Source organism: Podarcis raffonei, chromosome 13 (assembly GCF_027172205.1).
Source record: "Podarcis raffonei isolate rPodRaf1 chromosome 13, rPodRaf1.pri, whole genome shotgun sequence".
Taxonomy (NCBI): Eukaryota; Metazoa; Chordata; class Lepidosauria; order Squamata; family Lacertidae; genus Podarcis; species Podarcis raffonei.
In genome coordinates, this window is record NC_070614.1 from 32,880,496 (window position 1) to 32,936,948 (window position 56,453).

General features: G+C 44.9%; 2 protein-coding genes and 1 non-coding gene across 5 annotated transcripts; all 3 read right to left on the minus strand.

The window, feature by feature from the left end:
* Positions 1 to 305: 305 nt before the first annotated feature.
* On the minus strand, positions 306 to 18,792 carry LOC128399634 (von Willebrand factor A domain-containing protein 5A-like). Of its 3 annotated transcripts, XR_008327246.1 has the most exons (19): positions 18,426 to 18,792; positions 15,311 to 15,407; positions 14,884 to 15,086; positions 14,228 to 14,450; positions 12,975 to 13,147; positions 10,880 to 11,069; positions 9,810 to 9,991; positions 9,406 to 9,494; positions 8,697 to 8,841; positions 8,152 to 8,231; positions 7,958 to 8,072; positions 6,361 to 6,525; positions 6,100 to 6,203; positions 5,189 to 5,394; positions 3,581 to 3,763; positions 2,030 to 2,181; positions 1,389 to 1,512; positions 745 to 949; positions 306 to 506 (listed from the first exon to the last, which is right to left on the minus strand). XR_008327246.1 is itself a non-coding variant. In XM_053361258.1 (18 exons), the coding sequence occupies exons 2-18, from the start codon at positions 15,348 to 15,350 to the stop codon at positions 870 to 872; spliced, it is 2,454 nt and encodes an 817-aa protein (XP_053217233.1). In that variant the 5' UTR covers positions 15,351 to 15,407; positions 18,426 to 18,792; the 3' UTR covers positions 306 to 869. The 3 variants fall into 3 exon arrangements, 2 of the variants coding, with proteins under 2 accessions (XP_053217233.1, XP_053217234.1); XM_053361258.1 differs by having other exon boundaries at positions 306 to 949; XM_053361259.1 differs by having other exon boundaries at positions 306 to 949; positions 10,955 to 11,069; positions 18,426 to 18,790.
* Positions 18,793 to 23,021: 4,229 nt separating this feature from the next.
* On the minus strand, positions 23,022 to 45,248 carry LOC128399635 (von Willebrand factor A domain-containing protein 5A-like). Its single transcript, XM_053361260.1, has 19 exons — positions 45,018 to 45,248; positions 42,096 to 42,189; positions 41,659 to 41,861; positions 41,000 to 41,222; positions 39,862 to 40,034; positions 38,348 to 38,462; positions 38,053 to 38,225; positions 37,774 to 37,862; positions 36,931 to 37,075; positions 36,311 to 36,390; positions 36,118 to 36,232; positions 34,344 to 34,508; positions 34,083 to 34,186; positions 33,652 to 33,857; positions 31,606 to 31,746; positions 30,929 to 31,030; positions 25,050 to 25,192; positions 24,555 to 24,678; positions 23,022 to 23,291 (listed from the first exon to the last, which is right to left on the minus strand). Exons 2-19 carry the CDS (start codon positions 42,133 to 42,135, stop codon positions 23,212 to 23,214), a joined length of 2,421 nt encoding a protein of 806 aa, XP_053217235.1. The 5' UTR covers positions 42,136 to 42,189; positions 45,018 to 45,248; the 3' UTR covers positions 23,022 to 23,211.
* On the minus strand, positions 28,872 to 28,976 carry LOC128401075 (U6 spliceosomal RNA). The gene has a single exon (XR_008327424.1). It is a non-coding gene; the product is annotated as a U6 spliceosomal RNA (small nuclear RNA).
* Positions 45,249 to 56,453: the final 11,205 nt, after the last annotated feature.

Here is a 56,453-nt window from a genome sequence, read left to right on the forward strand (position 1 = left end):
GCCATGAGGATTTCTGGGGAGATGGCAGCTGCATGATTTAGGTCAGTGGGTTGTTCAAATGTGGCCCCATGGTTAATCTAAAGTTGTTAATCTAAGGTTGATCTGAGTTTAATAGCTTGTGGTTTGTTTGAAGTAGAGAGACTATGCACTTGGGCTTGGACAACACACTAAGCCAAATCAGAACTCAGAACAGTGTAGCAGCCACAATTTCCTCCCCAGGAACTCTCACATCCTCACTTACATGTTGAAGAGAATTGTTGCTTCCACAATGAAAGACTTTCAGCACCCACCTATACAACATTCACTCTCTTTTTTTTTAATTAATTTTTATTGAGTTTTCCATATTTATCATAATCACATTTTGTTACATACAACAATACCCTTAAACATTGCTCAAATAAGCAAACTTCCTTCCATCCCTCTTTCTGACTTCCGAACATCTTTACTAAATTCTTAGCATCTCTATAACCCCCTTTTTACTTTCTGACTTCCTATTAACATTTCATCTCATTATATGTAAATCAGGTCCTTATGTTCACATTACAAAATATTTCAGTATACAACATTCATTCTCAACACATCCGACCCTCTCCTCTGCTGTGTACTTTTCCCTCTCCCCTTCTTAAGGCAACAAGACCTTTAATTAATTCATTACATTACATTACATTAATGTAAGGCAGCTCCAGAGGAAGGAAACTCCAGTGCTTTTCGCAGCGAAGCTATGGCAGCATCAGAAGCAAGCACACAGCTTGGGATTGATGACACCCTAGTGGGAATACAGCTGGGTACACTTGGGGGGGGGGAGGGGAGAAGAGTGAAGCAGAAACTTCAGTTTTAAAAGGCACAGAGAGAAAATTGCAGAGAGAAACTCAGATTTCAAAAACGTCTGGGCTCACACCGCTTCCAAGCATTGCATTGCCGGCCTTTACACACTCAGCCAGCTGAGGCCCTGCAGACAAACAAATAAGCAGAGTTAGCTAGGATTTATCAGTGCCACTCACCTCACTGCAGCCTGTGCACAAGTAGCTTTCAAACAGGCCTGTTCATTTCTCTCCATTCTATGCCCTCCCCATGATGGAAAAATGGGGACATCCACCTCCAAGTTGGAGATGAAGAGTATGTGCCATGGTAATGGTACCACTGCTTTCTGCATTAGCATTTGTTTGGAGAAAATATCTATGGCGGGAGCTAGGGAGTAGCAAGCTGTGCTGCCCAGACTGGAGCTCTAGTGGTGGGGCAGGACCTAAGTAGCGATCAAATAAAAGTTTAATTGAAGCATTGGTTGGACTGGGGAACAGAAGTACTGTCTCAGCTTCAAGCTTCAGCCTCTCCATCATTCTTCTTCACACCATCCTAAGCCCGCCCGCATCCAGCTGCCCACAACTCACCTGTGGTTGCATGGAGCCAGCTGAGAGCTTTTGCTTCCAGTAATTCCCACTCATCCTTCTGCTCCATGGCATTGATGTGGAGCCATAGGATGGCCAGCACTGTCGCCCATGCATTCGGGGCCACCTGGTAGCGAGAATCAGGAGTCAAAAGAGAGAAACATTGGACCCTGGTCACTCACTGGTCCTGCACATGCATGGCAATGTTTAAGCAAAATAAAACCATGGTTGAGTGTGACATGTTGGAACTATGGTTACAATTTAGCGACAACCCGGATTATGAAGCCATGGTTTGAAGCAGGTTTGAAAGCCATCGTTTACCTTACTGCTCATTCAAACATCATTTCTATGGAGGAAGCCATAGTTAAGGCAGTTTCTCCAACCTTTCTGCTTATAAGATGAGAAATAAGCCTCTCCTGCATCTCATTCTACATGATCTCTATAGAGGGGCTTTTGCCTGGCAATCTAAACCCTATGGCTTCATATGTATGTATGTATGGCAGAAAATTATGGTTAGTGCTACCACATCCCCTTGTTATACGCCCCAAAATCATGGGTGGCCATTTATATTCACAGACATCCAGTCAGATTGCTGTTGCCACTCTGCTCCCAGTAGATGCCACTGGTTCTGCCACAAAACCTACCTGGGCAGGTGATTTGCTTGAGATCTCAGCCTCACTCAGGCCTAGGATGCTGGCCAGGTCAGAATCAAGTGGCCAGGAGCCATCAGCATTCTGCAGAGATACCAGGTTCAAGAAAGGAGATTCCTCTTTCTTGGGGATGGGCTCAACGTCCTCTGCAAAAGAGCCATTTAAAATATGATCAACTTTAAGGCAGCTAGTTTCAAAGTGAGTCAGCTGAATGCAATCTCCCTTGAACAGCTGATACTGAGGAATAAAGAACAAGGGAGCTCCATTGCACTCGGTACCCAGTTTGAAAGTTTTGTGAAACTCTCTGGCTGGAAGCAGAATGCTGGACCTTTCATCTGACACAGAAGTGTACTTCATATACTCTAAGGGCTTGATGGGTTGACCACTTGGGCTTGCATGCTTGCTGGAACAAGTACAGTTGCAGTATACCATGTTCTCATTATGTCCAGTTTCTATCAAAAGATGGGAGGAGGCATTCTGTACCAGCTGAAGCTTCTCAGCTCCTGTACAAAAGGCAGCCCCACAGTGTGTAGAGAAGGCTTCAATCTCAAGGTTGCTGAGAAAAGCATGGATGGTACTTCCTTCATTGCACTGGCAGGACAAGTGCATTCCTTTCCATTAGTATACATAGGACAATAGCTGAGCCAATGGGCATATTGTTTCTGAGAGCTCATCCACACCTTGTTCTTCTTGCTGCTTTCCTCTGGGAAAACCCATGGTTTAGTACTGAATCAGAACAAATGGAAACTGAGTTTTCCATGGATTGCTGTTTGTTCCGATTTACCACTAGAGAGTGGGTTTTCCGGGGGAAAGCGGCAGAACTGTTGCCTTTGTAGGAAGCACAGGACAAGCAGAAAACCGCTCAGACTCATGTTTTCCAGGCACGGGGCAAGCAGGAGTGTGGATGAACACTGACTCTCCCTCCTAACTAGACACCTTATCACCACCTGGCAGAGAAGCCCTCGTCCTGCGTTTAAGGAAATTCATCAACATCGACACTTCCGATATGTGTTGCCACATATCCGGATTTTCCTGACTTTCAAGCGATTCCATTCCAGACACTGCTTTTGACGGCCGAATCCTGGCAATGTTCAGGAAATTCCAGATGTATGGCAACCCTAACATAGCTTGTCTATTACAGGGGTGGCCAACTCCCGAGGGACTGCAATCTACTTTCAGAATTAAAACCTGACAGTGATCTCTGGTCAAAGTTGTTGTGCTTTTTTTGGAAATATGAGATAGCCCATTTTATAGGGCTTTTTTTTGGGAGGGGGAGGACTTTTAAGGGATTAGTTGCTCACCAAAACAACGCTATGAAAGCACTTTTCCATTACAGATATCAGGAGAAAATCCAGGCAGGGGAGAGGGGGCGGGGCTGGGTGCTCTTAGGCAAAAGCAAAGGGAAATGAGCCCACAATCAACAACCATCGACTGCAACCTCCCGGGGATCGACCTGTTGGACATCACTGGTCTATTAGTTTGAAAGATGTTTCCAGTTTCCACTGTTTCCAGTATCTGCCCTGCATCCATTCCATGAGGACTGACCGCAAAGAGACTCCGAACATAAGGTTTCTTCAATCGCACCCAAGCAATCAGCAGAGCAAGCGAGGGGAGGACCTGGCATACTGCACATCATATACATAGGTGCTGCTGCTCCTGCTTGTCTGTTGCTCATGCCAACTGAATGCATCACAGCAGGTCCACCAGGTGCTGAACAGCGCAATAGATCTAGCAGGAAGAGAAAAGACATAGCTCATGTGATTTTTTTGGTTGCTACCTTCCAGGATATAGCACGTTTATTTGTATCCTCCCAGTCCTCCAACAAGCTCAGGGTTGTCTAGACCTTGACAGCAGCTGCAATGAAAGCCCACCTCTCTTACAACAAGTGTGTGGTGGGGACGCTGGAAAAAGTTCCAAAAGAATAGTTCAGACTTCACAACAAAAGATTTGTTGTCTATCTACTCCTATCTTTACACTGGCCTAGGAGCACACTCCTCCATCTCTTGAACATCTATATCTTACTATGTGCATTAAAATGTAAGGCTGTCACCATGCAGTCCCCATTAGAGGATTTGCAGTGCCTCATCACAATCCAGGATTTGCATGGAGTCAGGGTGGGGTAGGGGAACAAAGGAGAAGACAGGATAAGCAACACCAGTGGCTATTGCACAGGGGCGAGAAGGCATGAATACTAACAGGGGGAAAGTGGTTCTAAATAACAGAGGTTTGAGTAAAGCAGGGATGGAGAATAACTGAAAGGAAAAATGTTATTTTAAACAATGGCAGAGGTTTGAGTAGCATGAAGGGGAGTAAGCTGCAGTTTAAAGCAAGTTTTGAGTACAGTGAGAAGGGGCAGAAGGGAGAAGGGAAAGGCTCTGTTCTGTATAGCACCCATCTGTTATTTCTTCTTGTTAAAACTTAAAAAAATAAAACCCTCAGTGCTCCTCCATCCCTGCTTTACTCAAACATCTAAGGGAGGTATGAAGGGTGGTGGCCTTTTCAATGGTGGCCCCCTCATTTATTGAATGCTCTCCCCAGGGAGGCATAACTATCACTAGCTGTTTGTAGGTGCCAGAGAAAAACATTCTTATTCATTGAGGCCAATGGATCTTAATTTTAGTGAGGTGTGTGGTAGAGTTGGATGTGAATTTTTAGCTGTATTGTTCTTGTTTTTAAAGTTGTTTTGAGTTTCATGTTTGGAGAAAAACAGCTGATAAATAATGATAATAACGATGATAATTTTGTGTGCAAAATGCTAAACAACTGATGATTTGAAAGGGAACTGATTTGAAACTGATCACAGTACAGTGGTACCTCGGGTTAAGAACTTAATCCGTTCTGGAGGTCCGTTCTTAACCTGAGGTACCACTTTAGATAATGGGGCCTCCTGCTGCCGCCCTGCGATTTCTTTTCTCATCCTTTAGTACCTCTTAACCTGAGGTACTATTTCTGGGTTAGCAGAGTCTGTAACCTGAAGCATCTGTAGCCCGAGGTACCACTGTATTTGAAATGAGCTCCCTGAAAGCACAATCAAATCAGCTCCTGGTCATCTGGACAGGTTCTGCTAGATGGCACTAAATAGATGTGATGGCATTCAACCAAACTCTCCCTTAGTGACCAGGGCTCTCCCACAATACATCTCCTTGAACTCACATGGATGGGGAACGTCTCGGCGGGTGAGGGGCCCTTGAAGTGGCTTGCCCAGCTCTGTGTTAATTCCCACATAGGCGGTCTGTGAGCACACTACCCCTGAACTCAGGCTCGTCTCCAGAGCCAGGCGTTGTTTTTCCTTTTCCTTCTTCCCGACCCCCTCCAGTTCCTGCAGGAGGGCCTGAGCTGCCAGACGGTGAACAGGGAGCCTGCAGAGAGGGAAAACAGGGAGCATGGAGAGAAATGCTGGGACCATTTGGCATGCTGTAAACCCCTTAATATATTCTATAATCCAGATTTGCCAATGGACAGGGAAGACTGGATTTGGATGGCCAACTCGCTTGTGAATCAGAGGAGAGCATTCCACAAACTGGGGGCCACGAAAGAAAAGGTCTGTTCTCGTGTTGCCACCTTCTGGATCTCTCATGAAGGAGGCACATAAAAAAAGGGTGTCAGAAGATAATCTCAGAGTCTAGGCCGGATCATATGGAAAGCGGAGGTCCTTGAGGTATTGTGGTCCTGAGCTGTTTAAAGTGTTATAGGTCAAAATCAGCACTTTGAATTGAGCCTGGGAAGTAAACTGGTAGCCAGTGCAGTAAGACCACAATCGGTGTAATATGGTCAAACCGTCTTGCCATGGTGAATTCTGCACTAGCTGATTTTTAAAACTGTGTCCGTTTTAAAGTAAGGCTGTGAAATTTTCTTGGTTTTCTTGTTTTATCTTTTGTAAACTGCTTGGAAGGTTGCTGTTGTTTTTGTTTTTTACAATCAAGTAGTGTATAAATTAAATTAAGCAAGCAAACAAATAGTAAGATGAGAGCTTTCCAAGTCAGCCTGTAATTACACAAAGCACATTGTGTTTGTCAAAAGCTATGGAGTGGAGGGCAGAGGCAATATAATAGGAGAAGTCTTACCTGTCACTCTCCTGAGCCTGGAGTGAGAACTTCATTGTTTCTTTGAAAGTCTGGTCTTGGAACTGGTACTGAAGAACAACAGTCCCTTCATTGGAGCCTGAAGACTGGAGCAGAAGAGAAAGCATCAGAACTGGGAAAGGGCAAGAAGCCTTCGGAACAATACCTCCTGACATGAAAAACCACAAATAAAGTCAAGTTTTGGTATTCAGGATAGGAGAGAGGCATTATTCAGTAGTTAAAGTCCTGGTGGTCATTGCTTACCTGATGCTGCCCACAGATCTGGGCATAAATGAGGCAGCGCTGCCCCTGGAAGATGACCTGTGGGCCTGACCCCACAAGCTCAGCCTTCAGACCAGGAGGCAAGTCCCAGCTCAGAGAAATCCTGGTCACGGCTGGCTGCAGGGCCTTCTTCAAAGACTGCAGGGCCTATGGGAAAGCAAGAATTTTGCAATGACATTAAGAGAATATCAAAGTTCCTGTTCAACTATCGCTTAAAAATAAGTTTCTATGTGAGATTGTTTTGAAACTGTGTGAACAGTGCTTGCAAAGAAGTCAGGAGAGGGGCTGGTGAAGATGCCATCTTGGTTTCTCCAAAAGCCACTGAACATAGAATAGAAACCCACTGGAGAGACTCTGAGCAACGCAATGACCCTGCCACATAGGGGACGCTAAAAAAAGAATGGAATTGATAAGGAGACAAGAGATGCTATGAGAAACCAATTTCTTTATTCCAGCAGAAACTATGGCATTGAGATGGTGCGATGGACAGGAATTGGGTCTACTTGTGACCCAACGACCAGTGTCAGTTGGGGAGTAGATCAGCCAATTGGGAGAGAGCAAGAATGGAATTTAACTTTGAAACTGACAGTTACTGTCAGGACTGTCAGAAATTGCTCAGGCAGGGATTGCCTATGGGTTAGATAGGGACCTGGGTTTAGAGATTAGGGGCTTTCTGTCTGGGTGGGCAGAAGGGGTTTCTGGCTCTCAGAGCAGGCTCACCATAGGGCTTATCTGTTAGAGAGAACAGATTGCTTTCAGTAGCTTTCAGTTGAACCTTCTTTGCCCACAGACAATCTACATGATGGGCGGGGTATAAATAATAAAATTATTATTGTTGTTATTATGGATAGGGGAAAACAATGGCCATCCTAGAAATGATTACTCTGTCCAGTGACAGATTGAAAGTGTTAAGGCAGTTATTAACCATCTTTGAAACAAAGTATTGTACCTTGCAAAGGAAACCACTAAGCTACAACAACCCCTTTGCATAGAAACCACTAGGCCCTTCTACACTCGCCATTTTGTGGGTAGATTCAACAGCATACTGGCAGATTCAGGTTGCACAATTGTGGTTGATTTGTGTAACAAACCCACTTCCTCCCTAAATGATTGGATTTCTTACAATAAGGAAAACAACAGGAAAATGCACTGGAAAGCGTGAAGTAGTAATGGCTTGATGCAACGGTCCTCCAATCTCCCCATTAACAAAGAAGAAGGAAGGTTCAACCAAAAAGCAATCTGGAGGCAACCTATGTTGCTTTTTCGCAATGTGTTTTCTAAATGTCCCATAAAGAAACTCCAGTTGTAACTCTAGCTGGGCACTGCTAGCTGTGTAAGGTTTCAACATGCAGTCTAGGAGGAGAGTAGAAGGCTGAGCAAATGATCAATCCAAGGGTGCAGCCCTTATGACAACGCCTTATGAATTTGGGCTTCATGGATGCTTTGCAGAAGTAAGAAAATGTGCTATTTTGGTGAGGAGGGAGCTGGGATTCCATGCTCTGATGGCAGGGAGGAATCTAGCAGTGTCCCTGCCTGGTAAGGACAGGCAGAAGAGGAACGTGGAGCTCCTGAGCCTCACCTTGGCCTGCATGCGCTCCTTGCCTGCGATGAATTCAGCACTGCCTTCGGCCGCACGGGCAATTCCTTTGATGAGGGCTGTGGAGGCCCCTTCGCCAATGCCAAAGGAGAAGCACCTGTCAGAGAAAGAGGAGGTGAACCTAGGGCCAGGTGCAGAGAGCTGTGAGAAGCTGGTTTCCCTTTCCCTTGCCTTACCTGTGGGAACTGCTGTGACGTCGAACTTCAGCAATGACCTCATCTGTATTAGACACCTCTCCATCCGTGAACACAAAGAGCTAGAGAGAGAGAGGGAGAGAGGACAGAGAGGTATCAGAACCTATCCTATTCCCCCTTTGAAGTCCATTTTCAGGGCCCGGCTGGATTCAAATCCTAAACAGGGAAAACCAGCCTCACTAACAGCGACCCCCTCCGTAGTGCAGCTGACCCCAGTAGCGCACACCATCGGTGCCAATCAACTGCTTGCAATGAAACAATCAGGGGCTCCTGGTAGCTTCTATGTAGCTACATCTTATATGATGTCAGATATGGGGCAGCTGGGCATGATACTGGGGGTGAAATGGCCTTGGGAGCCAAATTGTGGCAATGCTGGGTGGAATGAGATGCACCGGTTGAGGGTTCCTTCACCCCTGCCATAAAGGAAACTTCTGAGATCAGGCAAAAGAAATCTCATTTCAGTAACTTTATTCCCAGGCCAGCCCTGAATACAGGAGAACAATGCCAATAACTACAGGACTCAATACCTGGCGAGGATACCCTTCTCGGCATGGCTGGTTGTAAATGGCCTTCAGTGGCTGCAGAATCTCTGTGCCCCCCAGATCGGCTTGCAGCTCCTTCACCCGTTGGAGGGACTTGGACATGGTCTCCTGGGTGTATTCTACACTCTGCCTGTAGAGAGTTTCAGAGAGTCAAGGAGGCAAAGGACCTATTTTCCTCCCAAGCTCAGCCAGTTCCCCACCAGGCTTTTTTTTTTTTTTAACCTCACACATCACTCCACGTTTCCACCAGAACCAGCTAACTCACCCACTCAGATGCATACCCCTCCTCTCATTCGTCAGTACTCAGACTGTGCTATGCCTCAGCAAAATTAGAAAAAAGCTATGTTTACTCTGCAGCTAGCAAGGAGGAAGAGAAACAGCAGGACTTGGGGAAGAGGAAGATTTGAGGTAGCCAGAGAGGACGACAGAATTTCTAGGGGTCCAGGATGTACTGCTTTGCAGATGAAGTTTACAAGGCAGCTTGCGGAAACATCCCTTCTGATTGGGAGAATTTTTTTCAATTCCTTGGTTAAATCTCTTGGGGTGCGCGTGTGCACACACATTAATAATCATTCTCATCGACATCAAAAGATCAAGTAATATATCTAACACCCTGCTTTATTCTTTACCAGTGGCCAAACATATAAACAGGTGGAGAAGTCGGAAAGTAAAAGGTCTGTGACAGTACACTCACGGGTAGAAGGAGTCATAGGTAGATCCAAAGCCATAGATGTTGAAGTAACATCCCAGAGGGAGACTCTTCAGCAGGAGAATCAGGGTCTCCTAAAACAAGATAAAAGAGATAGTTACCATGGATATCCCAACCCACCCTTTGCAAAGGGTTGGACTAGATGACCCTTAGGGTCCCTGCCAACTCTCCAATTCTATTTTTTTATATAATCTTTATTTATCAGTTATGTGAGCGTTGAATTCCAAAACTTTAAACATTAAATCCCAGGAGACACTGTCAAATGCCAATTTTATAATTCTATGATTACAGGCCTTCCCACAAGGATCCACCCACTTCCAGGCTTCCATTACCCTGCTTTCTCCAAAGCACAGAACCGTCCCTCCCTATGCATCCAAACACGTGGGTACCTTGGCACTCTGAATGCGCGTAGGTGAATCAGGTGAATCAGAGCTATACTCGGTGTTGCACTCCATGCTGCCAGAGCGATCCAGGAGGAAGAGGAATTCTCCAGTTGCCTTCTGGCTTGGCTTTGGGGCAGGGACGCTGGGGTACAGAGTGAGCAGGAGAGCCGGGTCCCCCATCAGCGAGGCTGTGTTTCATTGGAAAACAGTAGATCCAATAGGTATTTGGCAATATCCCCTCTTTCATTATTTTTTGATATAATGTTTATTTGCATTTTTAATAAAGAAACAAAAAACTACACATCCTACATCCCCTTCCTTCCACCCACCAATTATACAACTTTCATATCAATCACAACATATAACTAAAAACCTAGTGACTCCCTCTTCTACCCTCTTCCTGGTTTATTTACTTTTCTACTAAAACATGTATTCAATTTTTTAATCTTCAAATTTCTTTCTCTGTTAATTTCTATTAGCTCCTAATCTGCTGGATTTACTCAAAACCTGCTAGGTTATTTACTTGTTTATACTGCTTCTTAAAATATGCAATAAACATTTTCCAATCCTCCTTATTTATCATCCTTTTATCCTATCCTATTTGTTATACCTGCAAATTCAGCACATTCAAGCATTTTAATCTGCCACTCTTCCCTAGTGGGTACCGTACTCGTTCTCCACCTTTGTAACAATAAGATTCTAGCCGCAGTGGTGGCATATTGTAATAAATTCTTTTGTTTTTTAGGGACTTCTGTTGTTAGAATTCCCAAGAGGAATGTCTCAGGCTTTTTAGGGAAGGTTTTTTTTAATACCTTTTTTAATTAATTGTAAATTACTTCCCAGAATTCCCTGATTACTTTACAGGACAACCACATGTGGAAAAAAGATCCCTCTACTTCATTGCATTTACAACATTTGCCTTTTTCTTTTTTAAACATTTTTGCTAGTTTGGCAGGTGAGAAGTACCATCTATGGGTCATTTTTGCCGTATTTTCTTTTAATGCTTAACACGCCGTACAGTTCATATTTACTGTCCACAAATTCTTCCATAGAGTATAATTAATATTATGACTCACATCCAGTCCTTTCACCTCTCAGCACCCTTTTGAGTTTCTGCCCCCACGTCCTCTGTTGCTTTAGGCTTTGCTCACCTGGGGCAGCCCCAGGCTTCCCAGCCTCCAGGAGGGCGCTGGGCTTGTGAACATCCTCGTAATATATCAGCAGCTCCACATCTCTGTCAAATTGGTGCCCTTCAGCCAAGGAGACCTTTGGGGTGGCAAAAAGAAGCAGAGCTTGAATGTTGGGCAGAGTTTAAGGCACCCACCTCTAAAGAGCTCCCACATATATTTATGTGTGCAACACATCTTAAAACATTGTTACCAATTGAGATCTTTAATTCTAAAATAGTGTGTCATGAGAGATCACTGAGGTTACAAGAATCTATTAAAGAACAGATGGTGGAATAAGTATTGGGTAGAGACAGCTGCCTGCTTTTACTCATGCAGGGAAAGCTCTTGTTTTCTTTCCTTTCAAATCTTCCTCTCAATGTTGGTTTCAAAGAGACCATTCAGAAGATACGTCAAGATACGGTATGGCAAATGACTGATGGGGGAGGGGGGAAAACGTTTTATTTTACTAAGTGATTAACCCTAAGAATCCCCTCCCTTCGAGAGTCAAAAGCCAGAAATGAGGTTTTAAGGACTTAAGCTGTGAATCTAAGGCTGTGTGGAGATAAACTTTTGAACCAAAGCATGTTTTTAGAAGACTGTGGAATGTATAAGAGCTTTGCTTCTGACGCAGTTAAAAATGTCGTTGACGCCATCTTGGGAAGCTCTGTCGGAGGAATAAGCCTGGGAGGAGGAAGAGAGTGTGTTTACATCGTGGGAGAGACCCCTCAAAGAGGCTTTAGGTACGACAGAGCTATAAATTTACGAGGGAAAAAGTGATCTTATCTCCGAAGGTGACGATTTATGGGAACCAACTGGAATTGAGGATTTACGACGGGAGATCTACGCAGGAGTATTATCGGTGTTTATCGACTTAAGGAGACCATCAGAAGAGACCATAAAGGACAAAGAGAAAATATTTGATTAAGAGTGATGTGGAAACAGCAAGATATGAATATGTTTGGACTGTTTGAACATCTATTTGGACTTATTTGGACTGATTTGGACATTAATGCAGAAGGAATGATTAGATCAGAATTCTTCCTCGGATATGGAAGTATGGGACCCCCCAACAAAATTTAAAAAATTTGGCTCTGTAATTTGGAATTTATGTGATGTGGTTTGATTTGATGTGATTGGCCGGTTAATAAAATTTATTTTTTTAAAAAAGAGTGCCTAAATGCTAAGAATCAAATGCTGTGTCTCTCTCTTGCTGCTGTGCTTGCAGAAAGCAGAAAGCAGCGTTTGCAATCTGTAAAGAACATTCCTCGTGCTCATGCGATGGTCACCATGACCTGACAAAGCAGGATGTCCGAATTTGGATGCTTTCCATCTTACACAAATGACTGATAACAAAAGGGGGGATTTTGGCTTTGCCTGCCAAAAGGGAATTTTTTAGCTTGCTTGCTGATAATAAGGTAGAAGAAATTAGTAATATCCTGAATACATATATGGAAAAAGCAGAATGATCTTTAAACGGATCTTTAAAAGCAGTGATCTTTAAATGGACATAGGAGGATTTAGGAAGGGCTGTGACCAAGTTCATCGGTTTGATTTTGCTGCAATTTATGAATATGTAATGTTTAATGCTGTTTGGAAAAAGGTATATAAACCCAAAGCCCCAGAGCTCCCACCCAGTCTTTGGAAACCATTCTGCTGGGTCTTATTGCTGCCAGAAAGAAAACTTTACTTTCTTTTTCTCCATTGCTGTGTCTGTGATTTTTGAGCACACCTTGAAGGTATCAGATATTCATTTAAACCTTCGCAACAGTGGTTGCAAGAGTCAAATGCTCCCCTTCCCAAGCCATGGCCCCAATCCAGCTTACTCTTCCCTTTCCTGCTATTTGTTTACAAAAGAAAACCTGTTGTGCGAGGCTGCATATGTACAATGGCACATCTACGTCAGCCATTAGACCTAACCACAGATTTCATGTACAGTTTCCAGTGGAGAATGAAAGGGAACAAATACACCCCTTTTCAGAAGCTGTTCCATTCGCTATCGCACCTGGGCAATTGTACGGTCTTCTGCCCTGTAGCACAAGGGCTCAAGGGTGCATTTGGACTCCACACGGTTGATGCCATAAGGCGACTCCAGCGTAGCACTGAGGCTGAGGGTGTAAGGAAGCGTCCCCTTGGGCACTCGTGGTATGCTCTTGGTGACATTGCCCCCTTCTGAACCTGCAGAAGAGAGAATGAGAGTGTCATGGGTTATGGAACACAGTGGGCAAGCTCTCAGGAGGAAAATGTTGCAAAAACAACATTAGCTACCATTACATGATATGGTGCTATAGCACACAAGGGAGGAAGAATTAGGCTGCTAGAAGTGTCACCATGAAGTGGGAACACAGCCGGGATAAGAGTGACACTACACTTTGGCTTAGTCTACATATGCAGCAGAATGAAGACTCAGAATCCTGAGTGTGTACTGTATAACTTCAGGCAGCCAATCTGAATGTTCTTCCCCATTTATTTATTCATCCATCCATCCATCCATCCATCCATCCATCCATCATAATTTTTAAGAGGCTTGTACATGAAAGAGAAAGGTTGGCAGATAAAGCCCAGCTGGGGATGAAGTACAGTGGTACCTCGCAAGACGGAAAACTCGCAAGAAGAAAGAGTTTTCCGTTTTTCGAGGTGCTTCGCCAGACGAATTTCCCTATGGGCTTGCTTCGCAAGACGAAAGCCCATAGGGAAATCTCCGGGGACAGTGGGGAAGCGCAGCGCGTCTTCCCCGCTGTCCCCGGACCTCTTTTGAAGGTCCGGCGGTGGGGAGAAGGGCTTCGCAAGACAAAAAACTCGCAAGAAGAAAAAACTCGCGGAACGAATTAATTTCGTCTTGCGAGGTACCACTGATTTTACTATATAGTCAAAGACCTGGTAAAACACCGAAATCATGCAGCTTCTAAAACACAGTGTTAAAATATATGGTGACCTCTATAAACCATGCCACAAGTAATTGTAACAAAACACATTCATGGGTCTTTACAGCAGGAAAGAGGAATCTAGCACGTTTCTGTTATTATTTTGTTTGTGTCAGCCAATAAGGAGGTCAAACCCAATTCAAAGGTCTTTCCTGGGTAATTTGGTAGGATGGGAGTAAAAAATAACTCGTCTCATCCTTATATAAGTTGCATACAAAGGAGCATATTAGTATTCCCAATGTTCCAAATCCACAAAGCTTAGGAATAACAAAACAGCACTGCAAGAGGCTTGTATGTGGGGCTAGTTAGTGTGTTTGGGGGTGCAGGAGCTTACCCTGAGGTGCATAGCGGGGGTTGAGGACAGCAGGCAGGACAAAGCGGATGGCCCCATCGGGCTCCGGAGCCAAGGCCTGGACGTAGGAGAGCTTCAGTGTGGCCTCCCCATCAGGAGGGAGGTTACCCAGGCTGCAGGTGAAAATGTCACTGGTGTTTTCTTCTCTTTCAAGCAGGAAAGCCTGCCGGCCTTCACTTAAGGCATCCTCATATTCCTGCTCTGCCTGCATTGGGTGGTGGAGAAGAGAAGAACATCAGGAGTGAGGAAGGCAAGGACACAGGCAGGTGTGGTCCCAAGAAAAGATTCCCATTTAAAAACAGCTGTCGACCAATTGGTTACCTACCAGCGAAGCTTCCATGCTTTTGTAATTTTACCTTGTGAAAGTAAATTATAAGCACTGTGGTATCTACACTGTGACTTCAGAATTCATGCATTAGGTTAAAATTACACCAAGCAGCAGCAGAAGAGGCCAGGAAGCCAGGCTCCTTACTACAGCAACTGGGTGTTGTTAGGCACTCTTTCTTTTAAGCACAACATATGAGCTTGACACAAAATCTGCTTGTAGGCACAGAGTCCTATCTAGGGAAGTCTCCGCCTCCCTTCTCAAACTGGCCACCCAATGCCAAAGGCCCCGATTCTCCTCAGACCTTCCATACCTGTTTCTTCTCTCGGATCTGGGCCTCAATCCGCGTCCCACCAATCAGGCCCTCGAAGGCATACACGGCGGCTTCATCATCCAGAGGGAAGACAAACACCACCTCCACTGGGGACTTCTCCTCATTGTGGTAGCGAAGCTCAGACACCACGTCAGCCACAAAGCCTCGGACCACCACATCCACAGAGATGCTCTTCAAGGGCACTGGGGCAAGGCGAGAACAAGGAAGGCTCAATGTCTGGCCCTGTGTACACTTTGATGAAACCATCTCCAGTCATCTTGGCTCCCCACTGCTAGGCCGGCCAGTTACTTAGGACCCCCCAACCTACACGGTTACATACCATAAACAAGAAAGCTATATATTGTCAATTTAGACTTCTGGCTGCTTTGCACCTGCTTAGCTGAATAACCAAATGCAGGTAACTTACCAGGTTCCTCAGACTTTGTGATAAGGCCACAGATAATCATGACTGATGACGACGATGATCTTTGTGGAAGAATTGGTTTCCCAACAATTCAGTGCAACTGTAGAAAACAAAGCATTTTTGGCTAAAGCAACAGAAAGTTCAAGTGAGCGAAGCTGACCCTCTATCAGAAAATTGCTGGGTGTAATTAGGAAAAAAGGATTAATAAGCAATGAAGATATGATAGAATACAGGTTGCCAAGGTTAAAGAGCGGGTGGGAGTTTATCCCGAGGAACTAAAGACGGAAAGGGTTCAAGTGAGCGAATTGGACCCTCTTATTATTTCAATATGGCCATTTTTATACTGTACCAGCAGAAAATACCTCAAAAATTGTACGGAAACTTAAAACATTATAATGCTGTTGGATGAAAGAGAATGCTGTATACAATTCTGGAAAAAATGGTACAAATGTTTAGCCTTTAGTGGTACACAAATAAGAAAAGGCATTCGTTGTGAATTCATTACTTGGGAATAAGCACTCTTATTGGTTCTTGCAAACACTATCATCATCTGTCCTAACACTAATCTTGTTTCTCAAGACTCTGGTCCTTATGTAGCCAAAATGGGACCACCTGTGCTCAAAAGGGAGGTGTCAACAGATGCAAGGGAAGCTCAAGGTTTGCAGAAGTTCAAAACACCAAGCTTTTTAGAGGAGAGAGTGCTTAGGGGAAGGACTCTCCCTTTCCACCCAATAAAGACTGGAGTGGCTCTCAATCCTGTAAGAGGACTAAGTTCCAACCAGTTAGCCAGGATCAGCATTCCACACTCTATAACATTCTACAGCCAATTTCACTTACAGATTGCAGGCCACATTTTATGCAATGTGCATCTCAGTTCTCATTTAAAGGTAAAGGACCCCTGACAGTTAAGTCTAGTCGCGAATCACTCTGGGGTTGCAGCGCTCATCTCGCTTTACTGGCCAAGGGAGCTGGTGTACAGCTTCTGTTGGAAAAACGTCCTGGGAAGGGTGCCAACTTCCCAAGTCTTCGGAGCGTCTCTCCAGTGGTCCTCTATGGTTGTAAATCTTCTTCAGTCCAGAGAGACTGGTAATAAGCGACCCTTCTCTCCTGAAAAGAGCACGCCAGTCTTCTGGCATATCATAGCAGAAGAAAGACTCAATCGTAGTTCTAAAACTACTTTATTTACAGTCTTATATACAGAGACTCCATCAGTATGTCTGTGCTCTCTGAACACCAGTACAGAACCTACGACACACACAGAAGTGAAACCAACCTCCAACAGTACTCAGGAACGAAGACATAACACAGACTTCCTTTCTCACGCTCTCTTAAGACACTCACATGATGTATACAATCATAGTACCACTTGCTGAAGCAGCTCGGATAGATAAAAATCCTAACAGGTCATGTGGCCAGCATGACTAAGCCGCTTCTGGTAAATCACAGCAGTGCACGGAAATGCCGTTTACCTTCCCGCCGGAGCGGTACCTATTTATCTACTTGCACTTTGACGTGCTTTCGAACTGCTAGGTTGGCAGGAGCAGGGACTGAGCAATGGAAGCTCACCCCATCGCAGAGATTCGAACCACCGACCTTCTGATTGGCAATCCCTAGGCTCAGTGGTTTAGACACAGCGCCACCCACGTTCTCATTTACCTCTCTTTAAACACATGACTGTGAGTCTAGGGAAGGTTAAAGGACCTCAAGGGGTTACAGTGAGATTCTGTGTTTATTGAGCTTTCTTGCCTGCTCCCTGGAGGGGCCAGTAGCATTAGCACTGGATTATAGCGAGTGTTGGGAAATGCCTTCCAATTTCCACTGCACAAGGAAGGGTAGGGCTTGGGGTCAGCTACGGGACAGTGCAAATCACTACTCCAAATAACTACTCCATAATGCAAAACCACAGGCACGCCTTATGACTACTGAGTCACCCTTGAGATCAATACGACAGAATTAACTGTTCCATAGAAGAGCTGGTTCAAAAGTGTTTAGGTTCCTGGGTGGAGCTGCAACAAACACTCCCACCCTTAGTCAAGTTGTGCTATTTCCCAGGCAAGGTACTGTGGCACCCAAAGGAGAAAACCGCATAACCAGAAATCGGTGCAGCTGCAGTCTCTCCCTGGCCATTTTTTTTTAAAAAAGCTAACAACTTGCTGTCTTTTTATGGCACACAAATCCAGCTGCCTGAGGTGCCTGCCTCACTCTGCCTAATGGTAGGGCCACTCTGCAAATTTCCCCCCACCCACTGCAGGGCAGAGGTGTCTAACCCTGGTTGTACCACAGGAAAAACATCCACAAGCCCAGGAGAGGAAGAAGAGGCCATGAAGAACTTCTGATGTTCTGAAGTCTCACCCGACTACATCAGTCCCAAAACATCTCTTCACAGCAGCAGCAACACAGAATGCACCTCTGAGCACATGCAGAGTGCCCGTTGGTGCAACCAGCTTTCTCAAGCGCCGGAATTAGGACGCAGAGTTTTAGGATGAGGTTACCAGGCTTCTAGGCAGAGTTGTCCACACACGCTACATTTAGAAAATAAAACGGAAAGGGAGAGATCAGACCTACCAACCACTTTCTCAATACAGTGGTACCTCAGGTTAAGTACTTAATTCGTTCCGGAGGTCCATACTTAACCTGAAACTGTTATTAACCTGAAGCACCACTTTAGCTAATGGGGCCTCCTGCTGCTGCCGCGCTGCCGGAGCACGATTTCTGTTCTCATCCTGAAGCAAAGTTCTTAACCTGAAGCACTATTTCTGGGTTAGCGGAGTCTATAACCTGAAGTGTATGTAACCCGAGGTACCACTAAGGCAATCGCTGGCTGTAATAAGGCAAAAAGGCTCAAGAAGCAGTAAATATATGATAGAATATTGATCGCCAGGGTTAAAGAGCGGATGAGTGGTGAGTGTTTATTCGGAGGGAACAAAGATGCGGGAAGGGGGAAGCAAAAGGGGATTTGAGTCCCAAACAGATCCAGACGCAAATACTTAAGGTAACGGGGATCCAGATAATCTAGTCGGGGCTGAATTTTTGTTTACATGAAAGAGAGAGCGATGCTATGAGGATGCGGTAGAGACGAGCTCATTCAGAAATCAAACGCAGCAAATCATTTTCTTACCTCAAAGCTCCAGCAGACTTCGATCGACTTCCTTCCTCCTCGCCTTGCTCTGCAAACAGCGGAGGTAAACCGAAAGTAAACCTTTCTGAGCTGAATGCAGAGGGACTTCCCGTTACTCCCGCCCCCAGCCAGGGAGTGTCCACAAATTCCGTACTAGATATTGGTGAGAATTTTTCCATTCCATCTTTAGGCCATTAATCTTACAGTCATGGTGTCCTCTTGTTTTTGTTGTAATCAAAAACTGCTACCTTTCCCTTATGGGGTACACATGAGCCCTGTCCTTTGTAGGTTCTTCATCGGTAGGAGAAAATAACAGAGGCCAACCAGAGAATATTGAGAAGCAAAGCAGCTAGTAAGCCTGATCTTTATTAAAGCTGTTGCAACCGGGTGCTCCTCCCATACGCAGGAGAGAGGAGGAGGACTTGCAATATTAGAACGTGGATTAAAGATGGTGTCGTTAGAGGAAGCATCGATTTGAGCTCTGTGTCAGTTGTGTGGTTTTTATTAGTTTTCACTAGTTTTATCAGCTTTTTATTAGCTTTTATCAGTTATAGTATTTTATCACTTGGTATCTTATTCTTAATTATTACAATCACAAGTTTAAGCTAAAAGATTTAGAGATAGCCCTGGAAAGTCTTGGAGAAAGCCTTAATTAGCTCCAGCTCGACTCAATCTACCAACTACTTATCAGCAGGAGAGGAGATCAAACGCCCTAATCGTGGAAGGACACCGAGTTTCCTGATTTACAGCTGAAAATAGTAGCTGCTGCATCTCCGTGAAAATGTCTAGGAAAAATAAGTGATCAGCTTCATCTCCACAAAGTGAGCCCATAGCAGAAGTGCAAGCAGAGCAAACTGGATGATTTCGTAAGAGCCCAGAATCTAGAACCTACCACATCAAACAGAGTTCATTCCCAGGTATGTGGGGATGCTTAATGGGTGGAGACCACACTGAGATGAGTGCCCATAAACCATCTCATGAACTACTATCCGAGAGGGCACCACTCTATGTGGAAATACTTGTGGACCACTGCCTGCTAACTGCAAGAACAGTGGAGGAAATTAACACCAAACTAGAAAAGGTAACATCACTCCTGGCTGAGTTGGTGCTTTTGGTGGCCAGAAATAGCATCCTCAATACTAAAGAGACTGACCGTAGCGTTGCCCTCCAAGACCACTGTGCACAGGGGTGTAACCGGTCTGGATCCGACAACCGAGAGACTACTAATAGCAAAAATAACAAAAGTGAAAGTAGGGACTTGATCCTATAAAACACCCAAGTAGCTCTCGATATACAGTATATCCTTTCAGCGGTATGCTGCCTTACTGGAAATCAATCGCTAGTGTGAAGAGAAACCTTAAGCTTTTACTAAATATCTAGTGCGGCAATCTGATTGTGATAAACCTGCTTTGCACGGACTTCCAACACACCAGACTCATGCTGACCTTTTCCGACTCGACTACTCCTAAAAAGCTCCTGAAATATAGGGCCCTCTTACAGGACTATAATATTGAGTTGAGGCGAGTTTTTAAAAACACAGAACGAAAACAACTACTGCCAAATTTTCCGTATTGCCGGACTGACCCTAGGGAATCAATGCCCTCTTTGTCGGAGGGCACTTGGCATAGTCCCGTGGTTCATTCGGCAGGGCTGTTAAGGATGGATAAGCGTGATGCACCCAGCCGTAACATACCCTTGGAGAGGAAAACTTCAGAGCAAAAGGCCAGTTACATAAAGAACGCCAGCCCAATCTAGATAAGTCAAAGACAGAATACTCCAGTAGCCCCTTGTTTGATCTCAAAATTCACCATCCATTACCCCAGCTGGAACCTGATCAGCCATCGCCAAGTGACGCTCCTCTCAAGGGAAACGCAACACACAAACAGACAGCTCTAGTCTTTGACGAAGACCCAATTGCCTTAGCAAATGACAGCAGGGTCCACGGATTAATAACCGACGCCCCAGAGGTAGTGGAGGAAATACATCAGGAACCGTCCAGGGCTTCAAGTGATAGCCAACCTTCTGACATGAACCTAGATTGACTTTATACCATGGCTGGGAACCTGGTGCAAAAATCCTCTCTGCAGTTGTTATTGTGGAATGTGGCAGGGTGGTTTTCTAAGCCCTTATATAGACTTTTGAATTGCCTGCCCTGGAGTCCAAGAGTCAAGACCACCCCCAGAAACATACATACATCACAGAAGGGGTGTAGCCCAAGACCACCCCCCAATATATCATGTGTACATCAGAGAAGGGGTGGACTACAACAGAAATCTGAGTGCGTTGTTTTTATCCTGTCTGCCAGGTTACCTGATTAGATTACCTGGGCATCCTGACCACTCTTTCGTTATGATAACTACTGTACAGTGGTACCTCGGGTTAAATACTTAATTCGTTCCGGAGGTCCGTAATTAACCTGAAATTGTTCTTAACCTGAAGCACCACTTTAGCTAATGGGGCCTCCTGCTGTTGTCGTGCCGCTGGAGCACGATTTCTGTTCTCATCCTGAAGCAAAGTTCTTAACCTGAAGCACTATTTCTCGGTTAGTGGAGTCTGTAACCTGAAGCGTATGTAACCTGAAGCATATCTAACCTGAGGTACCACTGTAGTCAATTATTGAATCCAGGTCACAGGTCACAGGCTCACCCTATTCATATCTTAACTGTGCCCTTGAGACAGGATTTGTCAGCAGAGACAATGAGGAGGCTTCCCATTTCCTTTGACCTTGCAGATAAATATTTGAGGTCAATTTGGAAGAGACAAATGGTTTCACGACTTTTTCTGTGGGTCTCAGACATGTGGTTTACACATTTATGTATGTACTTGCTTGGTACATTTATGAACATCTATTTTATATATATAAGACCTTAAAATTATTCTAACAATTGGTACATTTATGAACATCTATTTTATATTTATAAGATCTTAAAATTCTTATAACATTTTTATTAACACTGTTGGAACACTTGATGACCCCACTGGCCATCTATTTTATGAGATTCCCAGGAAACCAAATTTAATATGGGTCTAGCAGAGAAATACTCAACTAGTGTTTTCCCAGTCCTACCATTCTTGAGATTATCATTTGAGCATGCAGCCAGTGTTGGTGGCCAAGCTATTTTGATTGCTAGGCAAGGCTAACTACTTTTTGAAAGATGTGACTATAATATTTAAAATTAGCTGCCCCCCCCCACAACCTCCAATCAATTCTATAATCCATTTCATATATATATTTATTCAAAATTGAACCAAATGACATCCAAGAATTCTCTAAAAGCAGTTTTATTTCTTGCTGCAGCAGGATACAGCAAGCAATCAGAGAAGGCAATCAGAGGCTGAACCCTGATCCCCAATTACACAGATATAAACCATAAAGCCGCAAAGATAGGTCAAACCTAGGTCAGACCAACCAGAAACCTGTTATGGTTTACCTGTCAGCCTGCCTGCAAGGCATACATTTCCTGTTTTGCACTTGTTTTTAAAGGTCATGGCTAAAGACACTTTCAGTTTTTTCCTTTACTCCGTTTGTGATTTGTACCATCTCTGTCATGATGCTGAAATGCAAACTTAAGAGAGGAACAATGAGAATACATGATCAAGTATTCCAAAAGGACTGGAGTAATTTTATACGATATATATATGATCTATTTGAAATCTATATGATATGAAAGATTATTGTATGCAATTAACATCACTAGCAGGGGTGTCTGAAGACTTGTAATGAGAAATTTTCTACCTTCCTATATTTATTTAAATGTTGAGCTATTTTGTAATGAGTAATTAGAATTGGAAAACGTACAAAATGCAATGATACAAAGGTTAATTTTGAAAGCCATGAAGCAGGAGGGAAGAAAGTCGATAGAGTCTAAAGAGCCAGGGAGGTAAAGTGGATAATAATGATGTGAATGTACATTATTAAATGGAAAATAAAAATTATATAAAATCATATAAAATACATGATTATGGTGTCAGCCATCTGCACAAACTTTTCTTCTTAGGATTCCTGCTCTGAAGGCAAAACAGTCCACTTTTTTCAAAGGTATAGGGGGACCTGTCCCCTAAAAAATAGTTAATGGGATACCCAACAGATCTCTCAACTGAGAGTTTTAAATCTTTGAACAAGACTGCTCTTAAGTCCTTGTAGATTGGACAAACCAGTAGGCAGTAGGGTAAATCTTCAGGCACATTGGCAAACTCTCTCTTCATAAGGAATCGGGTGATAGCATCCTTCAGCTTTGGCAGAGTGCACAGACTGGAACTGCAGAGCTGTAAAGGCTTTTATCCATCTGAGCTTTTAAAGGTCTGGAACACTGAAGAGAAAGTGGCTTTCCACTAAAAGACATATTCAGTACCCACCTGTCCAGTATTAACTCTCAAACTATTTGCTTCCCTTTTCTGTTGACAGCATGCATTTGGATGTAGGTAGATTATAAACTATTGTTTTAATCTGCTGGAACAAACAGTATAGATTGTGTTCAAAATTTAGGTAGTGATTTGGGTTTCAGGTTAAAGCAGAAAAGTGGTCAAACCTGGTTTGTAATAAAATTTCATTTAAGTACTGAATGGTTGTTTATTTTGCAGTTTGTAATTATATAAGGCATCTCCATATGAAAGGAAACTCCAGCACTTCTTGCAGTGAAGACATGGAGGAATCAGAAGGAAATGCTCAGCTCAGGGACTGACAAGAGCTTTATGAGATGGCAGCCAGCTATACTTTGGCAGGAGAAGAAAAGAAGAGTGCAGCAGAAGCTCCTGTTTTAAAAAGCACAAGGCTACAGAGCCAAACTCAGATTCCAAAAGCCTCTGGGCTCACGCTGCTGCCCAGCATCTCATTGCCAGCCTTCATACACTCAGCCAGCTGGGACCCTGCAGACAAACAAAGAGGCAGAGTTAGGATCCACCAGCACCAAATATCACTTTTCAGCCTGCGCCCAACTCTTTTTCCAGGCCCAATAACTGATCACTCCATCTATGTGCGATGGGGAGGAAGACAGAAGGCTGCTGTTCGTTCCATCTTTTACTCATTTTTTAAAGTGAAGTCTGAGTGTGCTCCAACACATTTTTTTCAAAGGCCTGGAAGGGGAAACCAATCACAAATGCACACAAAGGGGCAACATTTTGAAGTGCAATTAACTGAATGGCAGAAAGGCAATCAGAGACGTGGGGGCGAGCCGGCGAAAAGAGGGCGAGCCCCCTCCGCGCCGGCCCTAAATAGGGCAGGCCATGCCCCCCCAGCCAGCCAGCTGATTGGCTGGCTGGGGGGGGGCAGACCCGACCGGGATTCCCCTGCTCTCACGGGGGCTGGGACCAGCCCCCGCTCACGTGGGGTGGGCGTGAAGCCCGCAACCCCACCTCCTGGGCAGGCTGGAAGTGGCTTTGTTTTAGGATTGTAAGCCTGCAGGTAAGCACTGTCTCGCTTTACCTGACTGTATTTAAGTTGCACTGAAGAGTGACTTATATACAATCACTCTTCACTGAAGAGTGGAGTAAAGGTAAAGGGACTCCTGACCATTAGGTCCAGTCACGGATGACTCTGGGGTTGCGGCGCTCATCTCGCTTTACTGGCCAAGGGAGCCGGCATACAGCTTCCGGGTCACGTGGCCAGCATGACTAAGCTGTTTCTGGTGAGCCAGAGCAGCGCACGGAACACTGTTTACCTTCCCGCGAGAGCGGTACCTATTTATCTACTTGCACTTTGACATGCTTTTGAACTGCTAGGTGGGCAGGAGCAGGGACGAAGCAACGGGAGCTCACCCTGTCACGAGGATTCAAACTGCTGACCTTCTGATCAGCAAGCCCTAGGCTCTAAATAAATGCTCTAAATAAATAAAAGCACAATAAGCTTATTGTGCAATTTCCTTCCAAGAGAAGTTAGACTAGCTCCCTCTTTGGTTACCTTTATTCAGACAGGCCTTTGAAAACTAAGGCACAGGTGATGTGGAATAATGGGCTGGTTAGGACAAGCTGAACTTCCATGGTGGTTTCAAAGGCATTTTTAATGCATTTTCATTATTTTTGTTTTACTGTTCGGTGTTTTAAAGTGTTTTGAAATATAAGTAACCTTCTATCCCAGTCTGGGAGAAAAAAACACGGGTATAAATACATTAAGCAAACAAACAAGTTTTTCACCTGCAGTTGCCTGGAGCCAGCTGAGAGCTTTAGTTTCCAGTAATTCCCATTCATCCCTCTGGTCTGTGGCCCTGGAGTGGAGCCAGAGAAGGGCCAGCACAGTCGCCCATGCATCTGGGGTCACCTGGCAATATGGAGCAGGAGTCAAAAGACAGACATGCACTGAGCCCTGCTCCCTCACTGGCTTTGTACAGAAATTACATTTGACAGTTCTTAAAGAAAAACAAAACAATGGCTGAGTGTGACCTTTCAGTACCTGGTTACAGTTTGGCCACAATCTGGGAAATAAACACATGAATCAGATGAACCATCTGCTTTTGCAGATCTACTTTCTCTCCCTCTCTTGTTGAAAGCATAAAACATGGCCATAGTGGGAAAATATCCACAGAAGGAACTCCGATGCAGGAGAAGTTTTTAATTAATTGCTTCCAACAATCGCTTTAACAGAACTTTTATTACAATGGACAATGCCACCGATCCTGCCACAGACCTTACCTGGGCAGGTGATTTGCTTGAGATCTCAGCCTCGCTCAGGCCTAGGATGGTGGCCAGACCAGAATCAAGTGGCCAAGAGCCATTAGCATTTTGCAGAGACACCAAGCTCAAGAGAGGCGATTCCTTCTCCTTGGGAGTGGGCTCTGCAAGGGGCAATAAAAAGAAGATAAATTAACTGTTAGAATCCAGTACTAAGAATTTGTCAAAAATGTACAACTTGCTGCTGAAATGGAATACACAAGATGAAACGGTTAAATCAACTATGATTAAATGGGCTCAGGACATTGGTCATAATATTTTGTTCGCTGACTGGGAAAAGTTGTGGACCACCGGGATGAAATTTACGGCATGCAATGCCTTAAGAGAGAATATTATGAAAATGATCTATAGGTGGTACATAACCCCAGTCAAGCTTGCAAAGATTTACCATTTGCCTGACAATAAATGTTGGAAATGTAAGGAAAAGGAAGGTACATTCTTTCACCTCTGGTGGACGTGCCCGAAGATTAAGGCATTCTGGGAAATGATCTATAATGAACTGAAAAAGGTATTTAAATATACTTTCCCCAAGAAACCAGAGGCCTTTCTCTTGGGTATTGTCGGCCAGGGGGTGTTAAAGTCAGACATAACTTTCTTTATGTACGCCACAACAGCAGCTAGAATACTTATTGCAAAGTACTGGAAGACACAGGATCTACCCACACTGGAAGAATGGCAGATGAAGGTGATGGACTACATGGGCTTGGCAGAAATGACGAGCAGAATCCGAAACCAGGGAAAAGAAACGGCGGAAGAAGAATGGAAAAAGTTTAAGGACTATTTAAAGAAATATTACAAAATTAATGACAGCTAGAATGATGTTGGACTAAAGTAAATGGTTACTATTAGTAATGGTTAAGACAAGGAGAATAAGGATGATTAGCTTAAATTTATAGCAAAATAAGGGAAGATTTGCTGAACAATTGATTAGAATTTGGAATACAGAAACGGGAGGCATGAGGAAGTCGAAGAAGAAAGGTTTAAGAAATTAGGACATGAAAGGGTACTTGTTTCTTGTTTTGCTTCTTTTTTTTGTCTTCTGTTTGTTTATGTATGTTTTGTTTGTATGAATATAAAAATTGTTTAATAAAAATATTTAAAAAAATAAAAATAAAAAGAAGATAAATTAAGATAGCTCATAGCCTCCACACCACATTCAGAACTCTCCCATCTACACTATTAGCTAGATTTTCCAAAGCTCTCAATAGACAGTCATGGTGATACAAAGAGTGGTACTTCCTAATATGCTCCACCTTGATCACCGAGATCCTCTCGTGGTTCCCCATGCCCCCGAGGTTTGGTTGGACTTCCGTAGAGACTGGTTCTTCAGTGTTACATGCTCTGCCCCACAGGACTCCCTCCCAGTTTGCAGGGAGAAGATATCTTTTTGTTTTTTTTTTTTTTATAAATTTTTTTATTGCTTTTTTCCAGAATCTAAATCCATCATCAATAACACAACAAAAGCGGTTTTACAGAAAGAAAAAGAAATTAAACAAGAAAAAATTCATTTTTCGAAGTCTTTTTTTTTTTTTTCATCATCCACTGGACTTCCCCATCTCCTCCATCCCTGCATTCTTTATAATAAATATAAACAGCAAATTAATACCTTGTTTCCTGTGTTTTTGTATTTTCATCTAATTATTCACTCTGAAATTAAAACTTTTCTCAATCATTAACTTTGTTTCTATCAACTCCGAATTTCAATACTGAAGCATATTTACCTCAAACCTTAGCAAATTTTTAACATTCATATATCTTATAATGTTTTTGTAAATAGTCCTTAAATTTTTTCCAATCCTCTTCCGCAGCCTCTTCTCCCAGGTCTCGGATTCTGCCAGTCATTTCGGCTAGTTGCATATAGTCCATCAGTTGTGTGTGCCATTCTTCCAGTGTGGGTAGCTCCTGTGCCTTCCAGTATTTAGCTATGAGAATTCTTGCTGCAGTCGTTGCATATAGAAAGAAGGTTCTGTCTTTCTTAGGTATCCTCTGGCCCACAATGCCCAAGAGGAAGGCCTCTGGTTTCTTCTGAAAGGTATACTTAAATACCTTTTTCAACTCGTTATAAATCATTTCCCAGAAGGCCTTCACCCTCGGGCATGTCCACCAGAGGTGGTAAAAAGTTCCTTCAGCCTCCTTACATTTCCAACATTTATTATCAGACAAATGGTATATCTTTGCAAGTTTGACTGGGGTCATGTACCACCTGTACATCATTTTCATAATATTTTCCTTTAAGGCACTACATGCCGTAAATTTCATACCGGTGGTCCATAACCTTTCCCAGTCCTCAAACATAATGTTGTATCCAATATCTTGTGCCCATTTTATCATGGCTGATTTGACTGTCTCATCTTGAGTATTCCATTTAAGCAGCAAGTTGTACATTCTTGAAAGCACTTTCGTCTTAGGTTCAAGTAATTCTAGTTCTAATTTTGATTTTTCCACCTGGAAACCAATTTTTTTATCTTTTTTAAAGATCTCTAAAATTTGGGCATAGTGAAACCAGTCTCGCACCTTCCCTTTCAATTTTTCAAAGCTCTGCAACCTCCAAGTGTCACCCACTCTTTCTATTATTTCACAGTATTTTGCCCAGCCACCCCCCATATTAAGTATTTTTGTGGCTTTAGCCTCCATCGGTGATAACCACCTGAGAAGATATCTTTTTGGATATCTTCTGTTAACTGTACTGTTCAGACAATCAAAGGAAGTTTTATTGGTGTTTTTTTGTTATGGTTTATGGATATTTTAAACACTGATTTTATTATAATTAGTATGTTGTAAGCTGCCTTCATATATCTTATGACTGTGTGGATTATAATATATATATATTTTAAAAAAAACTGCTGAACCAGAAAACCAGAAAGACTACAGCTCCCATCACCCCTGTCCTTTAGGCATGTTATCTTCCATCAGGTGACAGAGTCCCCCTTCCTGTATTTTCATATTATTTGATTCTGGAATTCTGTCAGCTCTTGTAGTGAGTTCTTCCAAAGTATTCCTCCCCCCAATAGCTTAAAAACAACAATAAAGACCCAAATCCATGTAGGAATTAGCTAGCTATATACCGTATTTTCCTGTGTATAACACGCCCCCCCTGTATAAGACACCCCCTATTTTGGGGAATAAAGCCAAGACTTGTTGAGTTTTTTGGGGGGAGGGGGATGCTGAAAAATCACTCACCCGCCTGAACGCTTCCTATCAGACGCAACAGAGAAGACATCAAACGCCTGATTACTCGCTACCAGTCACCTGTCGCCCACCCAATTGCCGCTGCAACAGCGAATCCAATAAAAACCTTGCCACAGCCACCAATCACTTGCACGACCACCACTGACAATCTTCGGCTCATAGCATCAAACAATCACCCACCCCCCCTCTGCACTACCCGTGCATAAGACAACCCCGATTTTAAAACATTAAGGTAAAGGTAAAGGTACCCCTGCCCGTACGGGCCAGTCTTGCCAGACTCTAGGGTTGTGCGCCCATCTCACTCAAGAGGCCAGGGGCCAGCGCTGTCCGAAGACACTTCCGGGTCACGTGGCCAGCGTGACATCGCTGCTCTGGCGAGCCAGAGCCGCACACGGAAACGCTGTTTACCTTCCCGCTTGTAAGCGGTCCCTATTTATCTACTTGCACCTGGGGGTGCTTTCGAACTGCTAGGTGGGCAGGCGCTGGGACTGAACGACGGGAGCGCACCCCGCCGCGGGGATTCGAACCGCCGACCTTTCGATCGGCAAGCCCTAGGCGCTGAGGCTTTTACCCACAGCGCCACCCGCGTCCCCTAAAAATATGGAACGCTTCACGAATTTGCGTGTCATCCTTGCGCAGGGGCCATGCTAATCTTCTCTATCGTTCCAATTTTAGTATATGTGCTGCCGAAGCGAGCACATTTAAAACATTAGTTTCACGTAAAAAATACTCTTCTTACACATGGAAAAGTACAGTGGTTGTGTCAGCTGAATGGAATCTGCCCTGAATAGCTGACACAAGGAAACAAAGGAAAAGGGAGAGTGATTGCAATTTAAACTCGGCTTGCCAGTTTTGCACAAGGGAAAATGCTGGAACGTTGGTCTGACACAGAGGTGCAGTTCAAATATTCTAAGGGCTTGATGGGTTAAATACTTGGGCCTGGTTTACTTGCAGGAACCAGTGCAGTTGCTGTACATTATGTTCTCGTTATGTCTAGTTTCCATCAGGAGGTGGGATGCGGCACTCTGCACCAGCCGATGCTTCTCAGTCTCAGAGTGTGCCCATCAAACTTAAAGCTCAAGGTTACTGAGAAAAGTGCTTGTAGGGCAAGCTTATCCCTGTCAATTTACACAGGACAGTAATTAAGGCAATGGGTTCACTTGGTCTCCCACTCCTGGCAGCAAAGCCTCCTTCATAAATTCACCACACATGGTGGGTGAGGTTGTACTGCACCGGAACAAACATTTACGCTGACTGAGCCTATGCATGAGTAGCTTCTTACAAGGAGACTTCCACATCATCAGGATGGGAGCCCAAGCAGGGCCATCTCCAGCAGGGGGTGCAAGGGGCGCTCGGGCACCATGCTCCTGAGGGCGCCGGGTTGGGGAGTCTGGGGCTGAGTTGGAGTCATCTGGGAATGGGAAGAGCTGTGAAATGTTCTAGGGGCAAGCATTTTTGTCATTGTGAATTATATTGATGTTAACAACTTTATCTGACCAGTAGTACCAAAATCTCTTAACTGGTATTTGAAGCATACAGTATGTGTTAATGAGATAAAAGGAAACTAACCGTGGCTCCAATTGAGAAAATGTTTGATATACATTGACATTTAGTGGGTTGATTCATTTTCCACATTGATCAACGTTTTATGACCAACAAGTTTGCTAGAGAGAGATTTACCCAAAAAAAGGTCAACAACTTTGGGGGCGCTGGGCAGATCCTTGCACCCCGGCACCACATATGCTTAAGATGGCCCTGAGCCCAGGCAGAAGCAGCAGCTTAAATATTGTGTTTATAGACGTCCATGCTAAAAAGCATTGGCATCTGAGGATGGGGTCAGCAACATAGTCCTGTTCCCTGGTTTTCATGTGAGCATGTGAGCACATGGCACATTCAAGAGGTTTAAAGTTCTGTTTTGAAGTGCAAGCTTCTAGACCTCACAGGGTCCAAAAACCAATACCACACACACTGAAAGCTGAATTGCTGGTACCTGATTGGAAATACAGAAGGGGTTGAATAACACTACATAATTGGGGGAGGGACTTGCCTAGGATCCATGCCCACTTTGGTCTCTACTATTTTCCCCTCAATCAACCTCCCTTTCTGCCTCCATCTCCCAGTCAGAAGAACTGACAAATGCAACTCAGATTGATTTCAAATTCTCCTTGTCATTTTTGCCAATTCAGTAGAGAATGGGATAAATAAGGTTATACTTAAAAGAACATTGTAATCATATGAAATCTTTGGCATGTTTTGAATGACTCCTGCAAAGTTATACAAATCATAGATATTTTGGGTAAACTGAAGTTAGGTAATAAATAATATGCAGTTGATAAAGAAAACTTGGAACCTATGATGGAGAGATTGGAAATCATAATAGGTGGAAGGAATTTGTTATGTATAGAACTGTATTCTTTTATGTATGTTATTTGTTTTGTTTTACTGTTGACTGGTGATATTAAAATATATTATTTTTTTAAAAAAAGACAAGTGCAACTCAAGCCAAGCATGCAATTCAATATCCCATTCACATTATTTCAGTTACAGACTTATTACAAGTAAGATCTATGTACAAAATGAATGCATTCAGTGTTTTAACTCTTCTATGCAGAACACGAACAGATTCAAGATGGTGGCAGTGTTTTTATTACCTGAGGACTTAGCAGAGTAAGAAGTTTGAATGGGAGGAGGTGATGACTGCAGCAGGGAGCCACACATCTTTCTCATAGCTCGTTTGCCCTTGAATAGACCGGCTAGATCAAGAGGGAAAAGAAACAGAAATCTATTGTGATTTTGAATAAGGTATAGGTCCCAGGATTCTTTGGTGGCAAATGTGCTTTAGATATGTGGTGTTTATGCAGCCATTGACTCTACAGCAAAGAGCTGCCGCCCTGCTGTCTTCTCCCTATTCTATGCCTGCCTAGGACTGCTGCTCTCAAAGCCTAGGCTGGACCTCCATGTTTTTTAAGGACCGTAGTCCTTTTAAGTGGCTTTCCCAATTGATTTGACTCCAACTTCCATCTGCCCCAGTCAGCAATGGTCACATGTACAAGTTGTAGCCCAACAACATCTGGAGAGCCAGAGAGACTGATTTTGAAGGGAAGAGGTTTTTATGTACAGTAGTTTATAAAAGTTTAGAATTGTCTTCTAAATGGCTCCCTTTCACAGAGATTAGGGCCAAGCCACGTCTCAAATTAACCCAGATGATTAAAAGTTAAGGGAACAAGTATTGTAGATAAGGCCTATGTACAAAATGAATGCATTCAGTGTTTTAACTCTTCTTTGCAAAACATGAACAGAGTTGAGATGGTGGCAGTGTTTTTATTACCTGAGTTCTTAGCCAAGGGAGAATGTTGCATGGGAGGAGGAGAGCAGAAATCCATCGGGCTGCCATACGCCGTCGGCCTTGATGAAAATGATACGCCTAGAGATGCAGATTGTGCATAGCACAATGCCTTTCTACCTTGTACTAGACCAAGGAGGAAAAAACACACAAATCTAATGAGATTTTGAACAAGCTACAGGTCCCAGGATTCTTTGGAGGGAAATGTGCTTTAGACAAATGGCGTGTATGCAACCATTGACTCTACAGCAAAAGAACTGCTGCCTTCAGGGGTGCCAACTTGAATAAAATATATGGGGGGCCCAGGTAAGCCCAACTCCGCATAATCGATCATATGACATGGTGCACACAAACAATTTGAATGGCAATGCCCATCAACTTTGCAGGGGTCCAGACCCTTCAAATATTTTATTGGGGCAGGGTGAATCCCCCCAAAGCCCCTAGGACTTGGCTCCTATGGCCGCCTTGCTATCTGCTCCCCATTCGGACTGCAGCACCCGCAGCCAAGGCTGGACCTCCATTGTTTAAAAAATACTGTAGTCCTTTCTTGACCAGGGAGCAAGTGGCTTTCCCAATTTGTTTGACTCCAGCATCCATCTGACTCAGTCACATTTTCAAGTTGTAGCCCAACAACATTCAGAGGGAGGGAGGGAGAGAGGTGGGGAGAGGGAGATATTTAGAAGGGAAGAGAGTTTTAAGTGGCTGATAAACACATCAGCAGGGCTGAAGGAAGTTCCCTGAGAAGTCTTCTCAATGGCTTCCTTCACATAAATTAGGGCCAAGCCATCTCAAGGAAGCACAAGCCACATCCTGGACCAAGATTATTACTCCCTCCTCCTCCTACTCAAGATGCTAAACGTTAAGGGCACAAATAATAGAAAACCCTTCTCCAAGCACCATCTTGGCTTTCTTGGGTTGTGACCATTGAAACTCATTGATATGAGGGAAATACATTGATTTTGTGACCACATATCACTCTGCTCTAGCACTTAAAGCATTATTTTACCTAGGTTAAACAAAACTTGTCAGTTCTTGCGGTCTTAACAGTTTGTTATTAAACTTTGCTTCATGAATGGATTGTTGCCTAAGACCTAGAATATCTAGAAGACCTACTGAGACAGAATGAAAATGTGAGTTATATTCACTCTTGATATAGCTTGATATAGGTAACTTCTCACCTCAAGACCCCTGGTAGTTTTCAACACTGAACTCTTAGCTCAGTTTTTCCTAAGTAACACCATTGCTAAGGAGTACTTATCAAAAACCTTTTCAAGTTACATATTATTAGCAAAGCTCATGAGTTTAAAGTTATACATAATTGTTTGAGCACAGCTGAGGAAAATATTTTAAGGAGACTTTTGATGCCTTAGAATTAAAGTTCAGCTCATCATATCATCACGGCTTCTTCTCTTCTCCTTTGGAAGAACTCAGAAAGATACTCAATGGATGAATTATTTTTTAAATAAAAGGTGAGTTCTGGCTCCTTAGAATTCTTGATAACCGTTTGAAATGTTCTTGTGCTCATTCCATGTCCATTATTCACTTCTGTATGTATATTATTATTTAAATATTGTTTGATATTTTGAAGCATATTAGCTTTTTCTAACAATTTTTTATGAAATATTTTGCCTTAACTATTTCTTTTCAGTGTAAAGCCTGCCAGAATCCACAATTAATCAGGCAGGTGTACTTCCCTAATGGAATAGCTAATATTGTTTCATTAGCTTGTATCTCTAATATTTAGAGAATACCAAGTGATGGAACCTTCCTAAAAGAGCAAAAATATGCCAATTGGATCTGAAAGTTCAAGCTGGAATGTTGTAGAAGTAAGCTAAGCTTTAGACAGAAACAAATTTGAAACACACACACGAGTGGGATACCGGATATCTCCAAATTATCTTAATGAAGGCTGAGTAAAACCAACTCCAAGTCACCCCAAAAGTCTTTTCTAGAAGGTACTGAGCAGATGCAGTGACACTGAATCCAACATGGAATCCATGGTCATTGCCAAACACATCTCCTTGAACTCACATGCATGGGGAACGTCTCGGCGGCTGAGGGGCCCTTGAAGTGCTGTGCCCAGCTCCATGTTCACTCCCACAAAGGCCGTCTGTGAGCACACCACCCCAGAGCTCAGGCTTGTCTCCAGTGCCAGGCGCTGCTTTTCTTCTCCCTTCTCCCCGGCCCCCTCCAGTTCCTTTAGGAGGGTCTGAGCCGCCAGGCGGTGAACAGGAAGCCTGCAGTATGGGAAAAAGGGGGCAGCGGGGAGATAAATGCAGGGACCACTTGGCATGATGTCAACCCCTTAATATAGGCCATCCAAATCCAATCTTCCTTGACTATTGGCAAATCTGGATTATAACTTGATGGCTTCCAAATGCTATCTGTAATTAAATAAACCGTATCACTTTTGTCCAAGGTTGGGGGGGGGGGGGAAGACTTACAAAATGTGACAGTACTACCTGTCAGTCTCCTGAGCCTGGAGTGAGAACTTCATTGTTTCTTTGAAAGCCTGGTCTTGGAACTGGTACTGAAGAACAGCAGTCCCTTCTGTGGAGCCTGAAGACTGCAGAAGAAAAGAAAGCATCAAAACTGGGAAAGGGGAAGAAGCCTTCGGAACAATACATTCTGGGATTATAAAACACCAAGACTGGCAGGTTTTGGTATTTAGGATAGGAGGGAGGGATTATTCATTGGTTAAGGTCTTGGTGGTGGTTACTTGCCTGGTCCTGCCCATGGATCTGGGCATAAATGAGGCAGCGCTGCCCCTGGAAGATGACCTGTGGGCCTGACCCCACAAGCTCAGCCTTCAGACCAGGAGGCAAGTCCCAGCTCAGAGAGATCCTGGTCACGGCTGGCTGCAGGGCCTTCTTCAAAGACTGCAGGGCCTACGGGAAAGCAAGAATTTTGCAATGACATTAAGAGAATATCAAAGTTCCTGTTCAACTATCGCTTAAAAATAAGTTTCTATGTGAGATTGTTTTGAAACTGTGTGAACAGTGCTTGCAAAGGAGTCAGGAGAGGGGCTGGTGAAGATGCCATCTTGGTTTCTCCAAAAGCCACTGAACATAGAATAGAAGCCTGCTGGACAGTCTCTGAGCAACACAATGACTGGGCCACAAAGGTAAAGGGATCCCTGACAATTAGGTCCAGTCGTGACCGACTCTGGGGTTGCGGTGCTCATCTCGCTTTATTGGCCGAGGGAGCCGGCATACAGCTTCCGGGTCATGTGGCCAGCATGACTAAACCACTTCTGGCGAACCAGAGCAGCACATGGAAATGCCATTTACCTTCCCGCTGGAGCAGTACCTATTTATCTACTTGCACTTTTACATGCTTTCGAACTGCTAGGTTGGCAGGAGCAGGGACCAAACAATGGGAGCTCACCCCATCGTGGGGATTCAAACCTCTGACCTTCTGATTGGCAAGCCCTAGGCTCTGTGGTTTAACCCACAGTACCACCCGCATCCCTGTGCCACATAAAAGGTAAAGGTAAAGGTACCCCTGCCCGTACGGGCCAGTCTTGACAGACTCTGGGGTTGTGCGCCCATCTCACTTAAGAGGCCAGGGGCCAGCGCTGTCCGGAGACACTTCCGGGTCAGGTGGCCAGCGTGACAAAGCTGCATCTGGCGAGCCAGTGCAGCACATGGAAACGCCGTTTACCTTCCCGCCAGTAAGCGGTCCCTATTTATCTACTTGCACCCGGGGGTGCTTTCGAACTGCTAGGTTGGCAGGCGCTGGGACCGAGCAACGGGAGCGCACCCCGCCGCGGGGATTCGAACCGCCGACCTTTCGATCGGCAAGCCCTAGGCGCTGAGGCTTTTACCCACAGCGCCACCCGCGTCCCTTGCCACATAGGGGGCACTAAAAAAGATTCGAATTCATAAGCAGATGACGGGTGCTATGAGAAACTGAGGTGTGTTTTTTTTGTCAAGCAGAAACATGTAAATATAGGCACTTCCAGACTTGCTACTTCCCAGGTAGGATTCCACAGGACACTGGAAGATTCAGATTGTGCAACTGAAGCTTCCTCCCCAAAGGATAAGACTTTCTGCAGAATGGGAAGCAACAGGAAAATGCACCGGAAAGTGTGAAATAACCCTTGCTTGATGCAACGCCATCTAACCTCCCTATAAACTGAGGAGGAATCCTCAATAAACTAGGCAATCATGAAGGCAACCAATGTTTCTTTCCAGCGAAGTGGTTTAAAATGTCCCTTAAAGAAAGTATAGCTATTGGGCACTACTAGCAATGCAAAGTTTCCATATGCAGTTCAGGAGAAGTGTAGAAGGGTGAGCCAAATGATCATTCTAAGGGTGCATTCCTTATGTATTAAGGTTTCATGGATCTTTTCCAAAACTTAGTGGTTGTGCTGCGTGGGAGAGCTGGGATTCCATGCTCTGATGGATTGTCAGGGGGCACCTGGCAGTTTACCCACAGCTCAGGAGAAACTGGTGGAGACCAGGAGAAGAGGAATGTGGAGCTCCTGAGCCTCACCTTGGCCTGCATGCGCTCCTTGCCTGTGATGAATTCAGCACTTCCTCCGGCCGCACGGGCAATTCCTTTGATGAGGGCTGTGGAGGCCCCTTCGCCAATGCCAAAGGAGAAGCACCTGTCAGAGAAAGAGGAGGTGAACCTAGGCCAGGTGCAGAAACCTGTGAGATTAAGGTTTCCCTCTCCCTTGCCTTACCTGTGGGAGCTGCTGTGATGCTGAACTTCAGCAATGACCTTATCTGTATTAGACACCTCTCCATCCGTGAACACAAAGAGCTAGAGAGAGGGAGGGAGGGAGAACAGAGAGGTATCAAAACCTATCCTATTTCCCCTTTGAAGTCCATTTGCAGGCCCCAATTGCATTCAAACCCCACATATAAACGGGGAAAATGCCTATCCTAGTGGTGGTGCATTTGTATAAAGTGTGTGAGGGAGTGGAAGACTGACTCTTTAATTCCTCCATACCGTGCAAGCTAACTTAAATGGCAGGTGATTGACATGTGGGGGGCCTCTCTTCTTTGACATCCGTTTGCAGGCAAAGATTGCATTCATTGTCCATCTGCAAACAGACGAAGTTGGCCCCAATAACTTCCCCTTCCCACTTCCAAAGGGAGGTCTCAACTCAAGTATCTTCCATGGGGTTGTACATTTTTCTATTTATTCAAAATAATTTTAGACTGCTCTGTATCCTCATGGACATCAGGGTGTTATGTAGAAAAAGCACAATACACATAACTTAAAACCTTCACAAAAAACACCAACTTCATGTTTGTTCCACCACTCTTTGCAGGTCACTAAAAACCCTACTCTTGATACCTGGCGAGGATATCCTTCCCGGCACGGCTGGCTGTAAATGGCCTTCAGTGGCTGCAGAATCTCTGTACCCCCCAGATCAGCTTGCAGCTCCTTCACCCGTTGGAGGGACTTTGACATGGTCTCCTGGGTGTATTCTACACTCTGCCTGTAGAGAGTTTCGGAGAGTCAAGGAAGTAAAGGACCTATTTTCCTCCCAAGCTCAGCCAATTCCCCATCAGGCTATTTTGTAAACCTCCCACAACATTCCACGTTTCCACTAGGACTACCCTTTTATTATTTGTTACATGGTCTAATTGCTCCCCTAAAACTCATCCAGTCAGATTCAAACTTCTCCTCTTCTCATCATTCAGTGCTCAGAATGCGCGAAGCCACATCAAGGATAGAAAAAGCCTATGTTTACTGTGCAGGTAACAAGGAGGAAAGGGTAATAGCAGAACAAATAGGGAAGAGGAGGTGAGAAATGTTTAGGGGTCCAGAATGTGCCTTGCAGGAGATGCTGGGAAGCTAGCTTGTGAAAATACCCCATCTAGCCTGGACAGATCTTCTAACTCCTTGGGTCAAATCTCGTGACACTTTTAAAAACCCTTCCATTTCATTGACCTATAAAAGCAAGGGTGAGGAACCTTTGGCCTTCCAGATGTTGATGAACTACAAGTCCCGACAGCCCTAGCAGGCAATGATCCAAGAGGCAGGGATTATGGAGCTGTAGTTCAGCAACATCTGAAGATGAAGAAGTGTGTTCAGATTCCTGTGTCAACCGTTGCCAGTGATACAGCATAGGAGCAAATGGAGGAGCAGAGAAGTTATGAGTCTGACAACACTGGACACTCTTTTGACACTCACGGGTAGAATGAGTCATGGGTCGATCCAAATCCATAGATGTTGAAGTAACATCCCAGAGGGAGACTCTTCAGCAAGAAAATCAGGGTTTCCTGAAATGTGGGGTTGGGGAGGGGGGAGAGAAAAGCAGGAGTCACCCTAGGTGCCCCAGCCCAACCTCTAGCATTTATTTCAACATTACGGGCCCAGCCTCCTTCAAGGAACCATTCATCTGCAGTCTTCAATTACCCTCCCTTCTACCACTCCATCCTATTCTTCAAAACAGGTTTGCCCCTTGGGTACCTTGGCACTCTGAATCCGTGTTGGGGAATCAGGGTTCCGATCGGTCCAGGAACCCATGCTTCCAGAGCGGTCCAGCAGGAAGATAAATTCTCCAGTTGCCTTCTGGCCTGGTTTGGGGGCAGGGACACTGGGGTACAGGGTGAGCAGGAGTGCTGGGTCCCCCATCAGAGAGCCTGTGCAATGCGGGAGGAAAGGAGATCCATTAGGCATTTTCACCCAAGGCAGCACCCTTTCACCTCCCAGTACCCTTTGTGTTTCTGCCCCCATGTCCTCCATTGCCTTAGGCTTTGCTCACCTGGGGCAGCCCCAGGCTTCCCAGCCTCTAGGAGGGTGCTGGGCTTGTGAATGTCCTCGCAATATATCAGCAGCTCCACGTCTTGGTCGAACTGGTGCCCTTCGGCCAAGGAGACCTTTGGTGTTAGAAGGAAAAGCAGAGTTTGAATGCGGAGCTCTGTTCCTATTCCTCCCAAAGATGTTTATGTGTGTAACACTTTCGAAAATGTTGCTATGGAATTTGGCCATTTATTCCAAAACTGTGCAAAATGAGAGAATTGTAGGTTGTGCCATTTGATTCAATAACAGGCAGCAAAATAAATGATCAACTGCAGGACCTCCCCTGCCAAATGTAGAACCTGAGATACTGAGAGAAGCTCTCTTGGGTCCCAGGCTTTGTATGCCAATAGAAACACATTGAACTGGGTTCAATAGCTCACAGTTAGTCGATATTATTAAAATGTGCCCTTAGAGTAAGCATATCCGCATTATTACTGATCAAAAGGAAAGGATTTGAGGCCAAAACCAAACCCTACTGTTTGGTTTTACATGACTGGTTTTATTTGTAAACCAATAGCCAAAGGTGACGAAGAGTCATATTCAAGCTGCAGGGTAGCAAGAGATTTTAAAAAACCTCGCCGCCCCCCATAGTCCATCTTTTAGTGGGGTAGCATCCACACTTTGGAACTCCCTATTTATTGACATCAGGCAGGCTCCTTCGCCATATGCTTTTGGACACCTGCTGAAAACATTTCTGCATAGGCAAGCCTATCCATGAATGTAGAGTACTGACATATGTTTTAATCAATTTTTAAATCCCTGGTTTTAACTATTCCTGAATGTTTTAAATAGCTGTTTTTTAAACTTTGCTAGTGGTAATTTTATCGCTGCTTTCCCTTTTGCAAACCACTTTGAGTGTGTGTGTTTATTTTAATTTTACAATCAAGTGGCATATAAATTCTGTGAAATATAAACAAACAAACAGTGGTCTCAATAGAAATCCTGCCCCTAGGCTGCCTATTCGTAGTGGGAGGGCGGCTCCCACCTGCCCTTGTTACCAGTAATGCCCAGCATGGGAGTGGGATTCTGGTAGAGGCAACAGAGTTAAAACTCTCCTCTCCCACACCAAAGCCAAGATCCAGCTTGCCCCCTTCACCTTATTTGTTCAACCAGCCAAGCAAGGCCAATATAGCTCTGAGTACAGGGTGGTATATAAATTCAATAAATAATAATAAATATAATACCTGGTGGCTATTCACAGTGGAAGGACAGCTCCCCTCTCACAAACTGCAAGCATGGGGAGGGAGATTCCAAACAGGGCTGTAGGGGTCGCAAGAGTCAAATGCTCCCCTTCCCAAGCCATGGCCCCAATCCAGCTTACTCTTCCCTTTCCAGTTATTTGTTTACAAAAGAAAGCAAATAGCACGTCTATGTCGGCCATTAGACCTAAGCACAGATTTTGGGATGTGTGTGCAACTTCAAATGGAGAATGACAAATACACCCCTTTTCAGAAGCTGTTCCTTTCACTATTGTACCTGGGCAATCGTACGGTCTTCTGCCCTGTAGTGCAAAGGCTCAAGGGTGCATTTGGACTCCACACGGTTGATGCCATAAGGTGACTCCAGGGTGGCACTGAGGCCGAGAGTGTAGGGAAGCTGCCCCTTGGGCACTCGGGGTATGCTCTTGGTGACATTGCCCCCTTCTGAACCTGTACATGAGAGAGCGAGAGAATCATAGAACCACAGAATTGTAGAATACCATGAGAATCATCTCATCCGACTCCCTGCAATGCAGGAATGCTCAGCTGTGCCATATGGGGATTGAAACTGCAACCTTGGTGTTGCTCTAACCAACTAAGCTATCCAGCACACCATGGTTATTGAACACAGTGGGCAAGCTCTCATGAGGAGGAAGGCACTGTAACACAACCCCATGTGGGAGGAAGAATTAGGCTGTTGGAGGCGAAGGCACCATGAAACAGTAATGTACAACACGCCACCCCCAATCCCCAGGCAATTACCCAGGGTTCGAGTTTCCTGTTGGAAATGAGACACAGTGGGGACTGTCGTGTCTTTATGATATGTGGTTTTATTTACACATATATACAACCTGAGTCTGGACGGAGGAAAATCCCAGCGCTCACATCCCAAGAGGGTCCTGCTCCTTCCATTGCTGCAGCCGCCAATTCAAAGAGAAATCAGCCCTGCTCTCGGGGTCCTTTCTTGAGGCTGCCTCATGTCAGCCCACATGGCTTCAGCCCTCCTCCATCTTACCAGAAACCCTTGCCAAAAAATGCAACCAACCCTCCTTTCACTTACATCACCACTTCTAACAAACACACTTATGGCACTTCTCCAATTGAGTTAATGTAACAAAATACCTTCCTGGGCCTTTCCAGCAGAAAAGAGGAATCTAGGAACTGTTTCTTTTAGTATTTTATTTGTGTCAGCTGATAAGTAGGACAAACCCAATTCAAAGCTCCTTTCTGGGCAATTTGGTAGGATGGGAGTAAATAATCTATTTTGCTCATCTCTGTAAAGATTGTACATATGAAATGAGCATGCATTAATGCTTCTGTTGCTCCAAATCCACAGAGCTTAGGTATAACAAAGCAGCATTGCAAGAGGCTTGTATGTGGGGGTAGTTAGCGTGTTTGGGGGTGCAGGTGCTTACCCTGAGGTGCATAGCGGGGGTTGAGGACAGCGGGCAGGACAAAGCGGATGGCCCCATCGGGCTCCGGAGCCAAGGCCTGGACGTAGGAGAGCTTCAGCGTGGCCTCCCCATCGGGAGGGAGGTTACCCAGGCTGCAGGTGAAAATGTCACTGGTGTTTTCTTCTCTTCCAAGCAGGAAAGCCTGCCGGCCTTCACTCAAGGCATCCTCATATTCCTGCTCTGCCTGCATTGGGTGGTGGAGAAGAGAAGAACATCAGGAGTGAGGAAGGCAAGGACACAGGCAGGTGTGGTCCCAAGAAAGGATTCCCATTTAAAAACAGCTGTCGACCAATTGGTTACCTACCAGCGAAGCTTCCATGCTTTTGTAATTTCACCTTGTGAAAGTAAATTATAAGCACTGTAGTATCTACACTGTGACTTTAGAATTCATGCATTAGGTTAAAATTACACCAAGCTGCAGCAGAAGAGGCCAGGAAGCCAGGCTCCCCACTACAGCAACTGGGTGTTGTTAGACATTCTTTCTTTTAAGCACAACATGTGAGTTTCTTGACACAAAATCTGCTTGTAGGCACAGAGTCCTATCTAGGGAAGTCTCCGCCTCCCTTCTCAAACTGGCCACCCAATGCCAAAGGCCCCGATTCTCCTCAGACCTTCCATACCTGTTTCTTCTCTCGGATCTGGGCCTCAATCCGCGTCCCACCAATCAGGCCCTCGAAGGCATACACAGCGGCTTCATCATCCAGAGGGAAGACAAACACCACCTCCACTGGGGACTTCTCCTCATTGTGGTAGCGAAGCTCAGACACCACGTCAGCCACAAAGCCTCGGACCACCACATCCACAGAGATGCTCTTCAAGGGCACTGGGGCAAGGCGAGAACAAGGAAGGCTCAGTGTCTGGCCCTGTATACACTTTGGAGAAACCCTCTCCAGTCATCTTGGCTCCCACTGCCAGGCCAGCCAGTTATTTAGGACCCCCCAACCTACACCATTACATACCATAAACAAGAAAGCTATATTTTGGAAATTTATAGCAGTATGTGGCTTATTGCCATTTTGCACCCGCTTAGCTGAATAACCGTATGCAGGTAACTTACCAGGTTCCCGAGAGTTTGTGACAAGCCCACAAACAGTCATGGCCAACAGCAATAGTCTTTGCGGAGGAATTGGTTTCCCAGAGATTCACCCCAACTGCAGAAAACTGAGATTAATTTTTGGCTAGAGGGAAACCATATGTATAACAACTCTGTATTTTATTTTCCTTTGATTTAATGGAAATGGTAGCCCCCACTTATTTGTATGAAATATTGTTCCCATTTAAAATAATACTGTTTACCCAACATTATTAAGCAATTGCTCTTACAAGGATATTTGTTTGTCATTGTTTTCTGTCTCATCTCTGAATGCAGAAGAATGAGGGGATGCTAAAATGACAGATGGAAGGAAGGTGAGATTTGATGCCAGGTTTAACGAATCTTCTCTCAGCCCATGTCTCTCCTTATACTCCCCACCCCAATTTCTGGCAGCCAATCTCACTTGACATGCCTCTCATCCATTCTTCAGCCACTCTTTACTCCCTGGTGCTCCTTCTGTATTAAGATCCCAGAGGGGAGCACCAGGGCAGAGGCTATGGTGATCAGAAGAGAAGAGTCTGAGCATGTGCAGAGTGCAGCCACTCAAGGAGAGGTGGGGAGGGAGCCAATGGACTGTTATGTTTCTTCCATCTGAAAGATGAAGAGACCCTTGAAGAAGGAGGCCAATGTGCCCCCACCTCCAGGTCCCCCAGGAGAAAGCTGCCTGCAACACTGCCCTCCTGAAGCTCTTAGCCAATGAATGAAGTCATAGCTATGATTGGCATGTGGGGTGGGGAGGGGGGGAAGTGGAAACCCCTGAGATAATAATAGAGAAGCGTGTTCATTGTTCTACAAAGGGACATCCTGATTGTCTCTAAGCAGCAGTATTGGGAGCAGGTGAGAAGGAGATGCACAAGGAGATGTAGGGCTTGGGGCAAACTATGGCACAGTGCTCATCAATCTGCACCTCCTGACTACAGGATCAAACTTGTCTGCAGGACATGTTTTCCACAGTGAGATCAACATGAAAGAATTAACTGTTGCATACCAGGCCTGGCCCAAGGTGCTTGACCACTTGAAGGGAGCTGCAACAAGGACTCCCCTCCACACAAAGTCAAGGTGTGTAGATGTCCCAGTAGATGTCCTGGGGCACCCAAGGGAGAAAACAGCAAGGGAAGAGATTGGTGCAATCCCTCCCTAGCCATTTTTTGTGTGCTATCTTTTTATGGCACATACAGTAAAACCATCTGCATGGGCTGCCTGCCTCTCTCTGTCTAGTGGTAGGGCCACTCTGCAACCAACAGCACTCACTTTTTGCTCCACCTGCTGCAGTTCTTGCCTGCTCTTTACCATAGAGACCTCTACCACATGTGGTGGAAGTGTGGTAAAGTGAAGGGCTTCTGGGAATTAATTTACAACGAACTTTAAAAAGTTTTCAAGTACACCTTTCCAAAAACCCCTGAAGCCTTTCTACTGGGATTGGTAGGGAAGGAAATTAAAAAGAAAGATAAAAACCTATTTCTGTATGCCACGACGGCAGCAAGGACTATGTTGGCCCAGAATTGGAAAACAGATGTAATACCAACTATTATGGAATGGCAGGTTAAAATGATGAATTACGCGGAACTGGCTAGACTATCAGGGAAAATTCGAGATCAGGATGAACAGAAGCTTTATGAAAGTTGGAGCAAATATTTGGTGTATATAAGAGACAACTGCAAAACCTTAAAGACACTGGCAGGGTTAGATTAACTCCAACAGCATATGGTTAACCAGGTAAACAAACAAAATACGTGATGTAAGAAAATGTATGATACTTACCGAAGGAGTGGAGGGAAGTCTGAAGCTCGGCAGAGCCAAAGATATACTGTATGTGAGATGTATTTGTATAATGAATGTATATTTAATGAAAATCAATAAAAAATTTTTTTTTAAAAAAGGTCCCTAAGGATGCTAATTGTTCCCCCCTAGCATTAGCACTTGGGACGCGGGTGGCACTGTGGGTTAAACCACAGAGCCTAGGACTTGCCGATCAGAAGGTCAGCGGTTCGAATCCCCGCGATGGGGTGAGCTCCCATTGCTCGGTCCCTGCTCCTGCCAACCTAGCAGTTCGAAAGCACGTCAAAGTACAAGTAGATAAATAGGTACCACTCTGGAGGGAAGGTAAACAACATTTCCGTGTGCTGCTCTAGTTCGCCAGAAGCGGCTTAGTCATGCTGGCCACATGACCTGGAAGCTGTACGCCGGCTCCCTCGGTCAATAAAGCAAGATGAGCGCCGCAACCCCAGAGTCGGTCACGACTGGACCTAATGGTCAGGGGTCCCTTTACCTTTACCTAGCATTAGCACTGGGTTCCAATGAGTGTTAGAAAATACCATCCATTTTCCACTGTACAAGGAGGCTAGTGATCAACTACAGAACAATGCAAGTCACTACGCTGTCTGAAGGACAGTGGATTGCCCCCCCGCCCGAAAAAGTTTGCTGACCCCTGTTTCATGGCATGGGTAGGCAAACTAAGGCCTGGGGGCCAGATCCGACCCAATCACCTTTTAAATTTGGCCCGCGGATGGTCCGAGAATCGGCGTGTTTTACATGAGTAGAATGTGTGCTTTTATTTAAAATGCATCTCTGGGTTATTTGTGGGGCATAGGATTTTGTTCATTCCCCTCCCCTAAATATAGTCCGGCCCCCCACAAGGTCTGAGGGAGAGTGTACCGGCTCCCTGCTGAAAAAGTTTGCTGACCCCTGTTCTACCCAGAGGGACCAAAGGTGAGAGGAGAAGGGAAGCAAAGGGGGATTTTGCTCCCAAACAGATCAGACGCAAATAGTTAAGGTAACGGGGATCTCTTGTTGGGGGTGAAGTTTTGTTTAAGAGAGAGCGATGCTATGAGTGGGCTGTAGAGAGGCGCCCACTCAGAAATCATTTGCAGTAGATCATTTTCTTACCTCAAAGCGCCCCCAAAACTCGACGTCCTTCCCCCCTCGCCTTGCTCTGCAAACAGCGGAGCAAAAGCGAAAGTGAACCTTTTTGAGCAGAATGCAGAGGGACTTCCCGTTACTCCCGCCTCCAGCCAGGGAGGGTCCACAAATTCCTTACTGGACACTGGTGCCTCTATTTTTCCATTGCGTCTTTGGGTACAGGTGGAATATGAACTGAAATATTACATAGATATTAACACACACACATGCAGTACCACTTTTAGCACTAAATGTGGGTTAGTAGTCCTATTTTAGACATAATAAAGGGCTTTAGCCGCACTTTTCTTTTGCCCCACTCTTTCCAGACAGACACTCCATGTCAGAGGGGCTCCCCCCCCCCGGAAAACCGGCTCTTTCAAGCTGAATCAGAGCAAAGGAAAAGAGCACTGGGACAAAGAGCTTTAAATCGCAGATCATGCATGGAAAAATCAGAGGAAAGGTAAACGTGGATAAGCCCAAAGATGTGGAACCTCTCACATGGTTCCTTTTATGAGTGCTAGGCCCCAGAGGAAAAAGGTAAAAGGCGGATCTACACGGATCCTCGTGAAGTCATATGATTTTTTTCATTCAAATTAAATAAAACCACCATGATACTGTAGACCATGTCTTACTCTGTAGAAAGCATCAAAAAAATCACGCATCCACTTTTTCCTGGGGGGGGGGGCAGGGGCGCAAAAACATGGTTAAAAAACACGGATCCTCATGGATCCTCATGATTTTTCCACTAGATCAGCCCAAAGCCACCATCAGATCAAAGATCATGGCCATGGGCACAGCATCCACCACAAAAATCACGGATCCACGGCTTCCTGGCGAAACCGTGGCCCAAAAACGTGGTTTTGAAGCACGGATCTTCATGGATCCACACGCATTTTGCATCACGCAAACCCAAACTCACCGTCAAATCACATATCATAGTCAGGGGCACAGCCTACACCACAAAAAACTCGGATCCACGCCTGCCTGGCCACGCCCTGGCCCAAAAACGTGGTTCCGAAGCACGGATCCTCATGAATCCTCATGATTTTTGCATTGGGCCACCCCAAACTCACCATCAAATCACACATCATTCCCAGGGGCACTGCCTGCACCACAGAAAACTCAGATCCACGGCTTCCTGGCCACTCCATGGCCCAAAAATGTGGTTTTGAAGCACAGACCCTCATGGATCCTCATGCTTTTTGCATTGGGCCACCCCAAACTCACTGTCAAATCACACATCATTCCCAGGGGCACAGCCTGCACCACAGAAAACTCGGATCCATGGTTATCTGGCAACACCATGGCCCAAAAACGTGGTTTTGAAGCACAGACCCTCATGGATCCTCATGCTTTTTGCATTGGGCCACCCCAAACTCACTGTCAAATCACACATCATTCCCAGGGGCACAGCCTGCACCACAGAAAACTCGGATCCATGGTTATCTGGCAACACCATGGCCCAAAAACGTGGTTTTGAAGCACGGATCCTCATGGATCCTCATGCTTTTTTCATTGGGCAAACCCAAACTCACCATCAAATCACACATCATGTCCAGGGGCACTGCCTGCACCACAAAAAACTTGGATCCACGGTTATCTGGCCACTCCATGGCCCAAAAATGTGGTTTTGAAGCACGGATCCTCATGGATCCACACTCTTTTTGCATTGGGCCACCCCAAACTCACCGTCAAATCACACATCATTCCCAGGGGCACAGCCTGCACCACAGAAAACTCGGATCCACGGTTATCTGGCAACGCCATGGCCCAAAAACGTGGTTTTGAAGCACGGATCCTCATGGATCCTCATGCTTTTTGCATTGGGCCACCCCAAACTCACCGTCAAATCACACATCATGCCCAGGGGGCACAGCCTGCACCACAAAAATCACGGATCCACGGCTTCCTGGCCATACCGTGGCCCAAAAACGTGGTTTTGAAGCACAGATCCTCATGGATCCTCACGCTTTTTGCATTGGGCCAACCCAAACTCACTGTAAAATCACACATCATGTCCAGGGGCACAGCCTGCACAACAAAAAATTTGGATCCATGGCTTCCTGGCAACACCGTGGCCCAAAAACGTGGTTTTGAAGCACGGATCCTCATGGATCCTTGCACTTTTTGCACTGGGCTACCCCAAACTCACTGTCAAATCACACTTCATGCCATGCGGCACAGCTTGCACCGCAAAAAAACTCGGATCCACGGCTTCCTGGCCACTCCATGGCCCAAAAACGTGGTTTTGAAGCACGGATCCTCATGGATCATCACACTTTTTGCATTGGGGAACCCCAAATTCACCCTTTATTCAAATATCTTGTACATAACCACAGATCTGACCACAAACATCATGGATCTACTGCTTCATGGCCCTGGCCAGATGCTACCCTGGATATATTGGCCAATTTTTATGTGGGTGTGCTGGGATGGAGGAAATGGAGTCGGCTGAATCTCTATCCATTAAAGATGGGCGCCCAATGGCTGGGCCAGAATGATTTCAGTTCTGTTTGCCAGCTCTCAGCTCTTCATGGGGTGCAATAGTCACCTGTAGCTGCCATTAGGAGTCCCTTTGTGATCCTGGATGCTTCTGTCTCTATGGAGGCATTGGTCACAAATGTAGCCAAACTGGAATTTTTGAATCTATGTCAGGTTAGGCAATCGGTACTGTACCTGTCCCTTTTCAACCTAGCCATGGTGATCCATGTAGTAGTCACCTGCAGACTAGACTACTTTAACTTGCTGTACACCTGAGCCGGGGAGTGCAGGGTATAAATGTGATAGAGAGTGAGAGAGAGAGAGATGCAGGGCTACCCTTGAGACTGCTCCAGAAACTCCATATGGTCTAAAATGCAGGTGCATGAGTTCTTACTTGGACTTTGTTGAGAGCCCACATTCAGTTGGTTGTTCATCAGCTGGATTGGCTCCAGGTGGAGTATCGAATCAGGTTCAATGTTTTGGTGCTAATCTTTAAAGCCCCAAACAGTCTGTGACCTTTCTTATCTGTGGGAATTATCTTCCAATACCCCACCCCCCATGAGTGTGACGCTCATCTAACAGCAACCTACTGGTGGTCCCTGGCCCAAAACATATCCAGCTGTCCTCAACCAGAGCCAGAGCCTTTTTGGTGGAACGCTTTGTCTAATGAGACCAGGGCTCAATGCAATCTATCTCAGTTCTCTCACTTGTCATGGTGAGTGGGCTTGCACATTCCTATGACCCTTGTGAGTGAAGCGGTTGGGAATCTCGTACTCCCAGCAGGGTCACCCAAGGCGGTAAGGTCAAAGAAAATTAAATATGCTCAGAGTCCTGTAGTGATTTCATGCACTTTATTGCAGCTTGTAAAACAGTGATTGAATTTTCCCCAAACCTCAGGCTTTTATATACATTATTTACACAATGAGTCCCGTCTGATTGGCTGATTCTGCTTCCCTCCTGGAGCCTGATTAGTCTTTTCCTGCAAGCCAATCAGTTCTTGCATTCTAGGATCCTACTTGCCTATTGTTCTAGGATCCAAGCTTAGTGCATAACAGGGAAGGAGCTAGACAAAGAATGATCCAAGAAGTCCTCAATGGCAGAACAGGCAGGTGATAACAAGCAGTGTGTTACAACGGCTCTGAAGGCGGATGAAGGCTGCAGCAGATAGGATCCACCAGTTTGTCGTGACTACTCATGCCCTACTGCGAAGACTGTGCGTTGGTCAGTGTGCACTGATCTACACACATAAAACAAATTCACGCACAGGCATCTTCCAAAAACCCAACCCAACCCCCCCAACCCATCCCCCCATGGTGATCACTAAATGGCTACGGGGGCAGGAATGTGAAGCCCCTAGTCATGAACCGACACATGGGCGGTCAGGTGTTCTGACTCAAGGAATGAGGCAGTTGAGCAGCTCAGCAGCTGTATCCATGACTGAGCAGCCCTTTTTAGGATCCACTATGCTCACCCCGAAAAGGGGAAGGGGCTGGAAACGGTGCCCTAAACATAGTATGCCTCCCTTTTTCCCTGACTGGATTACTGTGCCCAGGTGGAATCTATTTTCCCATAGTTTGAATCCATTATTCTGCATCCTAGTCTCTAGAACAGCAGAAAACAAGCTTGCTCCCTCTTCAACATGACATCCCTTCAAATATTTAAACATGGCTATCATGTCACTCCTTAATCTTCTCTTCTCTAGATTAAACAAATCCAGCTCCCTAAGTCTCTCCTCATAGGGCTTGGATTCCATACCTTTTACATTTTGGTCACCCTCCTCTGGACATGCTCCAACTTGACAATATCCTTCTTCAACTGGACACAGTATTTCAGGTGTGGTCTGACCAACCAGAATAGTGTGGTAGCATTCCTTCACTTGATCTAGACACTATACTCCTATTGATGCAGCCCAGAATTGCATTGTTGTTCTTAGCTGCCACATCACACTGTTGACTCATATTCAGCTTGTGGTGGACTAAGACTCCCAGATCCCTTTCACTGGTACTGTTGTCAAGCCAAGTGTCCCCCACCTGTGCATTTCATTTTTTCTATCCAGGTGTAGTACCTTACATTTCTCCCTGTTGAACTCCATATTGTTGGTTTTGGCCCAGCTCTCTAGGCTATTCAGGTCATTTTGAATTCTGACCCTGTCCTCTGATGTATTAGCAACCCCTCCAAGTTTGCAGTCATTTGCAAATTTGATTAGCACGCCCTCTATTCCATCATCCAAATCATTTATAAAAGTATTTACTAGCACCAGGCCCAGGACAGAACCTTGTGGAACCCCAATAGTCATTTTTTTCCAGGATGAAGGTGAGCCACTGATGAGCACTCTTTGGGTTCAGCCCATCAACCAATTACAAATCCACCTAACAGTAGCTTTGTCTAGCCCACATTTTACTAGTTTTTTTTGCAATAATATCATGGGGGACCTTTTCAAAGGCCTTACTGAAGTCAAGGTAAGCTGGTACAAGGGAAAGCAGGATTGTAATTACCGTAAAAATTACTGATCACTTTGGATCAGCAGTCTCAACCTAACCCGCTATGTGGGGAGAGCCACGTGTTCCTTTGGAAGGCAAGTGGAATACAGTGTGATATACTGACAGCTGTTTTAAAAGATGTAACTGTAACTTAAAATCCAGTATCAGAAAAAAATAAAAATAGATGGTCCCTGTGTGGATAGTCATGTTTGCATGATGGGGTTCTAAAATCAGTCCTGAAAGTAGCTGGCAATTTGTAGCTGCCCACGCAGCTGGCAATTTGGAGCGGGAGTCAAAGAGAGAGAGACATGTATTAAGCCCTGCTCCCCCACTGGCTCTGTACACTTGACAGTTCTTAAAGGAAAATAAAACAATGGTTGAATGTAACATTTCAATACCTGAACCGTGGTTATAATTTACCACAATCCAGGAAATAAACCCATGGTTTGACATTACTGCTCATTCCAGCATTATTTCCATAGAGGAAGTTATAGTGAGGACAGTTTCTCCAGCCTTCCTGCTTATAAGATGAGAAGCAGGCTTCTACTGCACCCTGGATGCTAGGTGCTAACTCCCTGGGGCCCTGGGTGCCTGAGCACCAACAAAATTCCCCACAAATTTCAGGGCTAGGGCCATGCACACTGCATGGCACCCATGAAACCGGGCACCCACAGTCACAAGGCCAAGCTGACACTCTTGACTGCATCTTATTCTTCATGCCCTGCACAGAAAGGACTTTGCCTGGCAGTCAAAACTCTGTGGTTTTATGAGAGTGTATAGAATCTTAAACTTGGCTTAAGGCACAAAACCATTGTTAGAACTAGGCGGTGTGCTAGCACTAACACCCACCCCCACCCAAAGTAGGTGAATAGAAACCAAAGAAAGACATTTCCATCCACCGAAACAGAATTAGAAATACAATGCCACCGATTGTGCCAGAAACCTTACCTGGGCAGGTGTTTTTGCTTGATATCTCAGCCTCATTCAGGCCTAGGATGCTGGCCAGGAGGACAGAACCAAGTGTCCAAGAGCCATTATTAGCATTTTGCATAGACACCAGGCTCAAAAGTGGTGATTCCTGCTCTGCAAGGGTTAGTAAAAATAAAATGAATTAAGACAGCCTCCACACTGCATTCAGAACCCATCCATCTAAATTATTAGCTAGCATTTTCTCTCTGGGCCTCCTTTTTTTTGTTCTTAGCACAGTATCCTATCTGCCATTCTCTTTCCCAGTCGACTATTTCTTGTTCAATCTTTTCAAAGCTCTCAATAGACAGGCATTGATCAGACTACAGCTCAGCAGTAGGCCCCACACCCTACTTGTCAGGTGATGACTGGTGCTCTGGGCCATTAAAGTTGGGAAGCAATAGTTACTAGTTAAGTTATGCAACTCATTACGACATGGCATGGTGACCATTGCTTTTTAGAAAACACAAAATGAACTACAATTAACGTTAGCTGAAAGGCTGCATAGCTTAACGCATAAAGACAAATTGCCACGTATATGCCCTTGTGTAACTTGGTTTTGCAATTCTGTCACTTGCTGCAGTGAGTTCTTCCAAAGTATTAATCCTCCCCTCAATAAAAGAGCTTTGAAAAAGGAATCAACAGATCAAAAAGGAACTAGCTAGCTATTTAATTGTGTCAGCTGAATGGAATCTGCCCTGAATAGGTGACACAAGGAAACAAAGGAAAAGGGGGAGTGATTGCAATTTAAACTCTGCTTGCCAGTTTTGCAGAAGTATCCCTGCTGGGGGGGGGGGGATGATGGGGCTTGGGTCTGATTCAGATGTGCAGTTCATAAGGGCTTGATGGGCTGGAGAGCTTGCAGGAACCAGTGCAGTTGCAGTGCGTACTATTCTCATTATGTTTCTTTTCCACCAGAAGATAGGATGTGGCACTCTGCACCAGCAGAGGCTTCTCAGCTCTGTACTAAGGCAGCGTCACAGTGTGCACAACAGACTTAAAGCTGGGTGGTGCTTTCCTCATTTTTCTGGCAGGACAAGCGTATCCCTATCCCTCAATTTGCATAGGGCTATCATTCCCTGCATCTCCCTGTTTGTCACCTTATTACCACCTGACAGAGTAGCCCTCTTCATCATGTGATGGGATGCTCTTACATTGGGTGAGGCTGTGCCTCACTGGCTTGGACTGATGAAGCCTATATATTAATAGCTGCTTACCCACAGGCTTCCATGCAGTCAAGACTCCCAGCTGCAGAAGAGCTCCAGTTACATGGGAGACCACACATAAACAGCTGCTGGATGCATGGGGAGAAAGATTGACACTGGGATTTGCTGCCCCTGGTGGACCCTGCCAACTGAGGTGGTCGCCTCACCTTGCTTCATGGGCGAGCTGACCCTGCTGTAGGGCATCTTAAAGATTTTTACAAAAAGAGACAAGTGACTGCCCTCTAGAAGTTTACAATCTGAAAGACAAGTCAGACAAGGGGAGTGGAGAATTTTTTTTAGAAGAAAGGTAATAAAATTATGAGTTAATATATTTAGGGATTAGTTTCCTATTTAGGTGGGGGGTTTGGATGGCAGCTGTGGAACAGTGCCAGTCTTATTTATTAATGTATTTATTACATTTATTTTCCTCCAAGAAGCTCAGGGTGGTACGCATGGTTCTCTAACTCCCCATTTTATCCTCCCAACAACCCTGTGAGGTAGGTTAGGCCGAGAGACAATAACTGCCCCATGGTCACCCAGTGAACTTCAGGGCTGAGTGGGAATTTGAATCTTCCTGGGTTGCAGTCCAACACACTAACTGACACACCATAGTGGCTCTGGAAAAAAAAGAGAGAAAAAGAGGAAATGTCAGACGTGAGATTGAAACCCACGCCTCCATATGGAGACCAGAACACCCAATCCATTCACAGGAAGGCTAGTTCACTGCCTTGAGTCTGGCGCCTTAGACCCCTCAGCCATCCTGACACTGCATTAATGCAAAGTCACAAGCTTGTCTCATGACTGCTGAGTTACACTTGCCTGGGGAGAACAGTTCCTGTAGTGAGATCAGAATGAAAGTATTAACTGTTCCATATCAGGACAAGGCCATGGTGTATTGTTATCTGAGTGGAGCAGGGAAGAGTACTCCCCTGACAAGTCAAGGTGTGTTGTTAACCAAGGCCAGCCAAGGTATATTGTGGCACCCAAGGGAGAAAACCGCATAAGCAGAGATTTGTGCAGCAGCTCTCTGGCCATAAAAACAAACAAACACAGCAATAATAACTAAACCTGTTGCCTTTCTCTAGTGCACAAAATCAGCTGCCTGCGGTGTTGGCCTCCCTCTGCCAAATGATGGGGCCGCCACTTCTGTCTCCACCAGTTGTAAGGTACAGTGATCTGGCCTGGTTAGCTACCATAGGCAAAACAGCCCAAAGTTCAGAAGACTGCACTTCCATCTTGATAAGTTCTTCATCTGATCTGACACAGTCCCTTATCATATTTTCACTCAAGCAACTACGCAGAGCATCTGTAGCATGCCTGTCCCTCAACACTGAGCATTTGCGACCAGATTTTCCATACCCTAGGACTGCGATTACTCAGCTCTTGGGAGAGCTGTCCACTCCTCCATTTTTCAAAATGAGGGGGAAAGCAGACCCACCAACTACCAGTACTTTGTCCAGATTGCAGGAAGACGGATTCATCTTTAATGGTGGGAAAGGGATTTTTTAGTTCTTTAAAATTGCATTTATATCCCACCTATTTCTCCAAGGAGCTCAAGGTGCCGTGCATGGTTCTCCGTCTCCTCATTTAATCTCCACAACAACCCTTTGAGGTAGGTTAGGCTTAGAGGCAGCGATAGGCCCAAGGTCACTCAGTGAGCTTCATGGCCGAGTGGGGAGTTGAACCCTGGTCTCCCAGTTCCTAGTCTCATGCTCCAACCACGATGCCACACTAATTTGGCCAAAAGGACCACAAAACAGTTAGGATACAGATTGCAATGGAGAAAAAATGGTGTGTGGGGAGGGGGGCAGGATTGGGCTGTTTTATCCAGAAGGGCCAAAGTTGCAGGAAGAAAAGCAAAGAGGGATTTTGTCCCAAATAGTCTGCATTTTTGTTTAAGTGAAAGGGAGAGAGAGAGAGAGTTTAGACAAGCCCACTCAGAAAGGAAATGCATGAAATCATTTCCCAGCCTCAAAGCTTGATTTCCCTTCCTCCTCACCCCGCCTCTCTCTGTAGCTGCTGAGCATCAATGAAAGAAGGCTTTTCTAAATAGGAGCCATAAATAATTTCCTGCCGACCCCAGCACCCTCAGCCAGGGAACATCAACAAATGCTTTACCAGATACTGTTCAACACTTAGGATAGTGCATGTAGAAAGGTGAGATAAATTGAAATCCTGCTCAAGTGAGGTTCCCCATCCCTGCTGTAAAACAGCAGAGGGAAAAAGAGGGGGGGGGAAGGACCATTCCTTCTCTTATTAGGCTTTTTTGTCTTTGTTATTTAATGCAGAAAACTGATAGATGTTCGTCTTTCCTATATTACTATGTTGTCACATCTACATACTAATTCTTACTGCTGATTGTTGTAACCCACCCTGGAGCCCTAGAACAAAGGGCAGGATATATGTTTTAGAAATCAATAAATCAAATAGCCGTTCAGTTCACAGGCACCCCTCCTCCCCCCTCCTCCCCCCATAGTCTTTATGTGAGTGGATTAGATGGGAGAGTAAAAATGTTTAAAATAGGAAATTCTAATTTCAGAGTGGAACCCCCCCACTGCATTATTCCAGGTGTGGAAAACCTCTGGCCCTCCAGACGTTGTTGAAGTACAACTTCCACCAGCCCCAGCAAACATGACCAGTGGGCAAGGATGATGGGAGCTGTAGTTCTGCAACATTCGGAAGGCCAAAGGTTTCCCTCACTTTCATTTATTCAATATTATCTTAATACCTGAAAATAAATTACACAACATTGGTGGCAGAGGTGCGCTGGAGTTCATTAGCAAAATTTGACACTGCAGACCTCAGTCTCAACTGAAACTAGGAGTACCTTATTATTTTATTAAATTTGTATACTGCCCTTCATCCAAGGATCACAGAGTGGTTTACAATATAAAACACAAGAATACATAACATAGTGACAAACAAAAACTTTTGTCACCACAGCAAATTATTGTTACACTTCAGGTGTCTTCATGCTGTGTTTCTGACCTACATACCATCAGTGGCCACTAGTTGGGAGGAATGGATCACATCCAGTCTGACTGGATCCTGTGTTTGGTTTTGTTTCCTATGTTGAGCAGCCGTTTGTTTGAGCACTTCAAATTTAAGCACCAGGAGCTTCAAAGTTTCTCATTAACCACCCATGAACTTGCCGTGGTGCTGTAGGGTAGGAGAAAGAGGGGGAGGGCATAAAGTTGGAAGCTTGCCATGGCCTTACAAGCTGGTAGCAAATGCACTAGTTTTGTTAGTAAAAGACTAACAAAGTGTCAGAGTACTTTTGCTGGTTGGTTCATTGCTACAATGGACTAGCATGGCTGCTCCTTTTCATTGTGTAGGCTCAGAGATCCAGGCACAACTTGGGCACCACCACACGTGGCTTGAAACATATTAATCTTGATTAAACCAGCTAATGATAGGTGTATGTCTAAACCAGGGGTGGGGAACCTCAGGCCCTGGGGATGAATGCAGGCCTCTCTATCTAGCTGCTGGGATTCCTCCCTGTCCTCAGCTTGTATCCTTCACCAGGCTTGCTCTACTGCTCCCTCCAGCAGTGATTTTGTCTGGCTGAAATGTGCTCTTGAAAAGCGATAGTACCCATTGCTTGTCTGCCTGGGAGAGAAGTGTACTGTGTATGACTTTTGCGTGGCAGGAATAAAACCCAATGCACAAAGGTAAAATTAACAGTTAATGTTTTGTCTACTTTCCCCTTTAGCCCCCCACACCATGAATCTGTGGCCCACAGATGGCTGCCCATGAGGGGATGAGGCCCTTGAGTTGAGGTGGATTCCTTGCCTCTGTTCTAAGCAATGCATTATATCTGGAGAAAGGTGCAGTTTTTATTGAGAATGGTGTTATAAGAATTCTAAGGTCTCAAATGTAAAACAAATATTCATAAATGCACACATATCTAAATATGTAAACCATGTGTCTGAAACAGTACAGTGGTATCTCGGTTTTTGAGCGTCTTGGAAGCCAAACATTTTGGTTTTTGAGTGCTGAAAACTTGGAAATAATTGCTTCTGTTTTTGAACGTGCCTCAGTAGTTGAACGGCTTCCACTGTGTGTTTTTCAATTTTTCCAATTGAACTTGCAGCCAGCCCTTTGTGCCTCGGTTTTCGAACATTTCAGAAGCTGAATGGTCTTCCGCAATGGATTATGTTCGAGAACCTAGGTACCACTATATAGGAGAGCAATTCTGAAGCTATTTTGACTCTCCCAATAACCTCAAAATATTTCTCTGCAGTAAGGGAGGCAAATGGGAAACGCCTTCCTATTGTCTTTTCATTTACAAA

Excerpts from the sequence above, each read along its gene's own strand:
- LOC128399634 (XM_053361258.1), bottom strand. The coding sequence starts at position 15,350 with ATGATTATCTGTGGCCTTATCACAAAGTCTGAGGAACCTG. Across the intron at positions 13,148-14,227 it reads CCCCCGCTATGCACCTCAGG|GTTCAGAAGGGGGCAATGTC; the intron begins GTAAGCTCCTGC and ends TCTCTTCTGCAG. Across the intron at positions 8,842-9,405 it reads ACCTATGACTCCTTCTACCC|GCAGAGTGTAGAATACACCC; the intron begins GTGAGTGTACTG and ends AACTCTCTACAG.
- LOC128399635 (XM_053361260.1), bottom strand. The coding sequence starts at position 42,135 with ATGACTGTTTGTGGGCTTGTCACAAACTCTCGGGAACCTG. Across the intron at positions 37,076-37,773 it reads ACCCATGACTCATTCTACCC|GCAGAGTGTAGAATACACCC; the intron begins GTGAGTGTCAAA and ends AACTCTCTACAG. Across the intron at positions 31,747-33,651 it reads CCGAGACGTTCCCCATGCAT|TACAAGGTAGAAAGGCATTG; the intron begins GTGAGTTCAAGG and ends TCCTTGGTCTAG.